This window comes from Bufo bufo, chromosome 3 (genome assembly GCF_905171765.1).
Source record: "Bufo bufo chromosome 3, aBufBuf1.1, whole genome shotgun sequence".
Lineage (NCBI taxonomy): Eukaryota > Metazoa > Chordata > Amphibia > Anura > Bufonidae > Bufo > Bufo bufo.
This window is the reverse complement of record NC_053391.1, coordinates 306,849,339-306,921,427: the sequence shown is the minus strand read 5'-3', so window position 1 is coordinate 306,921,427 and position 72,089 is coordinate 306,849,339. Positions and strand designations below refer to the sequence as shown.

Genomic DNA, 72,089 nt, shown 5'->3' with positions numbered 1-72,089 from the left:
AGACAGATTCTGCGCTGACATAAGGCCAGATTCTCTGTTACGGGACCGCTCTCCTCTGTCTGGGTGCCGGGGCCTAAATGTGTGACAGTGGCCTGTTCCAGTGGTGGGTGACGTGAAGCCTGATTCTCTGCTATGACATGAAGACAGATTCTGTGCTGACATCAGGCCAGATTCTCTGTTACGGGACCTCTCTCCTCTGCCTGGGTGCCGGGGCCTAAATGTGTGACAGTGGCCTGTTCCAGTGGTGGGTGACGTGAAGCCTGATTCTCTGCTATGACATGAAGACTGATTCTGCGCTGACATGAAGCCAGATTCTCTGCTATGGCATGAAGAGACTGATTCTCTGCTGATATGAAGCCAGATTCTTTGCTATGGCATGAAGAGACTGATTCTCTGCTGACGTGAAGCCAGATTCTCTGCTATGGGACCTCTGTCCAATTGACATTGGTTTATTTTTATTTTTTTAATTTTTATTTTAATTCATTTCCCTATCCACATTTGTTTGCAGGGGATTTACCTACATGTTGCTGCCTTTTGCAGTCCTCTAGCTCTTTCCTGGGCTGTTTTACAGCCTTTTTAGTGCCCAAAAGTTCGGGTCCCCATTGACTTCAATGGGGTTCGGGTTCGGGACGAAGTTCGGATCGGGTTCGGATCCCGAACCCGAACATTTCCGGGAAGTTCGGCCGAACTTCTCGAACCGGAACATCCAGGTGTTCGCTCAACTCTACTTGTCTATTGACGTAAGCCGCTTGGATGGGGTTGGCCTCATGTAGTACCCCCAGTTGTTCTTCTACAGAGGTGGCTGAAGTGATGTACCGTCGCCAGAGCCCCTGGAGGTTGGCCCTGATTGGACAAGGTTTGTCGGTTTCAGTTTCGTGGGCATTCCCATTGAACATGGCCCAACTGGTTGCAGGTGTGGCATCGTATACTAGGCCGGGGGGGTATCTCGTGGGTATCGGTTAAGGGCTCCCCCTGGTCGTGACAGAGTCGAAGTCGCAGGAGCTGGAAGAGGGGTTGCAGGTCTGGAGAATAAGCGGGGGGGGGGGGACACATTGGTATAACCTGGCATTTTGGTGCTTGTCCGCTAGCTTTGCTGCGTCGTGTAGAGTACGGGGCTTTCGATCCCTTACCCAGTCTTGTACCACTGGTGCCAGCCTCTTGAAGAATTGTTCTAGGAGGACCAGTTTTAGTAGGTCCTCCAGGCTAGTGGCTTGGGTCACTTGTATCCACCCCATGGCAGCTCGATGTAAGCGGTGAGCCCATTCTGCATGAGAATTATTTTCCTGCTTTTTAAGTTCCCGGAATTTACGTCTCCATGCCTCGGAGATAATTGCATAAAGTGCTAGAATGGCCTGTTTCACCTTCTGGTAGTCTCTGCTGTCCCCATCCGGAACTGCGCGGTACGCCTCTACCGCGCGGCCAGATATTCTACCGGCAAGCAGGGGTACCTGGTCTGCGGGGCGGATATCATGCAGCTGGCACAATCTTTCAAAGTCCTGTAAATATTCGTCGATGTCGTCCTCTGTATCAGCATAATTTTTAAATGCTTGATAGGGAATCTTAATTCTTCCCTGGGTGATGCTGGATGGTACTGGTGACCCCTCTCTGGATCGCCGGCCTGTTTGATATACTCCTGTACATGATATACTCCTGTACATCTGCTATTAATCTTTCCAATGTCTCCGTGGGTGGTTGTTTCTGGGTAAAACTCTAATCTGGATCTAAGTTCTTTTTGGAACTCTGTTTCTTCCCTCTGTGGTGGAGTTGCCGTATTATTTGCTCGGTCTCCCTCCATGAGTTCAGCAATAAGGGTAGCTTTCATCTTGTTGCTATTTTACCCCTTGCTTCCAACAGTTCTTTTAGTGTAGCTCATTTTAGTGCGGCATATTTCGTCTCCATTCACCGTCCGTTCGTATAGTCGAACATATTCCCGAACTCCGGTTTATATACGAATGGCTGTTTCAACGAACCGCTGTTTTGCTGTGAGGTTTGAATCCCGTTGCTTGCCACCAATTGCAGGGGGTTTCCATAATGGCATTCCAGGAGTTTTCACATGCAAGGGGGGAGGGGTATGTAAACGTTTATATACAAGTCCCCATGCACGCGGTTTCCATAATGGCATTCCAGGAGTTTCCACATGCAAGGGGGGCTGGGGGGGATGTGTGGCATACACATCTGTTCGTGAAACTAGCATAGGAATGCCCTCAGTCTTGTACAGTGTAAAATTGACACATGAATCCAGTCTTTGATATACTGAAGTGGCTAGGTTTGCCACAGCTTGTGTTGAGCCAAGGTGGAGACTCCCAAGCCATCATAACTTCTCCAAAAAGGCTGTACCAGCCCTGTACAAGTATGTTAAGCAGAAGGTGGGCCAGTCCTTGAGCCTATCGGTGTCTTGTACAGTACACGGCAGCTACCACGTATGGAGCTATATCTACGGTTAAGGACAATATCTGTCCTTTACAGCCCACTGGGGAAATGTGGTTCCTGCCCAGGTACACCAGCAACTTGGCCAGGTGACAGCAATGCTGCCTCTGCGTTCTCCCAGCTATGATTCCTATGCCAATGTCCTCCTATGCCTTCTCATCCTCAACCTTGTCCTCAGCCTCCACTGTAGGCACAGTTCAGAGTGGTCCTCCAGCATACCACCTATGCAGAGCACGGAAGTGTCACGTTGTTCTGCACCTGGCATGCCTGGGCAAACAGAGTCACACTCAGGAGAAACTGCTCTGCGTCCTTCAAGAAGAAATTAAATCCTGGCTATGTTCTCGCCAACTGAAGATCGTAACCATGGTGACTGATAACAGGAGGAACATTGTGTCGGCACTGTGTCAAAGCTGACCCATGTGCCCTGCATGGCGCATGTCTTTCATCTGGTTGTAATCTGTTGCTCTTGAAGTCTTCCACCAAACTGCAAGACATCTTGAAAATGGCCAGAAAACTGCATGCACTTCAGCAACTCTTACACTACAAAACACTCCCTCCTTGAGCTGCAAAGGCAGAATAGTGTGCCCCAAGATCTTCTCATGTTCAATGTTTCTACATGTTGGAACTCCATCCACCATATATTGGACCTACTATATGCACAGAGGAAGGAAGTTAGCAATTTCTAGATAATGTAGGTGGGCAGGAGTAATCCCCTGTGTAACTTTGATGTTACTCAGTGGCAGCTCATGTGTGACTCCTGCTGTTTGCTCAGGACAGACTACGAGATAAATTATGTCATTCTGCTCCTTCACGTTCTGGAGCAGATGCAGATAAATTTGGCTGGCCACGGGACAGAGGATGTGGCACCTACATCTCATGGCCACCTGAGCCCTGTGGGGCCTAAACTGGCAGAGGAGGACAGTCATGCACAAACAACATATACAGAAATGGGTGGTTTATCTGCACAAGTGACTGGAGAAGAGCAGGAGGTACAGGAGGAGATGGAGGGAGATGATAAAAACCAGGCAGATGGCACGGACACACTGAGGCAGTATGCAGTGGAAATGAAGGCAGGCAGTCCCGCTGAGTCCCTTGCGCAAATGGCCAGATGCATGCTGAGTTGCTTGCCTAGTGACAGCCGTATTATCACCATTCGGCAGAGGGATGACTACTGGTTCTCCACCATGTTAGATCATCACTACCAGTCAAAAATGGGGGCCTTTTTTCCACCTGTTGATAGGGGGGATAAACTCAACTACTATTGAGACATCCTATGTAGTCAGTTGGCTGCTGCCTATGTGCACCATCACCAATCCTCACGAAGGCCTCACTGAGGGGGACCTCTGCGCTCATGCTTGACTGCCATAACTGCTGGAAGGGGGTGGGGGGCAGGAGCAGCACCAGCTCAATTAGCAGCAACTTAAGTCTTGAATCTCTAATAACTACTTTTCTGGACGAGTTGCCCTGGGTAAGTGTCACAGTGCGGTTCACTGTGACAGTTGTGGCCATGTAGGCTGGCTTCATGCCCTCTTGCATACTGGCTGCAGGCTGACCCCTGTGCAGACTGGTTGCTTCGGGCTGTGTGCTGGTTGAGGTAATGTGATGGGGTATAAGTAACTCCATTTTGTCTGTTCCAGCAATGTGTATTACGATTACATCTGGCCAATGCACTGTTCCAAGATCCCCCTTCCCCCCTATGGAATGTGAGAAACTTCCTGTGTGGTTTCAAGATACCCATACATTCCTTAGTTTGTAGTTTGAACAGTCTTACCTTATAGGGTCATCTTGGCTCAACCATACTAAGCACATATGTGTCTATACCTGAGTGGTCAAATGCTGTTAATGCAAAGCTCATGTGTATACATACTATAGGTTAAAACAAATGCTAACATATGATTGGATGTCAAGGAAGCTCAACCCCCTCTATTATAAGTGTTTGCCAACTGTGAATAAACCAGAGCGTGTTTAGTGTTCACTCTTATTCATTCTCCTGGTACCAGAAAAACACTTAATTCAAGCTTGCCGTCGAAAAGTCTGGTGTCAGGGACACCATATAGGCAGAGAGTCCAGATTGCCTTACAGCTTTGAGGGCTCGTGGTCCGGGATCGAGAGGGTCATTCTCGGGTCTGCTGTGAAAGACATCAATTCTTGTCCTCCCTCGGATCCGAGGGCACTGACCACGTCTCGACCCAAGTAAGTTGAACCATTTACTTAAGACTTCGGTAGGTTTTTGTGTCCAGGGGACACATCAAGGCTCAGGGAGCCAAGAAAGATGATTATAAGAGACTCTGGGAGTCCATATCACTAGATATAAATATAGTGCACTATGAAGAAATCCTGTTCAGGGAACAGAAGATTACAAGCTTGGATTAACTCTTATGAAAATATAGTATAAGTATTTTAGAAGTGATAAGATTATCTGTCTGTGTGAGATGTTGACCGGGTGGTAAGTGTACGGTCACATCCTACTGTGAAATCATTCTGTTTCCATCAATGCCAACATGTAAACTTTATGTTGCATGGTCTAGTCCCACAAATTACTTCCTAGTTAACCCATGGGTAGACAATTTGGCAGGATGTGAGAATTGACAGTTAAAATGTCAAACAGAATGTTATGCCCGGCTGGCAACAGGGATGAAAATCTGTAAGAATCTGTGAAGTTAGAGCTTACAGACTGTGTACATCAGAACTCCTGTGATGGTGAAAGGGGGGCTCTGGTGAGTGAGAAAACAGAGCAGTGTCAGGAAGTTAATTGATGGCACTAAGCAAGAAAGAAAGTGCTTCAGTGTCTGCAATCAGAAAGGGCTTGTGTTAAATGTTCAGAAATGAACTGGTTAAGTTTTGTTGCCATAATGATATATGTGTGTTTAAATAGGGACGATCCATAGCCCTAGAATTAGAGATTACAGCAGTAAAAGATGGTCAGTTAATGGATAAGTGTATTGAAGGAAAAGAGAAGTTGGTTGAAGGATAGTAATAGGCTGCTGCATACTGAGTTATGGTGAAAAGTGTCCATGGAAGTGACTGAGAGAAATTGAAAGTTGGAGAAATTAGTAGCATTTCTTATTACAAGATGGAGGATTTTGAATCCTACAGAGAACAAAGAAGTTGCCATGTGGCATCCCTTCCCCCACCACATCTGCTGTAACATTCAAAAGTAATTATTTTACTTGTAGTTCCACAATAACTTTTCCTGTTTTCTCTCTGGAATGTGCTCTTACTGAAACCCCCCTGAGGAATCAACCTCCCTCCATATGGGGGGGAGGCGGCTGGTAATTGGTAATGCATCTGTAGACTGTGAAGATACTAATGTATGTTATCTATAGATCTTCCAGACAGGGCTCCAGCATTGGATTAGATCCAATGATGTTTTCAAATCCACTAGTTAAGAAAGTGCCCACAGTGATTGTGCTATGATGCCAATTGGAAGTGTCTAATCCTATCAATCTAAGGTTGCACCCATTCTAAGTCCTTATTCAGATATGAGTAAAAGTTTGAGGAATATTTAGGACGGTTGAACGTCCTGTGATGGATTGCTTTACTTCCCCTGCCTAAACATTCCCGAGATAAGAGAAATGCAGTGACACAGGAAAGAGATATAAGATGATTTGGGTTTTAACAAAATTACTGTATGATTATAACATGTATATTGTCTTCTTAGAGGGGTTGATTAATCACAGAGTGAAGATATTGGAAAAAGCAGCACAAATAGTGACAGACCATTAGCAATTCTGGGTGTGGTGTGGATATCTGTTTCCAGGAAAGCTGTGTTTGTCTGTGCTGCAAGTTTTGGAATGAAACAAAGAAATTGTGTGACTGGGTTGAAAGATACATGATTCAGTGGAATGTGAATGGGTGTGGCTCTGAGTTGTAGTGGAGTTGAAAATGTAAGAAGACTGAGAGTTTTAGCAGAGCTGTGTGTGCAATTCAGTTTTTATGTATGAGGGCGAGGTTATGAGCTGTTTGTGAAAATAAGTATATGAAAATGTGAATGCGTATGGAGTACGGTATTTGTTTTCATATAATATGCGCAGTGAGAATTTTATTTTATTTTTCTTGGAAGTTTTTGGTTTTTATTGGTGCCAACAGCATTGATCAAGCTGTACATTTTTTTTTATTGAAGTCAATGAAAAGTTTTTATGGGCCCTTTGTGTGTTCATGTCTGTATTGTCAGATCTGTTTGTTTCAATGTTTGCAGTTACTTGTTACATGTTAAGTGTTGTGCTTAACATCTGAGCTCTGTTCTTATGGGCAGCTGGGACACTAATGACAGACAGAAGGAGGACCACAGCGTCCGACTAAAAGGGGTGGACTTAGATGACTCAGAGTGGGAGGAAGGAAGTGTGAGCCTTCTATGTGAATTAATGGGGTTTTGACAAAACCTTTCAAAACTGACTCACTACCACTCGAGACCATGGACAGGGAATACATCACAGATCATGTATTTAGCATTATACTAGATTGCCCAGTCAGCCTATTAGGGAGAGATTTGTTCATTAAGCTTGACTTGCAGGTATCAGCGAAGAATCAGGACATAGGAGTACACTCAGATCTCATTCCAGTCTCTACACCAGTGCCACTGATTCTTGCAAACATACAGGAACACCCAGAACTTATTAACCCTGCATTATGGTCTTCAAATGAATATGACACAGGATTCATAGATTGCACACTTTGCAAAGCTACTGTGAAACCAGGTGTCATCTCAGTGTTCCAGAAACAATACCCGTTGTCAAAAGAGAAACTTGATGGACTTAGGCCAATGATAGGAGAATTCCTACAAAAGGGAATCCTGGAAGAGGTGATTTCACCCTACAGCACGCCCGTGAATCCAGTGACAAAGACAGATGGTACTACCCGCTTTGTACAGGATTTAAGGGCCATCAACAACATCATTGTGCCTATAGCCCCTGTTGTACCTGATGTCACTCAATTATTATCTGCCATTCCAGCAGGCGCTGTTTGGTTCAGTGTGATCGATCTGAAAAATGCATTCTTTTCTAATGCCCCAGCGATATGCTGATTCACCTGTAGTGTACAGCATAGTCCTCCAAGCGATGATAAAACCATGGTACCCCCCCCCCCCCAAGGTTCTGTGCTGCTGCAATATGTCGATGATTTGTTACTGTGTAGCATGTCAGCGGAGGCCAGCATTCAGGATGGTTTATCACTGTTATAATGATTGTTAGGATGTGGTCACAAAGTGACACTTAATAAAATGCAATGGTGTAAAATGTAGGTTGAATACTTGGGCTTTGTCCTCACAAAAGGTGAAAGGAGAATCAGCACAGAAGGAGTCCAGTCTATTGCGGACCTGGTCACCCCGCACACCAAGAAAGAAATGTTATCTTTCCTTGGTATGATACACTACTGTAGACAATGGATTCCTGATTGCTCCTATTATGACAATGTTTTGAGGCAAGTCACTCTGGAAGAAAATCGAGATTTGATTAAATGGTCTTCTGAAAATGTACAATGCATTTGATTATCTGAAATGTTTACTCATGTTGAGTCCAGGGCTGGGCCTCCCTGACTATAATATGCCCTTCCACATGTTTGCACGCCAAAATTGTAAAACCATGGCGGGTGTACTGATGCAAGAAAACGGAGGCAAGTTGCGTTCTTGTGTATTTTTTCTCAAAGGTAATGCCCACCCCTGTTCAAGGGATGCCGGCATGTCTGTGTTCTCTTGCAGCCTGTGCTATAATGGTAGGGTTGGCAACTCCTTGTACAATGTGACATTACACCATTTTGCACACCACTCATGATGTTGTAGGCCTACTGTCACGAGGGTGTCAAGAGCCACGTCTGACTCCGTTATACCCGGGGTCAGGAAGTCGCAGCGGGTGGCTGCGCGTTCGATGTACAAAGACAGTGCTGTTTCGTAATGGTAGCTTTCTGGGTTTGCCTTGCAATCCTTTTTGGATAAAAACAGTTATATATACCACTTTTATTAGTTTATGTATGTGGTATGTAATTACACCCAAATAATTATTTGGGTGTAATTACATACCACATACATAAACTAATAAAAGTGGTATATATAACTGTTTTTATCTTAATTGATACATATATCAGATATGGCAGGTTTTCTGAGCACAGGCTTCGACTCTGATAGCTGGCTGACTGAGGCTAAGGAAGTTTTCTCTGATAGAGTATTCTGTCAGAGAAAATATATTCCATTATATGGTGCTGCATTCAAAGAACTTGAAAAAGTATATAAGGAACAGATAGTCTCGTGGTGGGAGGTTCAAAGCCTTGAATATTATCTAGAAAATAATATTGTTCCACGTGGTTTACGTATTAATCTCACCCCTGCGACCCGGTGTAGAGACGCCTCTTTAATGAGCAAATGGGAGTCTGAAGCTACCAGTAGCTCATTAAAGTTCATGAGACTTCTAATTGATCAGGAGCGACAGACTTTGACAGGACTCGAGACCAAATTACGAGAACAGATAGTCATTACACAGACTTTTGCACAGGAAACGGATTTTGGGACAAAGGAGAAACAACTCCAGACCTCTCTAGATAAGTTCCAATACCATCTTAAGGAACGTAAACATAAACAGTTTACTCGAGATCTAGCGGATTTTAAAGAAAACAAAGTATATGTGCAAATAATTGAAAGAAGGAGAGTAACTGAAAGAGATACTGACATCTCATCAACTGAGACGGATCTGTCAGGATCAGAAAAAGACCATTATATAGGAAATCGGAAAAATGTAACTAAAGGTCGAGGGCGGGGTAAGAAAAATAACCGTGGGGGTTACTATAATAAGGCCGGACAAGGTTTTTTAGATCAGAGCTCGACATACCCCCTACGAAATCGAGCACCACAACAACAACAACAACCCCAGGCAGCAATAACAGCGCTGGCCCAAAAATAATCAATTTGTCTGATTATACGTTATCAAGTATAGAAACTAAGGTCCTGGAGAAAGGTCTCTCCTTTGTCCCAACACCCAAATACAATCCATTCAAAACTACTGTAGATCTGCATTTATTTGTGCGCAAATTGCGTTGGTATAAGCATTACTGCAATATTGAAAAGAAACAAAGCGCAGAAATGGGAGTTCCTCGAGATATGATATCCGATGTCAAATTACTAGAAAGTCTGTCGGCAGCCAATGAACCAGTCCTGGGTGAGGGTCCTTTCACACCTTTCAAAGATATTTTAATTTATTAGTCGGATCTGAAAACACATGAGGTGCATGTCAGACAGGTACTGCAGGTCCTACGAACGAATAAATTATATGCTAAAATTAAAAAGTGTGTTTTCGCCGTTCAGGAAATACAGTTCCTAGGGTATTTATTATCTGCTTCAGGTTTCCGTATGGATCCTAGGAAGGTCCAGGCAATTTTAGATTGGGATCTTCCTGAGAACCTCAAAGCACTGCAACGGTTCTTGGGCTTCGCAAATTTCTATAGAAAATTCATTAAAAATTATTCGGTGATTATAAAACCCCTTACTGACATGACTAGGAAGGGGACTGATTTTTCTAAATGGTCTGACGCCGCTAAAATTGCTTTTTCCTCTCTAAAAGATAGGTTTACCTCGGCACCTGTACTAATCCAACCTGATGTCTCCCAGCCTTTTATTGTTGAAGTAGATGCGTCAGAGGTGGGAGTGGGGGCTGTGCTGTCTCAGGGTCCGTCTCCTGGCAAATGGCGTCCTTGTGCTTTCTTTTCTAAAAAACTATCTGCAGCAGAGAAGAACTATGATATTGGCAATAGGGAACTATTAGCTATTAAACTAGCGTTTGAAGAATGGCGTCACTTTTTAGAGGGGGCAATCCACCCCGTCACTGTGATTACGGACCACAAAAACCTTCTACCTTCTGTACCTCGAATCAGCTAAGCGTCTCACCCCTAGACAAGCTAGGTGGTCGCTATTTTTTTACCAGGTTTAACTTTGTTATTACCTATCGTCCTGGGGCAAAAAAAAAAACAAGGCAGATGCATTATCGCGTTGTTTCCCTAGAGGGGGTAATGTGAGTGATCCGGTACCCATTCTACAAAGAGGAGTGGTTGTCTCTGCGGTACACTCTGTTCTGGAGGGGAAGGTGTTAGAGGCCCAGGGGGACGCCCCGGTCTCTTGCCCCTCAGAGAAATTGTTTCTACCGTTGAACCTGCGTCTCAAATTATTAAAGGAACATCATAATTCGGCACTTGCTGGGCACCCGGGTAGTAAAGCAACCTTGGAGCTATTGTCTCGTCGTTTGGTGGCCAAGGTTGCGTCAGGATGTAATGGATTTTGTGTCTTCTTGTTCTACTTGTGCGCGTGCGAAAGTCTCTCATACACGTCCTGCAGGGTCTTTATTGCCACTTGTCATTCCCAATAGGCCATGGACACATCTGTCAATGGATTTTATCACGGACTTACCTTTGTCTGCGGGTAAAACAGTTATCTTGGTAGTAGTGGACAGGTTTAGCAAAATGGTACACTTCATTGCGTTACCCGCACTACCTAATGCTAAGACTCTTGCTCAGGTATTCATCAGTGAAATCGTGAAGCTTCACGGGGTCCCTTCCGATGTTGTTTCGGATCGGGGAACCCAGTTTATTTCTAAGTTTTGGAAAGCTTTTTGTTCCCGTTTGGGGGTACACTTGTCCTTTTCCTCAGCTTTCCATCCTCAGTCGAATGGACAGACTGAGCGTACCAACCAAAACCTTGAGAAATATCTAAGATGTTTTGTGTCTGAAAACCAAGAGGTGTGGTCATCATATTTACCGTTAGCCGAGTTAGACATAAATAATCGCCGTCAGGAATCTACTGGCAAGTCACCATTTCTTGGTGCATATGGTTTTCATCCCCAATTCTGTACTTTCAAAGAGGGGGGGTCTTCTGGGGTTCCCGAAGAGGAACGGTTTTCGTCGTCTCTTTCATCTGTATGGCAGAAAGTGCAAGCTAATTTGAAAAATATGGGAGGTAAATATAAATGCATGGCTGATAATAAACGGTCGCCAGGTCCGGACCTAGGAGTGAATGACTATGTGTGGTTATCTACTAGGAATATTAAATTAAAGGTTCCCTCTTGGAAATTGGGTCCTAGGTTTATTGGTCCTTACAAAATAGTAGCCATCATTAACCCCGTGGCTTTTCGCCTGGAGCTACCTCAGACTTTTAAAATTCATAACGTCTTCCATAAGTCGTTACTCAAAAAGTATGTTCCACCTCTAGAACCATCACTGCTGCCACCCCTCCTGTTATTGTGGATGGTAATCTAGAGATTCAAATATCCAAAATTGTTGATTCTCGTCGGGTCCGCCGTTCTCTTCAATATCTGGTGCATTGGAGGGGTTACAGTCCCGAGGAAAGAATGTGGGTTCCAGCGTCTGAGGTAAACGCCGACAGGTTAGTTCGGGTTTTTCATGCCTCTCATCCTGAAAGACCTAGTCCTGAGTGTCCGGAGGCCCCTCGTGGAAGGGGGGGTACTGTCACGAGGGTGTCAAGAGCCACGTCTGACTCCGTTATACCCGGGGTCAGGAAGTCGCAGCGGGTGGCTGCGCGTTCGATGTACAAAGACAGTGCTGTTTCGTAATGGTAGCTTTCTGGGTTTGCCTTGCAATCCTTTTTGGCTCACTCAGGGATCCGTAGCTTCTCCTCCTCAGCTGTTTCTTGTCCAGCAATCCCAACCTCCTTATATTCCCATCTCCCACTTCTCTGGTTGCCAGATATAGAGCTTCCTGCCTGGACTTCTATACTGACCCACTGGAGCTGAGTAGCTGAGATCCCTGGTTGTTGTTCCAGAGTGTTACCCTCCGGATCCCTGTTGGGCCTTGGTGGTCTACTGTTGTCGCCCACCTGGGATTATATGTTTGTCTGTATTGTCTGTCCTCTCCTTGGTGTTTTCCTCTTAGTGTCAGTGGTGCGGACTAGTGATCCCACCGCCCTGTTCACTACACAGGGCTCATCTTAGGGAAAGCCAGGGTTTAGGCACGTGATCAACGTACGGGTGAGGAACCCGTCTAGGGACGTCAGGGCAGTCAGGTGCCAGCCGCAAGGTGAGTCAGGGGTCACCACCTTTCCCTCTCCCTTTGACAGGGCCTTCCCATTTCCCTCCCTTTGCGTGACGCCGGTCATTACACCTACTCAAAGGCATCCACACTCAACACAGCAGGCAGCTTAGCTCATTGCACTCACTAGGGCATGTATTCTACATACTGATAGACCTGTCACCATTTATACTGAGTAGGTACAGTCGTGGCCAAAAGTTTTGAGAATGACACAAATATTAGTTTTCACAAAGTTTGCTGCTAAACTGCTTTTAGATCTTTGTTTCAGTTGTTTCTGTGATGTAGTGAAATATAATTACACGCACTTCATACGTTTCAAAGGCTTTTATCGACAATTACATGACATTTATGCAAAGAGTCAGTATTTGCAGTGTTGGCCCTTATTTTTCAGGACCTCTGCAATTCGACTGGGCATACTCTCAATCAACTTCTGGGCCAATTCCTGACTGATAGCAACCCATTCTTTCATAATCACTTCTTGGAGTTTGTCAGAATTAGTGGCTTTTTGTTTGTCCACCCGCCTCTTGAAGATTGACCACAAGTTCTCAATGGGATTAAGATCTGGGGTGTTTCCAGGCCATGGACCCAAAATGTCAATGTTTTGGTCCCCGAGCCACTTAGTTATCACTTTTGCCTCATGGCATGGTGCTCCATCGTGCTGGTAAATGCATTGTTCTTCACCAAACTGTTGTTGGATTGTTGGAAGAAGTTGCTGTTCGAGGGTGTTTTGGTACCATTCTTTATTCATGGCTGTGTTTTTGGGCAAAATTGTGAGTGAGCCCACTCCCTTGGATGAGAAGCAACCCCACACATGAATGGTCTCAGGATGCTTTACTGTTGGCATGACACAGGACTGATGGTAGCGCTCACCTTTTCTTCTCCGGACAAGCCTTTTTCCAGATCCACCAAACAATCGGAAAGAGGCTTCATCGGAGAATATGACTTTGCCTCAGTCCTCAGCAGTCCATTCACCATACTTTCTGCAGAAGATCAATCTGTCCCTGATGTTTTTTTTTCCGAGAAGTGGCTTCTTTGCTGCCCTTCTTGACACCAGGCCATCTTCCAAAAGTCTTCACCTCACTGTGCGTGCAGATGCGCTCACACATGCCTGCTGCCATTCCTGAGCAAGCTCTGCACTGGTGGCACTCCGATCCCGCAGCTGAATCCTCTTTAGGAGACGATCCTGGCGCTTGCTGGACTTTCTTGGACGCCCTGAAGCCTTCTTAACAAGAATTGAACCTCTTTCCTTGAAGTTCTTGATGATCCTATAAATTGTTGATTGAGGTGCAATCTTAGCAGCCACAATATCCTTGCCGGTGAAGCCATTTTTATGCAATGCAATGATGGCTGCACTCGTTTCTTTGCAGGTCACCATGGTTAACAATGGAAGAACAATGATTTCAAGCATCACCCTCCTTTTAACATGTCAAGTCTGCCATTTTAACCCAATCAGCCTGACATAATGATCTCCAGCCTTGTGCTCGTCAACATTCTCACCTGAGTTAACAAGACGATTACTGAAATGATCTCAGCAGGTCCTTTAATGACAGCAATGAAATGCAGTGGAAAGGTTTTTTTGGGATTAAGTTAATTTTCATGGCAAAGAAGGACTATGCAATTCATCTGATCACTCTTCATAACATTCTGGAGTATATGCAAATTGCTATTATAAAAACTTAAGCAGCAACTTTTCCCATTTCCAATATTTATGTAATTCTCAAAACTTTTGGCCATGACTGTACACACATGGGGTAGTGTGGAACCATGGTATGATTTTGCAGAGGAGAGGATTCACGGCAGCAGATGGTAAGGATCATGTCTCACAGGGCAATGCGCTGGCAGATAAGATGGCGAAATGAGTGGCCAAATGCAACCCCACAGGTTTGTGTAACCATTGGGAGATGCCATGTCTGGCACCTCCAACCCCTGAGATGTTGCAAATGCTTACTGATGTTCAGTGGTATGCCACTGAACTTGAACAGTAAGACTGGTGTTATCCAGTATTGCAGAAAAATCAGGATTAGTCTGCGAAGAGGGGAAGCTATGCATTCCCCAACACAGTGCTTCCATCTTAATAGCACATTTCCACGGAGTAGAACATAAACATAAACATCATTGAGATACTCATGGGGAGGCCTTTCCCCACCCCCTGGGCCCAATGATAGTGTAGGAAGGAGACCTTGATTTAATAAGGGAAGACTATGTCACCAAATTGATACAGGTACTTAACAAAACTGAGGAAAAAAGTTGCTTGTAAGTCTCCCTCTCTTCCATAGGAACCCACCCACCCATACAGGGTGGGGAATGAGGTGGTGGTCGAAACACTGAAGAAAGGAAGAGCTCAAGGTGAATTCGTATATATGGCCCACCTACTACCGTGGTTGTAGTAAGCAGAACAGCTGTGCTGACTGAACAATCTCCAATTTGGAACCACGCCACCCGAGTGAAGCTTGTGAGAGAAAGAGAGGAGGCAGGAACGGAGGCAGACAGCCTTGGCCTTGAAGAAGGACAGGAGGTACTAACGGGGGCAGACAGCCCTGACCTCCAACGAGGCCCGGAGGTACTAACGGAGGCAGACAGCCTTGACCTCAAAGAAGATACAGAAGGGGTACTAACAGAGGCAGACAGCCTTGACCTCAAAGAAGATACAGAAGGGGTACTAACGGAGGCATTGACCCCCAACGAGATGATGCAGTCGGGAAATTCCTCGAGATGGCTGAGATGCAGTGCCTTAATAATTGCAATTTTGTGTCTCCTACTTACTGTCCCACGGCTGTGGAACAGACAGACATACCTGAAAATGGAATGCAGAGGGGAAGACAATCTGTGGAAGACAAAGGAGAACTTATGGCTGTACCTGGCCAAAACTCTGAACTTAACAAATTTTTGTCTCTGAACCACTTTATCTGCATCTAACATTTTGGAGACATGTCTGGTAGCAGTCCCCACCCCAGTAGATGTATGGACGGGGCTCCTACGTTCCCAATGGAATGACACAGATTTGGAGGATCATGATGTTAAATATGGATATGTAAATCCTTATCATGCTTGTTATGACTGTCCTACATATGAGACTCTGCAAAGTAATATGATAGAAATAATTACAGGTCTTGTTACAGCAGCAGAAATATGTTATAATTTCACCTATGATGAGACACTATTGCCTCCCTGCATACAAGCAAAAATGCAGAACAAGACTAAGCCAAATATTTGTGATAGAAATCTAGATAGTTGTAAAAAGATAGTATCAGGAAAGAATATGCAATGTAACATTACAAAAACAGTACCATCCCTAGACAAACATGTACCTCTACCAACAGGATGGGTATTGGCCTGTGGAAATACTAGTTACACATACATACCGGCCAATATTACAGAGGGACCCTGTACAATAGCTAGACACGACACATGAGAGACACTTCCCTACAGCTACCAGAAAATTGTGACTATAATGTGAATCTCCTCTTTAGATCAGAATACATGAGTTTAGGGATGTCTTTGATAGGGGTACCAGGGTTGGCCATATATAACCACAGGACAATATCAAAACTTGCCTGTTTTATGGTAAAACAAATAAATGTCACTAGTGCAATTCTGCAAGATATGCTGCTGGATATACAATCATATAAAAAAGCTATCTTGCAGAATAGGGCAACTATTGACTATTTATTGCTCCAACATGGTATAGGATGCTCAGCGTTCGCAGGGATGTGTTGTTTCAATTTATCAGATCACTCCCGTGGAATAAAAGATAAAATAGGCCAACTAGAAGAAATGATAAAACATATAAAACAAGATGTTGACCAAGGTTGGTGGGACTGGCTTTTTGGCTGGATACCTGACTTTGGTCAAATAAGGTATGTTTTAGGAGTGGTACTCGCAGTGGTCGCAGCAATAGTGTGTCTCTGCTGTTGTCTACAGTGTGTGCCCTCCCTTCTTGCCATATGTAAAAATGTAGCCGAAAGAGGGGTACACTCAACATTCCTCTATACTCCGGTAGAGGTAGAAGAGGTAAACACAACCTCAACAAAGCCTTAGGATTATACTCCTGAAAGGTATATGGAATACCTAAAGGCTTACAAGCAAACAAAGGGAGAGCAGAGAAAGAACCATATAGTATAAGGTATATACACTCACCTAAAGAATTATTAGGAACCCCATACTAATACGGTGTTGGACCCCCTTTTGCATTCAGAACTGCCTTAATTCTACATGGCATTGATTCAACAAGGTGCTGATAGCATTCTTTAGAAATGTTGGCCCATATTGATAGGATAGCATCTTGCAGTTGATGGAGATTTGAGGGATGCACATCCAGGGCACGAAGCTCCCGTACCACCACATCCCAAAGATGCTCTATTGGGTTGAGATCTGGTGACTGTGGGGGCCATTTTAGTACAGTGAACTCATTATCATGTTCAAAAAAACCAATTTGAAATTATTCGAGCTTTGTGACATGGTGCATTATCCTGCTGGAAGTAGCCATCAGAGGATCGATACATGTTCTCATTCTGTTTACGCCAAATTCGGACTCTACCATTTGAATGTCTCAACAGAAATCGAGACTTATCAGACCAGGCAACATTTTTCCAGTCTTCAACAGTCCAATTTTGGTGAGCTCGTGCAAATTGTAGCCTCTTTTTCCTATTTGTAGTGGAGCTGAGTGGTACTCGGTGGGGTCTTCTGCTGTTGTAGCCCATCCGCCTCAAGGTTGTGCGTGTTGTGGCTTCACAAATGCTTTGCTGCATACCTCGGTTGTAACGAGTGGTTATTTCAGTCAACGTTGCTCTTCTATCAGCTTGAATCAGTCGGCCCATTCTCCTCTGACCTCTAGCATCCACAAGGCATTTTTGCCACAGGACTGCCGCATACTGGATGTTTTTCCCTTTTCACACCATTCTTTGTAAACCCTAGGAATGGTTTGTTCGTGAAAATCCCAGTAACTGAGCAGATTGTGAAATACTCAGATCGGCCCGTCTGGCACCAACAACCATGTCACGCTCAAAATTGCTTAAATCACCTTTCTTTCCCATTCTGACATTCAGTTTGGAGTTCAGGAGATTGTCTTGACCAGGACCACACCCCTAAATGCATTGAAGCAACTGCCATGTGATTGGTTGACTAGATAATTGCATTAATGAGAAATAGAACAGGTGTTCCTATTAATTCTTTAGGTGAGTGTATATAAGGTTCTAAAGAGGAGATTGATGGGGTGTAAGTAACTCCATTTTGTCTGTTCCAGCAACGTGTATTACGATTACATCTGGCCAATGCACGGTTCCAAGATCCCCCTTCCCCCCTATGGAATGTGAGAAACTTCCTGTGCGGTTTCAAGATACCCATACATTCCTTAGTTTGTAGTTTGAACAGTCTTACCTTATAGGGTCATCTTGGCTCAACCATACTAAGCACATATGTGTCTATACCTGAGTGGTCAAATGCTGTTACTATGAGTCATCTATTATGTTAATGCAGAGCTCATGTGTGATCATACTATAGGTTAAAACAAATGCTAACATATGATTGGATGTCAAGGAAGCTCAACCCCCTCTATTATAAGTGTTTGCCAACTGTGAATAAACCAGAATGGATTAGAACAAGATACGTGTTTAGTGTTCACTCTTATTTATTCTCCTGGTACCAGAAAAATACTTAATTCAAGCTTGCCGCAGAAAAGTCTGGTGTCAGGGACACCATATAGGCAAAGAGTCCAGATTGCCTTACATATAGTGTGGGAACTATCCCTGTGAATGTGTGTACTCCCCATGTCTGCACCACAGTGCAGTTCTTGTCACTGTTGCCATGCAGGCTGGCTGCAGGTTCTCTTGCGTATGCTGGTTGCTTGGGAATGCGTGCTGGCTGTGGCCTTTAGTGTGTGAATGGTGCCTGAGTAGGTGGATGAAAAAAGTGTTTCAGCCTGTCTTTTAAGACAGACAGATATTCACATATATTGATGCTTAGGGCATCTGCAATCAACAGACTGGATCAGAAGTATTTGAGTACTGCCAATTACACTGCCAGGCAAGACATGGAACAGACAGCATACAACATCAACAACAATGCTTTACCAGGAGACACCACACAGGAGGGCAGATGGCAAAACCCCCTGGGTCAGCAGCAAGGGGCTACACCCAGCAAGGCACAAGACAGAACTGACCCCACGCCCCACAGCTCACCGATAGAAATAGTTGCAATAAGGAGGGCACCTGAAAAGCCCCGCCCACGTCCAGACAATGGAAAGTTAACCCCACCAGAATCAGACACCAACAAATAATAGAGCATCCACCTACTTAGTGTCAAACTAAAGTGAAATAGCTGAGCTCATCTGGATTAATAAGGAGTGGAAGCACGGGCAGTGCTGGGAACACAGCACAAAATTTTATGTGAAGAAAAAAGTGGAGGAAGTCCAGCTGCCAAAAAATTCTACACAGCTTTTATTTCTACATGCTCCTAAAATCAAGTAATTCACATGTCTACGCGTTTCAGGTCAAACCACAAAAACCCTTAGGCCTCTTTCACACGGGCGTTGCGGGAAAAGGTGCGGGTGCGTTACGGGAACACCTGCGATTTTTCCGCGCGAGTGCAAAAGATTGTAATGCGTTTTGCACTCGCGTGAGAAAAATCGCGCATGTTTGGTACCCAAACCCGAACTTCTTCACAGAAGTTCGGGCTTGGGATCGGGGTTGTGTAGATTGTATTATTTTCCCTTATAACATGGTTATAAGGGAAAATAATAGCATTCTGAATACAGAATGCATAGTAAAATAGCGCTGGAGGGGTTAAAATAAATAAATAAATAATTTAACCCACCTTAGTCCAGTTGATCGCGCAGCCCGGCATCTCCTTCTGTCTCCTTTGCTGAACAAGACCTGTGGTGAGCATTCATTACAGGAACAGGACCTGTGGTGACGTCACTCCGGTCATCACATGATTCATCACCATGGTAAAAGATCATGTGATGGATCATGTGATGACCAGAGTGACGTCACCACAGGTCCTGTTGCTGCACAGAGCTCAGATAAAGACGGAGATGCCGGCTACGTGATCAACTGGACTAAGGTGAGTTAAATTATTATTATTATTTTTTTAACCTCTCCAGCGCTATTTTACTATGCATTCTGTATTCAGAATGCAACTTTTTTCCCTTATAACCATGTTATAAGGGAAAATAATAATGATCGGGTCTCCATCCCGATCGTCTCTTAGCAACCGTGCGTGAAAATCGCACCGCATCCGCACTTGCTTGCGGATGCTTGCGATTTTCACGCAACCCCATTCACTTCTATGGGGCCTGTGTTGCGTGAAAAACGCAGAATATAGAGCATGCTGCGATTTTCACGCAACGCACAAGTGATGCGTGAAAATCACCGCTCATGTGAACAGCCCCATAGAAATGAATGGGTCGGTATTCAGTGCGGGTGCAATGCGTTCAACTCACGCATCGCATCCGCGCGGAATACTTGCCCGTGTGAAAGGGGCCTAAATCATGACAGTGTTGTGTTCCAGAAACACAGGTGCCTTTATTTCAACCATAGCCAATTAAAGGAGCAACAGGGCGGTGAAAGACACAGCTGCAATTCTTGGATAATTCAATTAAAAAGACAACATAAAAAAAGTATAAAGCAAGAAACACGAAAACATAAAACTTATAATATTACTAATGCAAGATTAGGTCATGTCTTTTATTGAGTCCTGCTGTTACGCGTGTCCCCAACTAAAAGATCTAAAAAGACTCCCGATTAAGTAACTTTCGTTTATGATCACCTCCACGAATGATCAGCGTAACCCATTCTACCCCCTGTACATGAAAGTTATCAGTGATGCCATTATGTACAACCGCGAAGTGTAAACTGGCTGCAGAAACATTTCTTGTTCTGCAGTGCGGTATGTCTAATAAGTGTTTCCTGATGCGAACCTTCAACTCCTTGCTGGTGCAACCCACATATTGTAAATTGCAGTCTGAGCAGGTGATGCAATATACTACATAACTAGTGTTGCAATTGATGTACTGTTTTATTTGAAAAGTACGTCCGCAAGCTGTCGATCACATCATCTGGCCTGTCTGCATAAATTGGCAGCATGTTCAAATGCGATGCCTACATTTATAGTTACCTTTGTATTGCAGCCACGTAGGTTGAGTTTTTTTGTTTTTCCACAAAAAAACTGGGACTAAGCTGCTGAACCAGAGTCGTGACACAACATGTCACACAACTGATACCATCTTCCACCGCATGTGACCATTGTTCATCCAATTGTAATAAAGCTAAATTATTTTTTTAGAATATTACATATTTGAGAATATTCCAAACTGAACTTGGTCACAGAGACCGGTGGATGTGTGTCTCCATTGTGCTTTCTCTTTTGAGAATATAGGAGATCGCTTCTGGATTTAGATAGGGCACGGAATTTGCACGATCCAACAAGACGTGGCTAGCAGAGTAGTTTTGCCTGCAGTATCTTTCTTATATGTAGTACTAAGTACAAGTGTTGAGCAAGCATGCTCGGCCGAAAACCAGTTTGGCTCGAGCATCGCTATACTCTACACATGGCGGTACTCGGCCGAGTACCACATTTGCTCGCGCGCATTGCTAGAGTCTCCTTCCCGCAAGTTTCCCGGCTGCTAAGCAGCCAATAAATGTGCAGGTAAGTACTGCCCTCACTGTAATGCCAGTAGTCATGTTAGGTACTGGCATAACAGTGATTGGCTGGCCGGAACGTGTCATTGGGTGCTATATAGCACCCGATGACGGGTGTTCGGCTCATTCGAAGTCAGGGAGAGCTGAGCATAGGAGGGGACAGACAGTGTAGGGAGTGTAATTGAATATTATTTCTGTACAAAAATGTTTCAGAGACCCAAAAGTCCTTGTAAGGACTATTGTGTGTGACAGTAGCAATTTATGTTTGTAGCGCAACCTGCGCTAAATTGCTCAGTGTTAGGGAAAGCTGTGCATAGGAAGGGACAGACAGTGTAGGGAGTGTAATAGGAAGAGTTTTATACCAAAAACTTTTCAGAGACCCGAAAGTCCTTTTAAGGACTATTGTGTGTGATAGCAGCAATATATACTGTATTTTTAGCGCATCCCGTGCAAAATACCGTGTAATTACGCCGCTGCGAACAGTTAAATTATTCTCGCCACATCTCCTGTGTAAATTGTGCGCATCCCTAAAATATCAGTGACATCCAGTGCACATTTTCTGTAGTCAGTGTCTGCTGCGGACAGTTAAATTATCCGCGCTACATCTCCTGTTTAAAGTGTGCGCATCCCTAAAATAATAGTGACATCCAGTGCACTTTTTTCTGTAGACAGTGTCCCCTGCGGACAGTTAAATTATTCACGCCACATCTCCTGTTTAAAGTGTGCGCATCACTAAAATATCAGTGACATCCAGTACACTTTTTCCGTAGACGGTGTCTGCTTCTGACAGTGACCTTACCAGGGCCACATCTGCTGTGTAACGTGTGCGCTTCTAAACATTTTCTGTGAGATAAAATCCTTTTTTCAATAGACGGTGTCCGCTTCTGACAGTGACCTTACCACGGCCACATCTGCTGTGTAACGTGTGCACTTCAAAAAAAATTCTGTTACATAAAATGTCATCTTTCAAAATACTGTGTCCACTTCTGACAGTGACCTGACCAGGCCCACATCTGCTGTGTAACGTGTGCGCTTCAATTTTTTTTCTGTGACATAAAATTTTTTTTTTCAATAGACTGTGTCCTCTTCTGACAGTCAGAAGTGGGTAATTTGCGCGCCCCCCGCTTGCCTTCCTTGAATGTGGTAGCCGTTTCTCAGGCTCTCTCTCTGGAATCGAACACTGATTCCCAGTTACCCGTGGTCACCATGTTAGGCGCATAAAAGAACATCGAAAGTTGATAGGGCAGACATCCAAATGGATCATAGACGTCACAGGGACATGCGATTAGGCAGAAGTTATCTAGAGTCAACAAAGCGGCAGCAGGCCCTCACCCATAATGTTTGCGATGGTCAGCTCACCTGTAGGCCAAATATAAAGTTTGGATAGGGGGTGACCCCCTATCCAAACTTTATATTTATCCTCATTCACCAGCATTTGGGAGTGCTGAGGGGTAGTGCACCTTTCCAGAAGTAGAACAGTGAGAGAGCCACCATTTTCTTTTCACCTGTAGGCCCTCAACCATAATTTTTTCGATGGTCAGCACTCTCCCATAAGAGTCTGGTCAACACAATTCTCACCGCCGGGGGTCACTTAACTAATTAGCACGGAGGAGTCTGGTTGGTTATTGGAATTAACCAGAGAAATCGCTCGACCAACTCAGAACGGCCATGCACCACCACCCACAGAATCGAGAAAGAACTATCAATCTGTCAATCCTTTCCGTGTCCGGGCCGGGTGAGGTTTGCCGTGTTGAGTCAAATTAAGCCGCAGGCTCCACTCCTGGTGGTGCCCTTTCGTCAATTAGTTTAAGTTTTAGCTTTGCAACCATACTCCCCCCCCGGAATCCAAAGACTGTTTCCCGTAAGCTGCTCGGCGGGTCATGGGAATAACGCCACCTGATCGCCTGTCGGATCGTCTTCGAACCTCCGACTTTCGTTGTTGATTAATGAAAACATTCTCGGCAAATACTTTCACTGTGGTTCGTCTTGCGCCGCTCCACGAATTTTACCTCGAGCGGCGCAATACGCCCCAGTTAATCATGGCCCCAGTTTTGAAAATCAACCAAATTTTGGGCTGAATTGGCACTTTATATACAAGTAACAACAATTTTTCCTCTAAAATCGATTTCATCGTCGGTTTTGTGCGTATTATTGTCAGTCTGTAAAAGTGGTGTACTAATCGGAACAACATTGTTCCCAGCAGCGACCTGGGAGTCCAACATGCATCTAGACATCCTCCCCATTCTGTTCCCGAACCATTTTGATGGTGTTTCCATCAATTTCTGACATTTTCCTATTTTCAGAGCATGGGGTACCTGGTTTAATGCTTGGGTTCTCCCATTGACTTCCATTATACTCGGGTGCTCGGTCGAGCACCCGAACATCCCGATGTGTTCAGCCCGAGCCCCTGAGCACTACGGTGCTCGATCAACACTACTAAGTACCATCACCGTTACTGGGTCCTCTGTCAGGGTGAGATCCAGAAATGCAATGGAAGAGATATCGCAGCTTAATGTGAACCTAAAGTGGCATGGATTATCATTTAGGAAATCACCAGACCCAATGAACAAGCCCTTCTGTGTGGTGTCACCTGGTAAAGCATTGTTGTTGATGCTGTATCCTGTCTGTTTCATTTATAGCCTGGTGGTGCTCCACTGCTTCTGATCCTGTCTGTTTCATGTATAGCCTGACAGTGCTCCACTGCTTCTGATCCTGTCTGTTTCACGTATAGCCTGGCAGTGCTTCAGTAGTTCACTACTAGAAGCCACTACTTAATTCCCCAAAAAGACTACAGCATATGCTTTTAAGTCTTCTGAAATGAAATATGATTTTGACATTTGTTACTGTCCAGGGAATGATTTAATGATTGCAGATGCCCTAAGTAGAGCTTACTTACCCATCACAAATGAAGAAAAAGAAATTGAAAGCATCAATATATGTGAATATCTGTCTGTCTTAAAAGACAGGCTGAAATAAATGCAGACCTTCACAGAGGAAGATAAAACTCTACAGATCTTAACCACCTAACTGTTTTGCCCGAGTCCAGCTTGGGCATTGGGAAAAGTAGCTAACTGGAGGGGAAAGGGCAGCTTTAGATGCTGCTATCTCCTGAATGGTAGCAGCTAGAAACATGCAACTGGTCTTGTTTGAAAGCTGTTCACGTGGAATGACAAAGAATATCAGGTAACTATGGACTATTTTTGAAACTTCTGGGAGAGACTACTTACAGGACACAAGGGTAAAAACAGTAATTAAAAAACTCAAAGCCCATTTTGCCAGGTATGGCATTCTTGATATTGTGTTCTCTGACAACGCTGCTCAATTTACATCTGAAGAGTTCAAAAAATTCAGGGAGTAGTGGGAATTTGAGCACCAGTCATCATCTCTAGGATATCCTCAGAGTAATGGTAAAGCATTGTCAGCAGTAAAAACAGCCAAGAGACTCATGCAGAAAGCAAAACAGGAAGGTACATACCTGTCTATACTGGACCACAGAAACACGTCCACACAAGGCCTAGACACCAGTCCAGCACAGCGGCTTATGAGTAGATGTACAAGGACTCTTTTACCAACTGCAGGTCAACTACTAAAGCCAAAGCTTGTGGGGGTAATGTTAAAGCCAAACTGAAGAGGAATCTAGATAGGCAAGCTTTCTATTACAATAAATCTGCAAAAGATCTGCCTGTTCTCCAGAGCAATGAAAATTTACGGATTCAACCAATGGACAAATATGACAAACACTGGCGAAAGGCGAAGGTTGTCCAGAAATTGGGACCACGGTTCTATAAAATTATAACATAGGAAGAAAGAATATTGAGGAGAAATTAGAGACATCTCAGAAAAATACAAGAAAGAGATCATACAGGGCCCTTGGAACAGTATATGGGCACTCAAAGCAATAAAGAAACAAAGACTGCTGAGGAGCATGGTGAGGTCTCTGATCAGAAAATGGACTGCCAGAATCAGAAGAACACCAAGATTTGTGTTACGCAAGCTGGCAGAACAATCAGAAAGCCAGCCTACCTCAAGAATTATATCTAACTTATAGAAGTTATTGAAGTGAATGGGGCTAGGCTGCAATACCAAGCACAAGATAAGTATGGTGCTGCAATTTATTCGCTGAGAGAAGGCCACACCGATACCTTGAGCGACAATGTCTTCTCAAACAGCTGATCAGCAGGGGCTCTGGGTGTGGGACCTCCCTGATCAGATAATGATGACCTATCCATTCCAGATGATAGGTCATCAGTATAAGTGAAGTGAGTCTTTTTTGTTTTATTATTCTGATTCTGAACTTTTTTCTTAGATTTTTTTTATCTGCTGAACAACCCCTTTAATACATCTGACTGTACCTCAGTGGTGCCCTAATGGCCAAGCTGTCAGTCCACCCCAAACAGAAGTTTTTACTTTATTGCATTTGGAACATACTGTAACTTGAAAGTTTTGTACTGAATGACTACAAGACATATGTTAATGCAATGAAATTTATTAAATGCTAGAAAGCCATACATTGGTGAATATAATAAAATATGTATGTAATTATGTCGAGGCACTACAGGAGATAACAGTATACTAATAAAGCTCAGAATACAAATGGTCCCATCATTAGTTAAAGGGGTTCAGTAAGTGGCATGTATTATGTAGAGAAAGTTAATACAAGGCACTTACTAATGTATTGTTATCATCCATATTGCCTCCTGGATAAATTTTTCTATCACATTATACACTACTTGTTTCCATGGTTACAGGACACCCTGCAATCCATCATTGGTGGTCGTGCTTGCACAATAGAGGAAAAAGTACTAGCCTATGTGACCCCCCATGGTCCAGGGCACCAGAGAGGCTGATGCTTTTTCCTACAGTGTACAAGCATGAGCACCACTAAGGGATTGCAGGGTGGTCATAACAATGGAAATGAGCAGTGTATAATGTGATGGGAAAATGATTCTATGCTATAAAAGAAGTCCCTATTCATGTAGTTTACAACAAGAAATAAATAAAGCGTACAATACTTTGGTCATATTGTGCTTATTAGGCTGACCGCACAAGCAGCAGATAATCACATAGGATTTAGAAGTAGCTTTTAGAGCAGAAGCAGTGTGTACTAGTATCTGTGTATTTACATGTAATCATCATATATGCCTCTTCTTACATTGTATGCACAGAACACATATGCATTGATAGTGATTAGCAGACTTGTTAATTGTCAAATATTATTTTGAGGCTTGATTAATGAAGAACTATTAGAGCTTAACATGTAGAGGTCCTTGTTAATATTATTTCTTCTCATCCGGTTTAGCTTAGCAGGTTTCTTCTGTATTACGACTATAGAGACTTGAAGGGAAATTCTTCACATAAACTTCACAAAGAGCAGGGAGGAGATGAGTGATATCAAGGTCCATGACAAGGAGAAGCCTGCAGTAAAACATGAAGAACATTTTGTCAGTAGTCGTTACTCCATTAGGTTAAGGTGACTATGCAGGATCTCCTTGCTTCAAAGTAGATTTTTTTATTTTCCAGAAAGGATCACGGGGAAAATTGGCAAGAGATCTTTATCTTTCTTCCATAATTTCTTTTTAGGACTGATTCACATCTGCATTTAACTGATCCGGCAGGCTATTCTGGCAGAGGAACAGTCAGCTGTGTTTTTTTGCGGTCCGCAAAACACGGATGGCGTCAGTTTGCATTCCTCAATTTGCAGAACGGCACAGACAGCCTTTAATATAACTGCCTATTTTTGACCGCAAAGCGCGGACAAGAATAGGACATGTAATATTTTTTTTGCGGACCACGGAACGGAGCAACGGATGCGGACCAAAACAACGGCCGTGTGCATGAGGCCTAAAATGTATGGAAATTTTCCTTAAGAAAAATTCTAGGCAGAACAAATTGAGAACTGCAGATTCTTAGAGCAACTGCGTAATGTTAATAATGCAGAGAAAAAGTGATCTGTGTTCTCTGAGCTTTCTTTAGAGAAATGCTAAATCAGATGAGAGATTGAAGAATAATAATAGTGCAGTGCCGGGGAGCAGCAAGGAAAAGGTATTACACATTTACTCTCCGAGTAAAGTTCACTTATTTCAATAAAATATACTTTCTTCGACTACTTTCACATATCATCCATCTAGATAATACACCTGGCAGAATCTGTTATGAACGGATCCAATTGCTATATCTTTAAAATAGCCACCATTAAAACCATTGTAAGTCAATGAATGGGTGCCGGATACATTTGATTTTGTGTCCGAGAAAACGCATCCGGCATAAAACACAATGTAAGTCAACGGTGCCAGACCACACCACATCGTGGACAGAAAAACGCTGCTTACAGTGCTTTTCTGTCCAGCATGGGAATGCAATTAAATGGAACGGAATGTATTCTGGTGCTCTCCGTTCAGTTTAGTTTTGTCCCCACTGATAATGAATGGGGACAAAACGGAAGTGTTTTCCGCCGGTATTGGGCCCTATTCTCTTCAATATATTTATTAATGATCTTGTAGAAGGCTTGCACAGTAAAATATCAATTTTCGCAGATGACACTAAACTGTGTAAAGTAATTAACACTGAAGAGGACAGTATACTACTACAGAGGGATCTGGATAGATTGCAGGCTTGGGCAGATAAGTGGCAGATGAGGTTTAACACTGATAAATGTAAAGTTATGCACATGGGAAGGAATAATGCAAGTCACCCGTACATACTAAATGGTAAAACACTCGGTAACACTGACATGGAAAAGGATCTAGGAATTTTAATAAACAGCAAACTAAGCTGCAAAAAACAGTGTCAGGCAGCTGCTGCCAAGGCCAATAAGATAATGGGTTGCATAAAAAGGGGCATAGATGCCCGTGATAAGAACATAGTCCTACCACTTTACAAATCGCTAGTCAGACCACACATGGAGTACTGTGTACAGTTCTGGGCTCCTGTAAACAAGGCAGACATAGCAGAGCTGGAGAGGGTCCAGAGGAGGGCAACTAAAGTAATAACTGGAATGGGGCAACTACAGTACCCTGAAAGATTATCAAAATTAGGGTTATTCACGTTAGAAAAAAGACGACTGAGGGGAGATCTAATTACTATGTATAAATATATCAGGGGTCAGTACAGAGATCTATCCCATCATCTATTTATCCCCAGGACTGTGACTATGACGAGGGGACATCCTCTGCGTCTGGAGGAAAGAAGGTTTGTACACAAACATAGAAGAGGATTCTTTACGGTAAGAGCAGTGAGACTATGGAACTCTCTGCCTGAGGAGGTGGTGATGGTGAGTACAATAAAGGAATTCAAGAGGGGCCTGGATGTATTTCTGGAGCGTAATAATATTACAGGCTTTAGCTACTAGAGAGGGGTCATTGATCCAGAGAGTTATTCTGATTGCCTGATTGGAGTCGGGAAGGAATTTTTTAATCCCCTAAAGTGAGGAAAATTGGCTTCTACCTTCACAGTTTTTTTTTGCCTTCCTCTGGATCAACTAGCAGGATAACAGGCCGAATTGGATGGACAAATGTCTTTTTTCGGCCTTATGTACTATGTTACTATGTTACTATCAAGATCCTTTCACGGATCTTAATACCGGAAAAGAAAAACGCATCTGTGAATGTAGCCTTAAGCTACCATAAGAAACCTATATTTGCAACATGACTGAAAAAAAAAGTAAAGTATGTGATAAAACAGATAACAAAACACAATTAATGAGTGGGATCTCACCTCAAGCATCTAAGCATATACAAAGAAGTAAGTATACTGTATAATAAAAATTAATATAATATATTTGGTCTGGAAAAAGCATATAAAGTCTAATTATATACTTACGATCAGTGGCTCCGGATATGGGGTTGCTTACTGTAAAAAGGAAGCAGAAAATGGTCCAGATTGATAAATATGATTTTAAAAAAGGGAGAAATTATTAGGCAACAGATTGAAAAGAAGAGCAAAGTAGTAGATGAAAAAATTTGATTTTTTTCCACACTGCATATATCTGGATACAGCTCAGGTAGTATAAGAATAATTTAAAACAAAAGGCATGCTATTTGTGTTTTGAATAGTTATGCTAAGTATTTCACTAGGATCTATTTCCTATGGGATGCTTTACAAGTAACCTTTTATATCTTAAAGGGATTATCCTATGATTAACCTAAGAAATATAATATATATATAAATGAAGATCTGGCTGGTGGCGGTTAGAATCTGCTCATTCAGCTCAGTAGCAGGATGTGCACATTACTATACAGATTGAACACTAGGGTGCCCTATTATAATGAGGTAAATGGAGCATTATTGTTACAGAAAGTAAATTACAAAGCTAGAAATATTTTTTTTTCATGCTAAATTACATTAAATAGGATTTATTATTGGGACACCTTTAACAACAAAGTTTGCTATGTAATTAAGAGGGGGGGTGCACATGTTTTGTTTAGATGGAGGGTAGGCCCTCCGAACAATATCCTCTGGTGAGGCCCAAGAAACCCCAGTTTGATGCCACAGAATAATGTTTAAAGCACATTTTACAGTGTATTGTGTCAGCACATATTACATCAGTAAAATAGAGAGATTTTACTTACTAGCATTGAGTTCCACAGTCAAAGTTTTCATGTTTGCTGGTGTGTTTGATTTACCAATTCTTTGAGTACAGCTCTATGCAATATAGAAAACATAGTATTTACTTGAGGAAAGCAGCTTTTAGCTATAAATAAAGTATCAGTGTAAAGTTTACATGGATGGTATTATATTTTAATATGAAAATCGGAAACACAACATGAGCTACATGTGGATTTGTCACAGATTTCCAAAAGGTGAAATCCACTGTGGAAATTCACAGGATAACTCAATGTGCTGTTGATGCAAAATGCTTCCACATAGATAATTTCTTCATGAATTTTTATGCAGTGGCTGGCTGAGATTTGGCAAAAATCTCATCCATAAAGCTGCTACTGTAAACATATGCACATGCAAATGCATATTTTCTGCCGGCTATTCCATGGCAGAAAACCTGCAGTTATATCCGTCCTGTGTTGACATATCCTTGAATGGTGCATTTGGTAGGTTTGCAAGAAGTAGAGGACAGATGAACTGCTGGATAAAAATTTAAGCAGGGCTCAGTAAAATATAGTAAATTTAATCCAGTAAGAAGAAGAAGAAGAACAGAATCTTGCCGGTCACCAATAATGCTTTCCTCTTAAACCCTAGCGACAAAATTCTGTTCCATTCTACTGGTGGCATGGCTCCAACTCCTCATTTCTGCTTCTTGGTATTGGATCAATTTTATTTTTGAAGGAAGAAGAAGCAGCTAGCAATATGTGGTATTCTCCACATTGCCTCATTAAAGTTGTGCCCGGTTACCATGAACAGTTAGGGCTTGTTCCCACGACCGTTGCCCCTCCGTGCCCGTGCTGTGGACCGCAATTTGCGGTCCGCAATGCATAGGCACCTACCGTGAGGCTGCCGCATGCGGATTTTAACCCCATTCAGTTGAACGGGGTCCGCGATCCGTCCATTCCGCAAAAAGATTTTTTGCGGTGTGGAGGCACGAAACAGAACCCATGGAAGCACTCCGTAGGGTTCCGTTCTGTGGTTCCGTTCCACACCGCATCTCCGGATTTGCGGACCCATTCAAATTAATGGGTCCGCATCCGTGATGCGGAAAGCACATGGCCGGTGCCCTGTGCATTTGGACCCGCCATATGGGGGCCACAATATGGCAATGGAGGGGCAACGGCCGTGTGCATGAGCCCTTAAGGTGAGCCTCCACTTGTCAGAGTTTGATATTGCGTTATTGCTATTGGTAATATTACCTATGGTGCGCTGTGTTATTATTTTATTTTCTCAAATACAGTAAACTAACCGAAGAACCTGGCTTCACACGGATATATTTTATCTATTTCATTTAATGTCTCTGTGTTGTTAAAATATATCGACAGTATCCCCCATAACAGTGAACTCTACAGCACCCTGCTACTTTAACAGTAAACTCCACAGTCCCCCACCCCTTAACACTGACCCCCCCACAGTGCCCCGCCACTTTAAAATGGGACCTCCACAGCAGCCCATCCCCTTAACTTTAACCTTCACAGCAGCCCGCCTCTTTAACAGTGAGTTTCACAGCACCCTAATCCCTTGACAGTGACCTCCTCAGGGGTCCGCCCTCTTAACAGTGATCTTCACAGTGCCCGCCCCTTTAACAGTGATCTCCACAGCGCCTGCCCCTTTAACAGTGACCTCCACAGTGCCCGCCCCTTTAACAGTGACCTTCACGATGCCCGCCCCTTTAACAGTGACCTCCAAAGTGCCCGTCCCTTTAACAGTGACCTCCACAGCGCCCGCCCCTTTAACAGTAACCTCCACAGTGCCCGTCTCTTTAACAGTGACCTCCATAGCGCCCTGCCCCTTTAATACTAGGGCTATACGACGACATGTGTCACCCGACATTTTTTCTCAACAACTTTTATAATGATAGGCTATGGTGTCACAATGCGTAATGCGACAAGCTGCGACTGCGACATGACAGTGGCAAAAAATCCATCCTAGCAGTGTAGTTGTGCCCTATGTGTCATGCGACTTATTGTCGTCCTGCAGCCCTAGCCTAAAGCTGACCTACAGCAGTGAAGACAAATGTCTGGGTTGTCATGGAAACCTGGAGTAAAACAGTGTGTATGGCAGTTGGGATTTGAAGAGAAAGACTTGCAGGCTTTTATTGGCTAATGCAGGTCATTTTTTGGGAATATATCAGGAACGGTAAATCCTAGAGAGCTGTGACTCAAAATAAAACCTTCCCGGACACCTGGTGTACCTCTGTGCCAAATTTAGTGAAGATCGGTTCAGTCGTTTGGTCGTGCTTAAAGAACAGACAGACGTCCAGACAGACAGACAGAAACTCATTTGTGTATATATAAGAGATAACAAGTCCAGAACAAAACCAAACAAGAATATTAAGATATAACTGTAGTTTCACAATGAACTGCCATTTGAGTCTACATGAGGGATTATACTATTTCTGGCAATTATATGACTTTTATTTGGCATTTTTTAGCAGTTGTTCACTGTGCAATCAGTTTTTTTTCCATTGCTGGTGGGCAAAGACTATCTGGAGAAATGTCTGCCCATACACAGGACATGGAGAAACAAGAGAAACTGCTCTGTAGCATACCTCCAGAAACAGCAGCAGTAATGGAGATATACTCCAGTACTGCTGCTGTTTCTGGAGGTGTGCTACAGTAGAAACAAGCTAGTTAGATGTGAATCCAGCAGTCAAATAAGACGTTAAGTCATTTACAAACAACCTACAGTCTCTCTGTCAGTCTCCCTGTCCTAGCCTGTCTCCAGCAGCCCCATTTCCTCCTGCTTTTCTCCCTCCCTTCTCCATAGTCCTCTGTTATCTGAGGCTTCAGTGATCAGGCAGTCTTCACTAACAAGGGATCTGAGCAGTGAATTAACAGTTACTGAAGAGGACAAAGGAACAGGAAAGGAACCTGATAAGAGGAGAAGGAAGTGTATTTATCTAATAAGATAAATTGAAAATTTGCCTGCATTGATAATTTATTTAAAAATGAAATGACAGTTACTTTAAAGATTTCATAAACTCATAATCGGGCCTTTATAAACCTGATTTCTGTCCTCTTTCTTTTTATTTTCAGATACTCTTTATAAGAGTGTGGGGAGAAAAGTAGTTAGAAATAGCGTTGAGCGTGAATATTCTTAAACCAAATTTTTATCACGAATATCGGCACTTCGAGAATTTTGAATATAGTGGTATAAATTAGAATATTAGTTTTTTTTTTTTTAACACAGTACACATCAGGTGATCATCCCTTCCTTCTTCTAGTTTGTGGGCCAATGAGAAGGCTTTGTCACAGCTTAGAAACATCCCTAGCAACCAATAGGAAAGTTGCCTACCCCTTACTATATAAGAACCTCCCCAGCAGCTATTTTCTAAAGTTTATTGCAGTTATGAGAGAGACAGCAGTGTCATTGCTGTGCTCTGTGCTTTGTGTTATTACATTAGACAGTTAACTTATATATGATACAGATAGTTAGGTGGAGATAGTCAGTGTAGGTTAGATTGATCTATAGTGTAGCTGATAGGTTCCAATGCAGGGTGTTAGGCAGTGTGATAGGTTCTGCTGTCCATACATACATGCTACAGACATAGTGCTGTGATGTCACAAGTTGCACGTATTACGAAAAATATGCACATCATTAATTGCCGAAAATTCGCAAGCATTAATATATTGGAGCACTCTATCTGCATATAAAGCTATTCTAATGTTCTGCCAACCATTTTCTCCAGTCCCAGGAAACTTATATCAGCTTGAAAAATGTAGCATAAGTGACCCACGCCGGTATTTCGCGCGCATTACACGAATAATACATTGCTGATTTTCGTAATTAAGAATATAATGTCAAATTCACGAATATATGACGAATATTCTACAAAATATTCGCGAAATATTGCAGTCGAATATTGCCCCTGCCGCTCATCACTACCGTAGTTACAAATCAGTTGCTGCTTGATTATAGAACCTACAACATGATAGATATGATAAAACAATTACAACATGTATCTTAATCTCTAGTAGCTAATCTTACAGGCGTTATTGACAGTTGTCTACATACTTATATCATCCCCACACACTGGTCATGATAGAAAACAAATGAGTTAATCTTTAAATTTTAGTATTGCTGTCACAGAGCTAAAAGCCAAGAAATGAAGTATTCTTACCGATAGACACTTAGAAGTGCAGATTGTAACATCTGCATAAAGCTGTACCAACTCTTGGTTAGTGATCTTGAAGACTTTCATTGTAAATCTTGCTTCAGAACCATTGCCATTATTAAGTATAGAAATGAGTTCACCATATTGAGGGTCTGGGCACCTAAACATAATGGATGTACATTAGATGGAAATAATCACCTTCTATTACATTGTAGCTTTCTTTACTCAGGGTTTACTCTTATTTGTTCAGTACTGCTCAATTCCTTTGTAAAATATGCACTGTATCAATGATATACAGTAGCTTTATATTTTAGGGATCAGCATAGCCAATTTGTCATTCTATAAAGACGGTACCATACCACCATACAGAAAATTAGATGCATATACTATGTATTATATGGACTGAAGGAACCACATTTTCTGGGTCTGTATCAAATCTAAGTTGCTATTAAAGGAATTATATTTAAAAGAGGATGGTGAAGAAAATTTAAATATAACAGGACATGACAAGTGTATGTGCAATGTCCTCACTGCAAAACATTGAAAGTATTAAAGGGGTTGTTTCACTTCAGCAAATGGCATTGGCCATCTAGAGAAAGTTAATACAAGCCTCTTACTAATGTATTGTTATTATCCATATTGCCTCCTTTGCTGGCTAGACTCATTTTTCCATCACCTTATACACTTCTTGTTATTATGGTTACGACCACCCTTCAATACAGCATCCATCCACAATAGGAAAATGCACAGGCCTATGGTCAGAGAGGCTGGCGCTTTTTTCTATAGTGTGCAAGCACGGCCACCGGTGCTGGATTGCAGGGTGGTCATATCCATGGAAATCAGGAGTGCATAATGTGATAGAAAAATGAATCCAGCCAGCATAAGAAGCAATATGGATAATAACAATGCATTAGTAAGTGACTTGTATTAACTACCTCTACATGATAAATGCAACTTCTTCAAATGAGACAACCCTTTTAATGTCACTGTATTTCATGTACCATGTCCCATGTTCTGTGTATGGAGAAGGAGCAAAGGGAGGTCTCTAGTGGCCAGGCAGAGGGGCACCACCTCTTCCTTTGGAAGTCTAGTGAGCTGCACTGCTGCAGACATGGGGACAGCTAGACAGCAGCATGGAGCAGAGATGCAAGGAATCTCCCTACACCCGGGATTACACGTTTCAAAAGTGACAGTTTATATGCCAGCCCTCAAGGGAAAGAAGTCTCACCAAGGGTTTAGTGGCCACACTAGGGGAGTGTAGAACATCTGGTCAGAGATCGGTAAACACAATTATTTCCAATCTACAGATATATCTCTGCATGTGGCAGGAGAGTGACAAACTTCTGGCTTCCCATCATATAAAACAGGACAGAAAGGATCCACTGTCCAGTTCCACTGAGGAATGAGGTTATGTAAGTATATCCAAAGAAAGAGATATTTCCCCTCTTAGGCCGGGAAAGGAATGATTATAATGTCTGGTTAAAAAAGGAAAGAGATTACCCCTCCAGAAACAGACTTGGGAATTGCATATGCCAACTGTGAAATCTGCATTTGATGTGAGCAGTGCCAGTGTGACTTATCCATTAACTGCTGCAGTACAATAAATTTACCTGGCCTCACCATTGACCCAAGCTTCAAGCCTCCGGCTCAAAACCTTCAACATGAAGGGCACCTCAACCGTTATTGGGCAGGAGGACCCCATAACTGGAGTGTACCCGAAGGGAAAAAAAAGGTGCTGCCTTCCACATCACCGCATGAGCCCAGACAGCATTAGAACCACGAGTGCTACTACTACTCCCATCTGGCCACACATGAACGCCCTTGTGGCACGCTGCATATGCAGCATTCCATTCTTCGATAAAAAATGTCTGTTTGTGACAAGGATCATATGACAAGATTATAACTCTGGTAGGAGTCAGGACTGGATGTTGTGAAGTGGCAATTATGACACAATTTCTCCTGTAGTAGATAGATGTAGTACACAAGATTTGTCTGCAGAGTAAACCCAAAATGCTTTATCATGTACTTCTACAGTGCAATTGTCAATGTCGATTTTGTACAATGCAGTATAGTTTGTGTATAATACTTAACAAAGAGAACATGTAATGGATCATCTCATTTTACAGAGAAAAGAAGAAAGAGCATACCCATCTGATCCACTGGTTAGGTTAAATACCAGCCCATTTTCTGGTGCACTTCCACCGGGGGTGGCATATAATCGTAGAACTTTAATGGAAAATGTATCTGCATTCAACTCTGGTATCCACACTCGAATATATACTGTACTTTCCACATATAATGTAGTTGTATCATCAGCCATAATGGTAAATCCTGGGTCTGTAAACACGGCCATAGTTACTGTCAATTGTCCATCTACTCCTGGAACTGTGATTTCTGTTTGTCTGAAAAATACACAAGAACATAAATAGTATTGAATAATAGTTATGAGCAATATCTACATCTATCTATCATGTTCCATTTAATTGCTATAGATTTTTAAGACATTAGGAAGGGAAGAACTTACGATAGTTTTGGCTTCAATGGTATGTTAAGTTGAACGTTATACTTCAAGGGGAAGATACAGCTAAGGCTGACAGAGGCATTATTTTTAGTTATGAGCTTAGGTGATTGATTACCATAAATGTGCAGGACATTGGTATAAACAACATGAGTTGAATTTACCTGAGAAGAAAAGGAAAAAAGCCATTGCATACATTCCATCTGTGTACGATATAACAATATCGGATAGACAATTAATGGCATTTAGCTTTCACTATACAGTTGAGCTTTATGGACATGCCTTTTAATAGAAGCTGAAATACTATACATTTCGCATGTACTTACAGTTACATTGTTGCCACATTTTGCCATGTTCAATGGATTGTGGAAGCCGACTTGAAATTCTTTGTTTACCAAGTAATTGCGACTTCCACATTCAGGACCAGTGTAGTTAGACAGTGACAAGCTGGTGGTATTAAACCGGTTCTTTTCCAGTTGGCATTTGGGAATGTAAATCACCATCTCTCCATTTGTGCACTGAACAGTCAGACATGGTGGTTTCACTATACAAGGTGACAGAATACTTAGACTTGATTCATGTCCATTCCAAATGCACACAGAATACTATCCTCATGTGTATGGGCTCATAGTAGAAAAGATTATTTAGATTCACTGATTATAAGTTCATTCATGAGCATTTTCTTTTATGGTCTTTTACATGTTTCTTATGTTAATATAACTATTTAGTAAGGACACTTAGTCTGAATGCTAGGAATAGTGAATTTGTAGCTAAGCCTCTACTGTGTGCAGGAGGCAATATAGCAGCCTGTAATATGGAGTCATGGCGGGGTCGTATCTTGCACTATGTGTATGGTGCCATACTACAGCCCTGGAGCAATGTGTATACATTACCTGTTTCATTGTATTTAGTAAGATCGCAGGTACAATTACCAGATCCCTCACAAAGCTGTTCATCTACAGCATGCACTACAGGAAGAAGGCGAAAAATATTATCATTGAAAAGCACGGATTTATGAAACTGAAGCTACCGCTAATACAGTAATTTGTTAGAATGAATAATCCCTCTCATGTAATCCGCCTTTTATTTTTCTTACCTGATAGAACAGTGCACAGTGCCAAAAGCAATGAAAGTAAAATCTTCATTCTGCCTGTAATAGAGAGAGGTAAATGAGAACTTTATGATTAGGACTCATTAGAAGATTTTGACATATTGATTCTACTTTCCAGTCCACCGAGGGTTAAAATGTATATCCAAATTCTTGCTAGTCTTCACACACATGCTGTACTTCGTCTAGGATATTCCATGGAAATCTTAGTCTCTGTTCGCACTGGCTTTACAGGTTTGTTTTTATTGGGACCACAATGGATTTGTTTTGTCTTGATGGATCCCATGGACTGTTTGATATTTCCTATATACTCTATATTCAATTTAAGGGTATTGAGAATATAAAAGACTTGTATTTTCTATTAATGAAGGACGTTCAAAATAAAGATAAAAGTGACTGGTTTATTGTAATAATCACCCCAGCCCTGAAAAAGCAAGTATAGTAAACTACATTTCTAATTCAATAAAAGTTTAGAGTGATGCTTTTTCTGACATATATATTGCATAAAATATATGATTAATATATTGGTGAAGTATCAAAACAGGTTCAAAAGAAAACGGACTTAGTCACAACCAATCAGATCGATCCTTTCATTTTTTAAAGGAGCCCTGAAAAATAAAAGGCACAATCTGATTGGTTGCTATGGGCAAATAAGCAAGTTTCGCTTTGCACCAGCTTTCATAATTCTCCCCTAATGTTTAATATTACTGCTATTCATAACATACTTTTCTATGATTTTATGATTTCTGTGCCTAAGGGGTACCCTGCACACTGAAGAATATTTTACATTGCAATACACGGGCACCGGCTGTGTGAATTCCATGCTGCAGATGCGGAGCCTTGAAAGGGTCCGTGATCCGCAGAATACGGCAAAAGATAAGATTTGTCCAATCTTTTATGGAGTGGAAGCATGGATTGGAAGCCCACAGAAATACTCGGAAGCCCTTCCTTGGGCTTTTAGGTCCGTACCTCTGCATCGCAAAAGATAGGTCATGCCCTATATTTTGCGTATTTTGCAGATCACAGACCAATTCAAGTTAATGGTTCTGCATCTGCAGCATGGAATTCACACAACCGATGCTCGTGCATTGTGGATGGCTATTTGCAGTCAGTGTAGAGCATATGGTCATGTGAATGAGCCCTAAAAGACCAGGAGTGCAGATATATAGTATGTGAGTGTATACAGTGATTTCCTGCAGATATATAAACCTCCTGACTCACACTGCCTATCTGTACTATCTGTGTAGTTTCCAGTGTAAGCAGGGGATGTAGCAAAAAGCGGACCCACAAAATACAGGTGACGTCCTTGTGACATTCGTGTTTTATCCATTTTTTTTTTTTTAAACCCATTGACTTCAATGGGTCCTTGGTCCACATTTTGCTGCTAAGTATAAGACATGTTGTATCTTTTTTCGGGAGGTTTGGATGATCTGTGTCCTTCTAACATCTGTATGTCCGTTCCGTGAGATAGATGTTCAAGGTAGAAGATGTCTTATATTTACCTGCAAAATGTGAACCACGGACCCATTGAAGTCAGGTCACAAAAGAAAATCGGATGCAACATGGCCGTCAACTGTATTTTACTGATCTGGGTTTTGCGGACCACAAAATGCATACGGTTACCCTTAGAGCTAATAGGACAGAGAGGGAAATGACAGGGCAGAGAGGTGGCGACCCTGCAATGGGAGGGGATAGCAGCTGTGTTACTAATCTATCATAGCTGCCATTACACAGAGCAGTGCAGTGTGGTAAGACTCTGCCCCCTCTGTCTCTGCAGAGCAAGGCATGATGGGAAATGTCGGATTTATTAGGAAAACCATATCTGAGGGGAGAAGGAATCAAGAGGGCTGACAACCCACAAATTACACATCAAATAAAACAGGTACTCTCAAGGCATACATAATAACCTCTATCTTATTCAATAATAATGGACTATCCTGCACTATATAGGCAAAGACTTCAAAAAAAATCCTGGAGTGCTTCTTTAAAGAAAATGTCCACTAACTATTACAGTGTAGTGCAAAGCCTTTACAATGTACGGTTAGAAAACAGATATTATTGGTTGTGTCTGTCCATGCAACAGTTTAATTACTGGCTTTCAAGCCTTTCCAGCTCCTTGTCACCCATCCTGTCCATTTTGGTCGAGAAGTTGGGAGGCCCTGTGACTACTATAGCCAGTCACTGACCTCAGCGGTCACATTTGCTAGAACGATGCTTCACTGCTAGTGACATGCCATTCTAGCACGTCATGGTACCTGACCAATTCCAGTTCAGTGGGAACTTGAAATTGATGGGTTTACTGTGAACTGGTTACTGTTTCTTTTTCTTAAGGCGCATTTTTGGCCACTGATTAAGTGTGCTTAGCAGTCAGCTAGCCCTTTAATATTTATCAGAGAAGCCTTAGAACAGAAACAAAAAAATTATTGTAGAGGACACTGAATAATAAAATAGAAAGTTCATTTAAGGGGAATCTGTCACCAGCGACCTCCCTATCGAACTGTTTGCATAGACACACAGCTGTGTTTCACCTGATTAGAATGCTGTATTTATTTTATTATTCCTTATATTTATTCCTATTATCTCAGGTTCCATTCCCGAGTTATGATACTTTTTCTTAATATGAAAATAAACCTTTGGTGCAATGACGGCATTGCCATTACACCCAAACCCTGCTCCTTTCTGTGGCCGGCCTCTCCCTGGCTGCTTAGCCACTACTTGGCCCTGTGTTTTCTGAACGCTTGTACTGTTATTTGTGATTCAAAATATATGCACTTGGCACCATAGCACTTTACAAAAAAAACGAAGTGCTATTTGAACATGCAAATACAATATTAATATTCATATATTTTACAATATTTATATAGAAAGGTACCTTGTCCACCAAGTTTCATTCATTAGCTATATAACAGTTGAACTAAACAAGTTAATAATAATAATATTCATCCTGGAAAATCTCTGCTACCATACAATAAACACATATCAGCTTGGTACTTTACCTTGATGATCAGATGATGCTGACAACCGTATAAGTTTTGAACTGTTTGGTGCTGCTTATGTATTGCTCGTCCTTATGCCTCTGGTGCAGCCTGAGGATGTGAGGTGACTGGGTGTGTATGCAGTGACAGAAGTGAATTGACCAAACCCTTTCACCAAACCCTTCTAAGTAATAATAACTCAGCTATTTTAGTTTGAGGCGATTTAAGCAAGAAATAGCATAACTCAAATACAATTTGCACATGCATGACGACAATAGCCAAACATGTTGCTGTGGGTCTTCAGGTCCAATGAAAAGTGGTTACTTTAAGTAAAATGTTTAATTCATCTTGTAAGATAGAAACATGGTCTGAATAACCCTTATAATTGAGAATTACATTTCCTGAAATATAGTTCGATTTGCATTTCTAATATGTATACATTTTATAATAAATGGGTAAAAATACCTATGTTGTAGATAAATGTCTACAACATCTTTTTAATGGCCATTTTCAGAACAATGACAGTCTATGGGTGTATTCACACTGTGATTACTACCCTTTAAAGGTCTTCTGTCACCCCCCAAACAGCAATTTTCATTTTTGGACTTAATGTATTTGCTAATGTATGCAGATTCCATATATACCATTCTTACCTCTGGCTGTGCTGTAATTTCAGTAAAAAATCTTACTTTTGTGATATGCAGATTTCTTCACTACCAGCAAGTTGGGTGGACTTGCTGGCAGCCGCCGCATCCTCGGTCTGAAAAAACGCCCCCCTCCTCCACTTGATTGACAGGGCCAGCGAGCGCTCTCATCCTCCAGCTGGCCCTGCCTGCAGCTCAAATCCCGCGCCTGCACCGTACCGGTCCTCATTCGGCGCAGGCGCTCTGAGAGAAGGACGCTCGCTTGGCTGCTCCTTCCTCAGTGCGCCTGCGCCGATGACGTCAGCCCTACACCCGGAAGTGAAGTCTAGCAGTTTTATTAGTCAGGCTTCTGGCATTAGTATACATATATTTAAGAGGTTTATGTATATTTTGTACCCTACACTTTTCCTTCTGAGCTGCCCTAGTCCCTCCTTCCATTTCTTTCCCAGTCCCATTACCTTGCCCCTGGTCTCTATCTGCACTATCTTACCATCCTATAAAGTAATTACACTCCCCCCAGTCCCTAGTTTAAACACTCTTCCAACCTTCTAGACATCTTCTTTCCCAACACAGCTGCCCCTTCCTCATTGAGGTGTAGCCCATCCCTACGATAGAGCCTGTAGCCGAGAGAGATGTCGGCTCAGTTCTCCAGGAACCCAAACCCCTCCTTCCTACACCAGTTCTTGAGCAACTTGTTAACCTCACTAATCTCCCGATGCCTTTCTTGTGTGGCTCGTGGTATCTCTAACTTTGTCATTGGTTCCGATATGGACCATGACTGCTGGATCTTCTCCAGACCCTCCCAGTAATCTGTCAACCCGATCCACGACGTGTCGAACTCGAGCGCCAGGAAGACAACACACCGTTCGACGATCCCGGTCTTTGTGACAGATCGCCCTATCTGTACCCCTAATTATTGAGTCTCCCACTACCAGCACCTGTCTGGCCTGCCCTGGTCCCCTGCTTACTGGAGCTGACATTCCCCTGACTGGCAGAGGAAGTGTCTGGCTGCAGCAGTGCTCTCCCTGAATTGACATCCCCCTCATCTGCCAACCGTGCAAACTTGTTGGGGTGTGTCAGATCAGGACTAGCCTCCCTGGCACTCTTCCCTCTACCCCACTTTCTAACTGTTACCCAGCTAGCTACCTCACTTTCTTAAGCCTCCTCGCTATCACCCTCCCCACATCTACACCATAGAGTGCTTGCTCAGTGAGCATCAAACTCTTTTCCAAATTGTCAACGCTTCTCAGTGTTGAAATTCGCCCAATTAGATACTTGATGTGAAATTCAAAATGGCCAATTTGCTCACATTTTGAACAAATATATGGCTGTTCCAGGACTAGTATAAATTAGACAAGATGTGCAATGGACAGCGCTGTCAATAATGGAACACATACTAAATGGGGATTACGCAAGAAAAGAGAAAAATACAATATAGTGCAGTGATAAGAATCTAACTTACTGTAGTCCCCTCCTAAATTCCTTAAATCTGAAGTCAAGTAATCTAAAGTCACACACTTATTACAAACACACACTCGAAATCAAACATGCGAACGCTCACAAACTCGCGTTGTTTGCCTGCTTGTATAAATGCAGCTCTCAAACCAGCCTTCTTTTTTTTCCTCTGGATTCAAAGGACTGAGCTGCCCTCAAGGCTGGCTATTTAAAGGGAACCTGTCAGCGGCAAAAACCACCCCAAACCGCCAGCAGTACCTTCACGTAGCCGGCAGTGTGTTTCTAATGATGATTTTCTTCCTGCAGTCAGATGCGGTAAAAGCAGGAAAAACATTATTTTATTCCCTGAGCGTGCTATTTTTGAATCACTCTTGAAGTCAAGCGAGCAGCGGCCTCCTTGCTTCAAGTCAAGGTAACCGCGCCCCCTTCCCTGCCCGTTCTCCTGTGACTGACAGCCGGCTGTTCCGCAAAGCCAGCCGGCTGTCGGGCATAAGAGCTGTCAGTCACAGGTAAGAGGCAGGGAAGGGGGCGGGGTTACCTTGACTTCAAGAGTGACTCGAAAATAGCGTGCTTAGGGGATAAAAGAAAGTTTTTTCATGCTTTTACCGCATCTGACTGCCGGAAGAAAATTATCTTTAGAAACATACTGCCGGCTACTTGAAGGTACTGCTGGCAGTTTGAGGTGGTTTTTGCCGCTGACAGTTTCCCTTTAACTTCTCCTAATCAGACAGCCACACTAGTGATGAGCGAGCATGCTCGGCCAAATACCGGTTCGGCTCAAGCATCGCTATGCTCGGCACATGGCAGTACTCGGCCGAGTACCGCATGTGCTCGAGCGCCATGCTCGAGTCTCCTCTCCGCACGTTTTGCGGCTGCTAAGCAGCCAATGAACGTGCAGATAAGTACTGCCATCACTGTAATGCCAGTAGCACCCGATGACATGTGCTCGGATAAGTCATAGTCAGGGAGAGTAGGAAGGGAAAGGCAGTGTAGGGAGCAAAATTTTCAGTTATTATTCGCAGAAAGCTTTTCAAAGACCCAAAAGTCATTTTAAGGACTACTGTGTGTGTGTGTGTGTGTGTGTGTGTTTTAGAGCAGCAATATATTTTTACCTGCACTAAATTGATCAGTCTCAGGGACATCCGTGCTGAGGAAGGGACAGATAGTGCAGAGAGAGAAATTTGCTGTTTTTACTATCAAAAGCTTTTCAAAGACCCCAAAGTCCTTTTAAGGACTACTGTGTGTGACAGCAGCAAGATACAATTTTTTAATACCTATTAGTGACATATACTGTACATCATCCGCAGACTGTGTCTTTTTGTGTAAATTCAAATAATCAGCACCGGGGGCGGAGCCTAACCGAGCGCCAAGACGGATGCCTAAGCTTTAGCTCCCGTCACACAGACCAGCTCCCAGCTATCTATTAAGCTTCAAAACCCATAAAAATGGTGAAGATCGGCAGAGACCGACCAAGAGATCGCCCGGATCCCAGTGGGGTTAAGAAGATAAGAAGACCCAGGTAGAGATGGCACAGTTCCTAAAAAAGAAACCGCTGATTCCTGCAGCGCCTGAAGCCAAGATGGCGCCGAGTCCTAAGCGGGCAGCGGGGACGGCAGCAGAGGCATTTGAATCGGATGGCGCTGCTGAAACCGATGATGAAGAAACACCAACAGACACAGCTACTTTCTCAAAGAGGTACCTTAAAAAGACTCTTAAGGGGGCTCTCGCCCCTGTCATGAAAGAGCTGGCAGACATAGAAGCTGAAATGCGACATATTGGCCACAGAGTCAAACAGCCCAGCTTTGGAGGAAAACATTGCGGCCCATAAAGCTGCTTTAGACACTGCTTTCGGTCTAATAGAAGATCAAGAAAAAAACTGTGGTCGAGGCTCACCTGGTCACGGTTTGAAATGGAGGCACGGATATTCGCCAGGAACTAGGCGATAATGAAAATGTAGGTAGAGGAGGAGATCCAGCTTCCAATCAACCGTATAAATGCTTTAATGAAAAAACTTGCTAAAATCCGGACATATACCTCAGGTCTACGCGTTTCAGATCAATAAATTCAGATCCTTACTCATGTCATGAGTAAGGATCTGAATCGCATAGACCTGATGTATATGTCCGGATTTTAGCACGTTTTTTCATTAAAGCATTTATACGGTTGATTGGAAGCTGGATCTCCTCCTTTACCTAAATAGAAGATCAAGAGAATAGAAGCCGCTGTAAGAATGTGAGGGTGAAAGGCTTACCTGAGGCTGTCCCTCATGATGACCTACCAGCGGCCATGTAGAACCTGTCCAGCAGAATACTGGGAGATGTTTCAGCTATTTCCCAAAAATGTATCAATTACTTCATAGAGAACCCCCCAGGGTCAAACACTTGGGAGGCCCATAAGGTTTTCATACGAGGTGAACTTATTAGCCTTGGAGCTAAACTCAAAAGGGAGCGTCAAAAAATACTAGACTCACTCTCAGGCACATGCAGATCTGATATCCCTGCGCCAACAACTGAAAGATCATTTGAATGTCCAATATGCTAAACAATACCAATACACCAAATACAAGTTCTACGCCTATGGGGATAGGGGCAACAAAATGATGTCTCACCTTATTAAAAAACAAAGAGATTTGGGGTATATTCACTCCATTACAACTAGCTTGGGTCAAAAGACTGCAGAAACAAAAGAAATTGCACGTGAGTTTGTGTCCTTTTACAGCCAACTGTATAATTAACCCAATAATACAGTAGCTGAGGGAGACTCACCTAAGTCGGTCGCAATAGACCGATTTCTGTCCAAACTCAAGCTACCTAATCTCTCCGATGAAGCGAGAGCTCAATTAGTATCACCAATTTTGTAGGAAGAAATTTCGGAAATCCTGAAGTCTATGCCTCTGGGGAAGGCCCCAGATGGCCTCCCTATAGGGTACTACAAAAAATTCTCCCCAATCATGACCCCTAGATTGACAGCCTGGTATAACGCACTCCTCTTAGGCGATATGCTCCCTAAACAGGCTCTCAATGCTACGATAACCATCTTACAAAAAGATGGGAAAGACCCCAGCTTATGTGCCTCATACCGTCCTATATCCTTGATAAACGTGGACGTTAAGATCTGGGCAAAAGTGTTAGCTAGTAGACCTCTAGTTCCTGGCCTGGTTCACCCTGAACAAACCGGGTTTGTTAAGGGTAGAAAAGGTAATCACAACTCTGTGCGGCTCATACATGCCATAAAGCATGCAGTGACACTGAGAAGGCCTTCGACAGAGTGTGCTGGGCTTATCTCCAGTCTGTCTTAAGCCAGTTTGGTATACCGAGTGCAATCATGTCCCTTTACAAACACCCTAGGATTAGGGTTAATGGTACACTGTCTGCTCCCTTTGAGATTTTGAATGGGACTAGGCAGGGGTGCCCCCTGTCCCCAACCTTGTTCCTACTAGTTATGGAAATGCTACTCTAAGCCATAAAAGAGCAAAAGCAAATCCAAGGTTTACAAGTGGGAGGAGTATGTCATCAAAATGCAGCATTTGCGGATGACCTGCTGATCCTGATCACCAATCCGAACACAGCATTCCATCACATATTAGAGTTATTCTGAGAATTTGGGACTGTTTCAAATTTTAAGGTGAACTACACAGTCAGAGGCCTTATATATATCGGCGCCCCCAGATTTAGTCAGGAAACTGAAAAAGACACTACCTTTCCAGTGGCAGTCGTCCAAACTGAAATACCTAGGCATATACTTGACTAGAGACATTTCAGATCTGTATAGAGAAAACTTTATTTTTTATGATTTTCTTCCTGCAGTCAGATGCGGTAAAAGCAGGAAAAACATTATTTTATCCCCTGAGCGTGCTATTTTTGAATCACTCTTGAAGTCAAGCGAGCAGCGGCCTCCTTGCTTCAAGTCAAGGTAACCGCGCCCCCTTCCCTGCCCGTTCTCCTGTGACTGACAGCCGGCTGTTCCGCAAAGCCAGCCGGCTGTCGGGCATAAGCGCTGTCAGTCACAGGTAAGAGGCAGGGAAGGGGGCGGGGTTACCTTGACTTCAAGAGTGACTCGAAAATAGCGTGCTTAGGGGATAAAAGAAAGTTTTTTCATGCTTTTACCGCATCTGACTGCCGGAAGAAAATCATCATTAGAAACATACTGCCGGCTACTTGAAGGTACTGCTGGCAGTTTGAGGTGGTTTATGCCGCTGACAGTTTCCCTTTAACTTCTCCTAATCAGACAGCCACACTAGTGATGAGCGAGCATGCTCGGCCAAATACCGGTTCGGCTCAAGCATCGCTATGCTCGGCACATGGCAGTACTCGGCCGAGTACCGCATGTGCTCGAGCGCCATGCTCGAGTCTCCTCTCCGCACGTTTTGCGGCTGCTAAGCAGCCAATGAACGTGCAGATAAGTACTGCCATCACTGTAATGCCAGTAGCACCCGATGACATGTGCTCGGATAAGTCATAGTCAGGGAGAGTAGGAAGGGAAAGGCAGTGTAGGGAGCAAAATTTTCAGTTATTATTCGCAGAAAGCTTTTCAAAGACCCAAAAGTCATTTTAAGGACTACTGTGTGTGTGTGTGTGTGTGTGTGTGTGTGTTTTAGAGCAGCAATATATTTTTACCTGCACTAAATTGATCAGTCTCAGGGACATCCGTGCTGAGGAAGGGACAGATAGTGCAGAGAGAGAAATTTGCTGTTTTTACTATCAAAAGCTTTTCAAAGACCCCAAAGTCCTTTTAAGGACTACTGTGTGTGACAGCAGCAAGATACAATTTTTTAATACCTATTAGTGACATATACTGTACATCATCCGCAGACTGTGTCTTTTTGTGTAAATTCAAATAATCAGCACCGGGGGCGGAGCCTAACCGAGCGCCAAGACGGATGCCTAAGCTTTAGCTCCCGTCACACAGACCAGCTCCCAGCTATCTATTAAGCTTCAAAACCCATAAAAATGGTGAAGATCGGCAGAGACCGACCAAGAGATCGCCCGGATCCCAGTGGGGTTAAGAAGATAAGAAGACCCAGGTAGAGATGGCACAGTTCCTAAAAAAGAAACCGCTGATTCCTGCAGCGCCTGAAGCCAAGATGGCGCCGAGTCCTAAGCGGGCAGCGGGGACGGCAGCAGAGGCATTTGAATCGGATGGCGCTGCTGAAACCGATGATGAAGAAACACCAACAGACACAGCTACTTTCTCAAAGAGGTACCTTAAAAAGACTCTTAAGGGGGCTCTCGCCCCTGTCATGAAAGAGCTGGCAGACATAGAAGCTGAAATGCAACATATTGGCCACAGAGTCAAACAGCCCAGCTTTGGAGGAAAACATTGCGGCCCATAAAGCTGCTTTAGACACTGCTTTCGGTCTAATAGAAGATCAAGAAAAAAACTGTGGTCGAGGCTCACCTGGTCACGGTTTGAAATGGAGGCACGGATATTCGCCAGGAACTAGGCGATAATGAAAATGTAGGTAGAGGAGGAGATCCAGCTTCCAATCAACCGTATAAATGCTTTAATGAAAAAACTTGCTAAAATCCGGACATATACCTCAGGTCTACGCGTTTCAGATCAATAAATTCAGATCCTTACTCATGTCATGAGTAAGGATCTGAATTTATTGATCTGAAACGCGTAGACCTGATGTATATGTCCGGATTTTAGCACGTTTTTTCATTAAAGCATTTATACGGTTGATTGGAAGCTGGATCTCCTCCTTTACCTAAATAGAAGATCAAGAGAATAGAAGCCGCTGTAAGAATGTGAGGGTGAAAGGCTTACCTGAGGCTGTCCCTCATGATGACCTACCAGCAGCCATGTAGAACCTGTCCAGCAGAATACTGCGAGATGTTTCAGCTATTTCCCAAAAATGTATCAATTACTTCATAGAGAACCCCCCAGGGTCAAACACTTGGGAGGCCCATAAGGTTTTCATACGAGGTGAACTTATTAGCCTTGGAGCTAAACTCAAAAGGGAGCGTCAAAAAATACTAGACTCACTCTCAGGCACATGCAGATCTGATATCCCTGCGCCAACAACTGAAAGATCATTTGAATGTCCAATATGCTAAACAATACCAATACACCAAATACAAGTTCTACGCCTATGGGGATAGGGGCAACAAAATGATGTCTCACCTTATTAAAAAACAAAGAGATTTGGGGTATATTCACTCCATTACAACTAGCTTGGGTCAAAAGACTGCAGAAACAAAAGAAATTGCACGTGAGTTTGTGTCCTTTTACAGCCAACTGTATAATTAACCCAATAATACAGTAGCTGAGGGAGACTCACCTAAGTCGGTCGCAATAGACCGATTTCTGTCCAAACTCAAGCTACCTAATCTCTCCGATGAAGCGAGAGCTCAATTAGTATCACCAATTTTGTAGGAAGAAATTTCGGAAATCCTGAAGTCTATGCCTCTGGGGAAGGCCCCAGATGGCCTCCCTATAGGGTACTACAAAAAATTCTCCCCAATCATGACCCCTAGATTGACAGCCTGGTATAACGCACTCCTCTTAGGCGATATGCTCCCTAAACAGGCTCTCAATGCTACGATAACCATCTTACAAAAAGATGGGAAAGACCCCAGCTTATGTGCCTCATACCGTCCTATATCCTTGATAAACGTGGACGTTAAGATCTGGGCAAAAGTGTTAGCTAGTAGACCTCTAGTTCCTGGCCTGGTTCACCCTGAACAAACCGGGTTTGTTAAGGGTAGAAAAGGTAATCACAACTCTGTGCGGCTCATACATGCCATAAAGCATGCAGTGACACTGAGAAGGCCTTCGACAGAGTGTGCTGGGCTTATCTCCAGTCTGTCTTAAGCCAGTTTGGTATACCGAGTGCAATCATGTCCCTTTACAAACACCCTAGGATTAGGGTTAATGGTACACTGTCTGCTCCCTTTGAGATTTTGAATGGGACTAGGCAGGGGTGCCCCCTGTCCCCAACCTTGTTCCTACTAGTTATGGAAATGCTACTCTAAGCCATAAAAGAGCAAAAGCAAATCCAAGGTTTACAAGTGGGAGGAGTATGTCATCAAAATGCAGCATTTGCGGATGACCTGCTGATCCTGATCACCAATCCGAACACAGCATTCCATCACATATTAGAGTTATTCTGAGAATTTGGGACTGTTTCAAATTTTAAGGTGAACTACACAGTCAGAGGCCTTATATATATCGGCGCCCCCAGATTTAGTCAGGAAACTGAAAAAGACACTACCTTTCCAGTGGCAGTCGTCCAAACTGAAATACCTAGGCATATACTTGACTAGAGACATTTCAGATCTGTATAGAGAAAACTTTATTTTTTATGATTTTCTTCCTGCAGTCAGATGCGGTAAAAGCAGGAAAAACATTATTTTATCCCCTGAGCGTGCTATTTTTGAATCACTCTTGAAGTCAAGCGAGCAGCGGCCTCCTTGCTTCAAGTCAAGGTAACCGCGCCCCCTTCCCTGCCCGTTCTCCTGTGACTGACAGCCGGCTGTTCCGCAAAGCCAGCCGGCTGTCGGGCATAAGCGCTGTCAGTCACAGGTAAGAGGCAGGGAAGGGGGCGGGGTTACCTTGACTTCAAGAGTGACTCGAAAATAGCGTGCTTAGGGGATAAAAGAAAGTTTTTTCATGCTTTTACCGCATCTGACTGCCGGAAGAAAATCATCATTAGAAACATACTGCCGGCTACTTGAAGGTACTGCTGGCAGTTTGAGGTGGTTTATGCCGCTGACAGTTTCCCTTTAACTTCTCCTAATCAGACAGCCACACTAGTGATGAGCGAGCATGCTCGGCCAAATACCAGTTCGGCTCGAGCATCGCTATGCTCGGCACATGGCAGTACTCGGCCGAGTACCGCATGTGCTCGAGCGCCATGCTCGAGTCTCCTCCCCGCACGTTTTGCGGCTGCTAAGCAGCCAATGAACGTGCAGATAAGTACTGCCATCACTGTAATGCCAGTAGCACCCGATGACATGTGCTCGGATAAGTCATAGTCAGGGAGAGTAGGAAGGGAAAGGCAGTGTAGGGAGCAAAATTTTCAGTTATTATTCGCAGAAAGCTTTTCAAAGACCCAAAAGTAACATAGTAACATAGTAACATAGTACATAAGGCCGAAAAAAGACATTTGTCCATCCAGTTCGGCCTGTCATCCTACAAGTTGATCCAGAGGAAGGCAAAAAAACCCTGTGAGGTAGAAGCCAATTTTCCTCACTTTAGGGGAATAAAAAATTCCTTCCCGACTCCAATCAGGCAATCAGAATAACTCCCTGGATCAACGACCCCTCTCTAGTAGCTATAGCCTGTAATATTATTACACTCCAGAAATACATCCAGGCCCCTCTTGAATTCCTTTATTGTACTCACCATCACCACCTCCTCAGGCAGAGAGTTCCATAGTCTCACTGCTCTTACCGTAAAGAACCCTTTTCTATGTTTGTGTACAAACCTTCTTTCCTCCAAACGCAGAGGATGTCCCCTCGTCACAGTCACAGTCCTGGGGATAAATAGATGATGGGATAGATCTCTGTACTGCCCCCTGATATATTTATACATAGTAATTAGATCTCCCCTCAGTCGTCTTTTTTCTAACGTGAATAACCCTAATTTTGATAATCTTTCAGGGTACTGTAGTTGCCCCATTCCAGTTATTACTTTAGTTGCCCTCCTCTGGACCCTCTCCAGCTCTGCTATGTCTGCCTTGTTTACAGGAGCCCAGAACTGTACACAGTACTCCATGTGTGGTCTGACCAGTGATTTGTAAAGTAGTAGGAATATGTTCTCATCACGGGCATCTATGCCCCTTTTGATGCAACCCATTATCTTATTGGCCTTGGCAGCCGCTGCCTGACACTGTTTTTTGCAGCTTAGTTTGCTGTTTATTAAAATTCCTAGATCCTTTTCCATGTCAGTGTTACCGAGTGTTTTACCATTTAGTATGTACGGGTGACTTGCATTATTCCTTCCCATGTGCATAACTTTACATTTCTCAGTGTTAAACCTCATCTGCCACTTATCTGCCCAAGCCTCCAATCTATCCAGATCCCTCTGTAGTAGTATACTGTCCTCTTCAGTGTTAATTACTTTACACAGTTTAGTGTCATCTGCGAAAATTGATATTTTACTATGCAAGCCTTCTACAAGATCATTAATAAATATATTGAAGAGAATAGGGCCCAATACTGACCCCTGAGGTACTCCACTAGTGACAGTGACCCAATCTGAGTATGTACCGTTAATAACCACCCTCTGTTTTCTATCATTGAGCCAGTTACTTACCCACTTACAGACGTTTTCTCCCAGTCCGAGCATTCTCATTTTATATACTAACCTTTTATGAGGTACAGTGTCAAATGCTTTGGAGAAGTCCAGATACACGACATCCATTGATTCGCCGCTGTCAAGTCTAGTACTTACCTCCTCATAGAAACTGATTAAATTAGTTTGACATGACTGATCCCTCACGAAGCCATGCTGATATGGCGTTATTTGCTTATTTCCCATAAGATGCTCTAACATAGCATCTCTCAGAAAACCTTCAAACAGTTTACCCACAACAGATGTTAAACTTACCGGCCTATAGTTTCCAGGCTCTGTTTTTGGACCCTTTTTGAATATTGGCACCACATTTGCCATGCGCCAATCCTGTGGGACATTCCCTGTCAGTACAGAGTCTGCAAATATCAGAAATAAGGGTCTGGCTATGACATTACTTAATTCCCTTAGGATACGGGGGTGTATGCCATCCGGTCCTGGCGATTTGTCTATTTTGATTTTTTTAAGTCGCTGTTGTACTTCTTCCTGGGTCAGACAGGACACTTTTAATGGCGAATTTATTTCAGCATTCAGCATTTCATCTGACAGTTTATTTTCCTCAGTGAATACATTGGAGAAAAAAATATTTAACAGCTTTGCTTTCTCCTCGTCGCTCTCTGCGACTCCCCCCTCATTACTCTTTAAAGGGCCGACACCTTCAGATTTATACTTTTTAACATTTATATAATTGAAGAACATTTTAGGGTTAGTTTTACTCTGTTTGGCAATTAATCTCTCGGTCTCTAGTTTGGCCGCTTTTATTTGTTTTTTACATGTTCTGTTTTTTTCCTTATAGTTTTTCAGTGCTTCCGTGCTACCCTCCTGTTTTAGTGTTTTATATGCTTTCTTTTTGTCATTTATTGCTTTCTTTACAGTTCTGTTTATCCACATTGGTTTCTTTTTGTTCCTTAACCTTTTATTCCCATACGGTATGTACCTCTCACAATGAGATTTTAGGATGTTTTTAAAGATATCCCATTTTTTGGCTGTATTTTTATTTTTGAGGACTTTGTCCCAGTTAGTTAGGCCTATGGCCTCTCTTAGTTGGCTAAATTTAGCTTTTTTGAAGTTTGGTATTTTTGTTTCTCCCTGTAGAAACGCTCTTTTGAATGATAATTGGAAGGTTATTACTTTATGGTCACTATTTCCCAGGTGTCCCCCAACCTGCACGTCTGTTGTTCTGTCAGGTCTATTGGTTAATATTAAGTCCAGTATGGCCGTCCCTCTAGTCGGGTCCTGAACCAGTTGGGAGAGATAATGGTCTTTGGTTATTGCCAAGAATCTGTTTCCTTTATGAGATATACAAGTTTCAGTTTCCCAGTCTATATCTGGGTAGTTGAAGTCCCCCATAATAACCACCTCATTATGATTTGCCGCCTTGTCTATCTCGTTTAGTAGTAGATTTTCTGTGGACTCTGGTATATTAGGTGGTTTATAGTAGACTCCTATTAGTAATTTATTGTTGTTTTTAGCTCCATGTATCTCTACCCACAGTGACTCCACATGTTCATGTCCCTCACTTATATCTTCACGGAGTGTGGGCTTTAGACAAGATTTTACATAAAGGCAGACCCCTCCACCTCTCCGGTTTTGACGATCCTTTCTGAACAGACTGTAACCTTGTACATTAACTGCCCAGTCATAGCTATCATCCAGCCATGTCTCAGTTATTCCCACTATGTCATAGTCCTCCTCACACATCACTAATTCCAGTTCACCAGTTTTATTAGTCAGACTTCTGGCATTAGTATACATACATATGAGAGGTTTATGTATATTTTTTACCCTACACCTTTCCTTCTGAACTGTTCTTGTCCCTCCTTCCATTTCTCCCCCAGTCCCACTACCTTGCCCCCGGTCTCTATCTGCACTATCTTCCCCTTCTATAGTGTAATTACCCTCCCCCCAGTCCCTAGTTTAAACACTCCTCCAACCTTCTAGCCATCTTCTTCCCCAACACAGCTGCTCCTTCCCCATTGAGCCCGTCCCTACGATAGAGGCTGTAGCCGACAGCGAAGTCGGCCCAGTTCTCCAGGAACCCAAACCCCTCCATCCTACACCAGTTCTTGAGCCACTTGTTAATTTCCCTAATCTCCCGCTGCCTTTCTTGTGTGGCCCGTGGTACCGGTAGTATTTCGGAAAATACTACCTTTGAGGTCCTTGCCCTAAGCTTTTGCCCTAAATCCCTGAAATCATTTAAGGACTCTCCACCTACCCCTAACTTTGTCATTGGTTCCGATATGGACCATGACCGCTGGATCTTCTCCAGCCCCTCCCAGTAATCTGTCAACCCGATCCGCGATATGTCGAACTCTAGCGCCAGGAAGACAGCACACTGTTCGGCGATCACGGTCTTTGTGACAGATTTCCCTATCTGTTCCCCTAATAATTGAGTCTCCCACTACCAGCACCTGTCTGGCCTGCCCTGCTCTCCTGGTCCCCTGCTTACCGGAGCTGACATTCCCCTGACTGGCAGAGGAAGTGTCTGGCTGCGGCAGTGCCGTCCCTGGACTGACATCCCCCTCATCTGCCAAACGTGCAAACTTGTTGGGGTGTGTCAGATCAGGGCTAGCCTCCCTGGCACTCTTCCCTCTACCCCGCTTTCTAAATGTTACCCAGCTAGCTACCTCACTTTCCTCAGCCTCCTCTCTGTCACCCTCTCCCTCATCTACCCCAAAGAGTGCTTGCTCGGTGAGAAGCAAACTTTTTTGCAAATTGTCAATGCCTCTCAGTGTTGCAACTTGCCCATTTAGAGACTCGATTAGCGATTCCAAACGGGTAATTTGCTCACATCTTGAACAAAGAAATTCACCCTGGAACGGCTGTTCCAGGACTGCATACATCATGCAAGATGTGCACTGGACTGCGTTGTCAATTGTGCAACACATACTAAATGGGGATTACACCACAAAAGAAAAAAATACAATACAATGTAGTAATAATATACAGGCTAATTGCAGTCCCCCTCCGAAGTCCCTGAATCTAAAGTCACTTAATCTTAAGTCACACACTTACACAACCACTTAATCAACCATGCGTCGCGGTCAAACTTGCGTTATATATCTGCTTATATTAATATAAATGCAGCTCACTGCACCAGCCTGGTTTGCTTCCCCTCTGGAATCAAAAAGGCTGTGCTGTTCTTACTGCTGAGTTTTTAAAGTCTCCTAATTAGACAGCCACACCCTAATTAAACAGCCACACCCTAATTGCTCACCTGTGCAACCCCTGGAGAAGGAAAAAAAAAAGTGTTATCACAGCACAAAATACAGTCAAACACAGCCACTTATCAATGTCCACAAATAATTTAGCTCTCAGATACTCCCTCACTTAATCTTAAGTCACACACTTACACAACCACACTTAATCAACCACGCGTCGCGGTCAAACTCGCGTTATATATCTGCTTATATTAATATAAATGCAGCTCACTGCACCAGCCTGGTTTGCTTCCCCTCTGGAATCAAAAAGGCTGTGCTGTTCTTACTGCTGAGTTTTTAAAGTCTCCTAATTAGACAGCCACACCCTAATTAAACAGCCACACCCTAATTGCTCACCTGTGCAACCCCTGGAGAAAGAAAAAAAAAAAAAGTGTTATCACAGCACAAAATACAGTCAAACACAGCCACTTATCAATGTCCACAAATGATTTAGCTCTCAGATACTCCCTCACTTAATCTTAAGTCACACACTTACACAACCACACTTAATCAACCACGCGTCGCGGTCAAACTCGCGTTATATATCTGCTTATATTAATATAAATGCAGCTCACTGCACCAGCCTGGTTTGCTTCCCCTCTGGAATAAAAAAAAAGGTCATTTTAAGGACTACTGTGTGTGTGTGTGTTTTAGAGCAGCAATATATTTTTACCTGCACTAAATTGATCAGTCTCAGGGACATCCGTGCTGAGGAAGGGACAGATAGTGCAGAGAGAGAAATTTGCTGTTTTTACTATCAAAAGCTTTTCAAAGACCCCAAAGTCCTTTTAAGGACTACTGTGTGTGACAGCAGCAAGATACAATTTTTTAATACCTATTAGTGACATATACTGTACATCATCCGCAGACTGTGTCTTTTTGTGTAAATTCAAATAATCAGCACCGGGGGCGGAGCCTAACCGAGCGCCAAGACGGATGCCTAAGCTGTAGCTCCCGTCACACAGACCAGCTCCCAGCTATCTATTAAGCTTCAAAACCCATAAAAATGGTGAAGATCGGCAGAGACCGACCAAGAGATCGCCCGGATCCCAGTGGGGTTAAGAAGATAAGAAGACCCAGGTAGAGATGGCACAGTTCCTAAAAAAGAAACCGCTGATTCCTGCAGCGCCTGAAGCCAAGATGGCGCCGAGTCCTAAGCGGGCAGCGGGGACGGCAGCAGAGGCATTTGAATCGGATGGCGCTGCTGAAACCGATGATGAAGAAACACCAACAGACACAGCTACTTTCTCAAAGAGGTACCTTAAAAAGACTCTTAAGGGGGCTCTCGCCCCTGTCATGAAAGAGCTGGCAGACATAGAAGCTGAAATGCGACATATTGGCCACAGAGTCAAACAGCCCAGCTTTGGAGGAAAACATTGCGGCCCATAAAGCTGCTTTAGACACTGCTTTCGGTCTAATAGAAGATCAAGAAAAAAACTGTGGTCCAGGCTCACCTGGAAATGGAGGCACGGATATTCGCCAGGAACTAGGCGATAATGAAAATGTAGGTAGAGGAGGGGATCCAGCTTCCAATCAACCGTATAAATGCTTTAATGAAAAAACTTGCTAAAATCCGGACATATACCTCAGGTCTACGCGTTTCAGATCAATAAATTCAGATCCTTACTCATGTCATGAGTAAGGATCTGAATTTATTGATCTGAAACGCGGCCTCCTTGCTTCAAGTCAAGGTAACCGCGCCCCCTTCCCTGCCCGTTCTCCTGTGACTGACAGCCGGCTGTTCCGCAAAGCCAGCCGGCTGTCGGGCATGAGCGCTGTCAGTCACAGGTAAGAGGCAGGGAAGGGGGCGGGGTTACCTTGACTTCAAGAGTGACTCGAAAATAGCGTGCTTAGGGGATAAAAGAAAGTTTTTTCATGCTTTTACCGCATCTGACTGCCGGAAGAAAATCATCATTAGAAACATACTGCCGGCTACTTGAAGGTACTGCTGGCAGTTTGAGGTGGTTTTTGCCGCTGACAGTTTCCCATTAACTTCTCCTAATCAGACAGCCACACTAGTGATGAGCGAGCATGCTCGGCCAAATACCAGTTCGGCTCGAGCATCGCTATGCTCGGCACATGGCAGTACTCGGCCGAGTACCGCATGTGCTCGAGCGCCATGCTCGAGTCTCCTCCCCGCACGTTTTGCAGCTGCTAAGCAGCCAATGAACGTGCAGATAAGTACTGCCATCACTGTAATGCCAGTAGCACCCGATGACATGTGCTCGGATAAGTCATAGTCAGGGAGAGTAGGAATGGAAAGGCAGTGTAGGGAGCAAAATTTTCAGTTATTATTCGCAGAAAGCTTTTCAAAGACCCAAAAGTCATTTTAAGGACTACTGTGTGTGTGTGTGTTTTAGAGCAGCAATATATTTTTACCTGCACTAAATTGATCAGTCTCAGGGACATCCGTGCTGAGGAAGGGACAGATAGTGCAGAGAGAGAAATTTGCTGTTTTTACTATCAAAAGCTTTTCAAAGACCCCAAAGTCCTTTTAAGGACTACTGTGTGTGACAGCAGCAAGATACAATTTTTTAATACCTATTAGTGACCTATACTGTTCATCATTTGAATCGGATGGCGCTGCTGAAACCGATGATGAAGAAACACCAACAGACACAGCTACTTTCTCAAAGAGGTACCTTAAAAAGACTCTTAAGGGGGCTCTCGCCCCTGTCATGAAAGAGCTGGCAGACATAGAAGCTGAAATGCGACATATTGGCCACAGAGTCAAACAGCTCAGCTTTGGAGGAAAACATTGCGGCCCATAAAGCTGCTTTAGACACTGCTTTCGGTCTAATAGAAGATCAAGAAAAAAACTGTGGTCGAGGCTCACCTGGTCACGGTTTGAAATGGAGGCACGGATATTCGCCAGGAACTAGGCGATAATGAAAATGTAGGTAGAGGAGGAGATCCAGCTTCCAATCAACCGTATAAATGCTTTAATGAAAAAACTTGCTAAAATCCGGACATATACCTCAGGTCTACGCGTTTCAGATCAATAAATTCAGATCCTTACTCATGTCATGAGTAAGGATCTGAATTTATTGATCTGAAACGCGTAGACCTGATGTATATGTCCGGATTTTAGCACGTTTTTTCATTAAAGCATTTATACGGTTGATTGGAAGCTGGATCTCCTCCTTTACCTAAATAGAAGATCAAGAGAATAGAAGCTGCTGTAAGAATGTGAGGGTGAAAGGCTTACCTGAGGCGGTCCCTCATGATGACCTACCAGCGGCCATGTAGAACCTGTCCAGCAGAATACTGGGAGATGTTTCAGCTATTTCCCAAAAATGTATCAATTACTTCATAGAGAACCCCCCAGGGTCAAACACTTGGGAGGCCCATAAGGTTTTCATACGAGGTGAACTTATTAGCCTTGGAGCTAGACTCAAAAGGGAGCGTCAAAAAATACTAGACTCACTCTCAGGCACATGCAGATCTGATATCCCTGCGCCAACAACTGAAAGATCATTTGAATGTCCAATATGCTAAACAATACCAATACGCCAAATACAAGTTCTACGCCTATGGGGATAGGGGCAACAAAATGATGTCTCACCTTATTAAAAAACAAAGAGATTTGGGGTATATTCACTCCATTACAACTAGCTTGGGTCAAAAGACTGCAGAAACAAAAGAAATTGCACGTGAGTTTGTGTCCTTTTACAGCCAACTGTATAATTAACCCAATAATACAGTAGCTGAGGGAGACTCACCTAAGTCGGTCGCAATAGACCGATTTCTGTCCAAACTCAAGCTACCTAATCTCTCTGATGAAGCGAGAGCTCAATTAGTATCACCAATCTTGTAGGAAGAAATTTTGGAAATCCTGAAGTCTATGCCTCTGGGGAAGGCCCCAGATGGCCTCCCTATAGGGTACTACAAAAAATTCTCCCCAATCATGATCCCTAGATTGACAGCCTGGTATAACGCACTCCTCTTAGGCGATATGCTCATAAACAGGCTCTCAATGCTACGATAACCATCTTACAAAAAGATGGGAAAGACCCCAGCTTATGTGCCTCATACCGTCCTATTTGCTTGATAAACGTGGACGTTAAGATCTGGGCAAAAGTGTTAGCTAGTAGACCTCTAGTTCCTGGGCTGGTTCACCCTGAACAAACCGGGTTTGTTAAGGGTAGAAAAGGTAATCACAACTCTGTGCGGCTCATACATGCCATAAAGCATGCAGTGACACTGAGAAGGCCTTCGACAGAGTGTGCTGAGCTTATCTCCAGTCTGTCTTAAGCCAGTTTGGTATACCGAGTGCAATCATGTCCCTTTACAAACACCCTAGGATTAGGGTTAATGGTACACTGTCTGCTCCCTTTGAGATTTTGAATGGGACTAGGCAGGGGTGCCCCCTGTCCCCAACCTTGTTCCTACTAGTTATGGAAATGCTACTCCAAGCCATAAAAGAGCACAAGCAAATCCAAGGTTTACAAGTGGGAGGAGTTTGTCATTAAAATGCAGCATTTGCGGATGACCTGCTGATCCTGATCACCAATCCGAACACAGCATTCCATCACATATTAGAGTTATTCTGAGAATTTGGGACTGTTTCAAATTTTAAGGTGAATTACACAAAGTCAGAGGCCTTATATATATCGGCGCCCCCAGATTTAGTCAGGAAACTGAAAAAGACACTACCTTTCCAGTGGCAGTCGTCCAAACTGAAATACCTAGGCATATACTTGACTAGAGACATTTCAGATCTGTATAGAGAAAACTTTTCCCCTTTGATTGGTGACATTAAGAGGATGCTGTCCTTTCTCTCCATCCCCTATGTCTCCTGGATGGGTACGAAGAACACTTTTGTGATGCCCAAACTTCTGTACCTCACGCAAATGGTTCCTATTTTCCTAACTCAAAAGTTCTTCCGTATGGGGAGATCCATCTTCTCCTTTTTCCTATGGCGAGCAAAGAGACTTAGTATATTCTATACACATCTGACCCTCCCTCGCTCTCTTGGAGGCTTTGGGATGCCAGATGCCCAGATGTATTATAAGGCGATTCAACTGAAGAGATGGATCTCACTGTGTATAGAGGGCCATCCACCGTTGGGTTATGACATTGAAAGGGTCTCGTTGAATGACCAGCAGTGGACTAGACTGTGGGGTATACCAACGTCACACTCAGCATTTACTGGCCTCACGAAAGGCATATATTCAGTAATGTGTTCCTTACAGGGAGGGACCCAGATCCTGTCAGACCCCACTGTCTACTTACCAGCTCACCTGATCCCTTACTATGTTTTACCATCTAGGGTTAGTGTACCTGGCTTCTGGTCCAGTTTTAGGGGGAAATTCCTTAGAGACCTCCTCTTTGAAGTGGGTTCGAAGGGCAATATCTTGGACTATTGCTCTGGGGCATTACCTACAGGAAATTTCCTGGATGTTCATGAATTAACGTGTTCCCTGAAGAGGATCATGCCCCAGAGCAATGCGCCCAAAGACCCTACATGGTTGGAGAGTGCCATAAATCCACAAGCTAGGCGCCCTAGGTGGATCTCCCTCCTATATCACTCTCTGCTATGGGAAACCCTACTGAAACAACTTGCGTTTATTGGGAGTTGGGAGAAAGAGCTAAAAAGGTCCTTTACGGACGCAGAATTGGTCACAATAAGGCTCAAATCACATGGGTTCTCCAAATGTGTGCACATACAGGAACACTCCTTCAAGGTGTTAACCAGGTGGTATAACTACCCGAAAAAATAATTTATATCGGGCTTAGCCCAAAGCGATAGTTGCTGGAGATGCGGGCAAGGATCTGGCTCCCTCCTGCATATCTTCTGGGAGTGCCCTATCATGCAGGGGTTTTGGAAAATGGTGGAAGGCGAGGTCAATCAATTGTGCGCAACACATATCAAGTTGACCCCAGAATCGGTTTTGCTGTGGCTACCCAATGTGACGTGGTTCCCGGCCAAGTCCAATTTGCCCACTCTTCTTGTGCAAGCCACTCGTTTGCTTATCACTCTAAACTGGCTCAGTACAGATATTCCTTCTAAAGAGCAATGGCTTGACAAAGTTAACCAAATATATAGGCTGGAGGAGTTGGCTGGTTGGGGAGCTAGGAAACATGACCTCTTTCTTAAACTGTGGTTACCCTGGAAACAATATATGGAAGCCCAGAGGACCAAACATTGAAACTGGAAAATTTACAACTTCCTGTCCACGCCGCCTCACCCTAGTGATCTAGTGGTCTTCCTTGCCAAGTGTCAACCCAAGGGTTATCAGTCTTCCCTATCACATTGTCATGCATTTGTTGATTTTGGGTGCGAGAAATAGACCATTATTTAGTCTTTTATTGCAGTCCCCAGGATTGGACTCATATCCTTATGCAAAATGCAGTCTGTTTAAGTGATTGTATCTATTGAATTATCTGTCTCTACCTCATTGTAAAACCTGACTATCTAAGGAATTGAATGTTTGAAGATGTACCCTCTGTTCATCCTGACAAAACTTTAAATAAAAAGATTTATTCAAATAATCAGTGCCACATTTATTGTCTATAGTGTGCGTTTAATACACATCCGTGACATATACAGTACTCCATCCGAAAACTGTTTCTTTAGCGTAAATTTAAATAATCAGGGGCCAGTCCTCATCTACTGTCTCTGTAGTGTGTGCGTGTAATACACATCCATGACATATACAGTACTCCATCCGAAAACTGTTTCTTTAGCGTAAATTTGAATGATCTGGGCCTAATCTAATGTCCATAGTGTGTGGTTTTCTGTAGCATGTACAGTACGCCATACGAAAACTGTTTCTTTAGGACAAATTTAACTAATCTGGGCCTAATCTAGTGTCCATAGTGTGTGGCTTTCTGTGATATATACAGTACGCCATCCGAAAACTGTTTCTTTAGGGTAAATTTAACTAATCTGGGCCTAATATAGTGTCCATATTCTGTGGGTTTCTGTGACATATACTGTCCTGCATCCGAAAACTGTGTCTGTATTGCAAATTCCAATAATCTGGACCTAATATAGTGTCCATAATCTGTGGTGTTCTGTAACCAATACTGAACTACATCAGAAAACAGTGTCTGTATTGCAAATTCCAATAATCTGGACCTAATATAGTGTCCATAATCTGTGGTGTTCTGTAAACAATACTTTACTACATCAGAAAAAAGTGTCTGTATTGCAAATTCCAATAATCTGGGCTTAATATAGTGTCCATATTCTGTGGTGTTCTGTAACCAATACTGTACTACATCAGAAAACAGTGTCTGTATTGCAGATTCCGATAATCTGGGCCTAATATGATGTCCATAATCTGTGGTGTTCTGTCACCAATACTGTACTACATCAGAAAACAGTGTCTGTATTGCAAATTCCTATAATCTGGGCCTAATATAGTGTCCAGTATTCATATACTGTCCTGCATTCGAAAACTGTGTCTTTAGCGGACTGTAAAACAATCTACACCACATCGAGTGACAAAACAATTAATATGAAGAGGCGAGCACTAAAGGACGGGGAAGTGGGCATGATGCTGATGGTGCACGCAGAGGCCGTGGCCAGGTGCGCAATGAAACTGCGCCTGCTGCCAGTGCCCCAGAAAAAAAAAACATCCACCGTACCCAGCTTCATGTCCAACTTAGCTGGGCGGCGCAGGACAACACTGTCCAACTCAGACAAGTTCGAACAGTTGGTCGGTTGGATTGCTGAAGATAATGCTTCCAGTCGGTTAAGCACCACCTTCTCTTCCACCAAATCCAGTCTCTGTAGCCAAGAGTCTGGCTGACCGAATCCTCACTCTGATCACCCTTCCTCCCCCCATGGAAAGTATTACGAAACGAGTGATCCCACACTCGGATATTCCGAGAAGCTCTTTCCAGCGCCACTATTACATTTGTCCCTCGCGCCCAGCACGCTTGAAGAGGGACTTAAGATATTGTGCCCTGATTCCCAACCTCTTGAGCCTTCACAGACTCAAGAAGATGACGGTGGTGAATGGCAATAATTCGTTCACGAGGTGGATGATGATGATACACAGTTGTCAATCACTGAGGTTGTGGTTAGGTCAAGTCAGGAGGATGAGCAGAGTGAGGAAGTGGAAGAGGAGGAGGTTGACGATGGGGAAAGTAAAAAGCCGAGCGAGGACAGCAGTACAGAGGGGGAGGGATCCGCAGCACTGCAACAGGCTGGAAGAGGCAGTGGGGTTGCAAAAGAGAGAAGTCGGCCCACACCAAACAGGCCCGCAACCTTTACACCGAGCACCCCCATGCGTAAATCTACCTTGCCAAGGGGTAGGTGTTCCGCAGTATGGTGCTTCTTTGTGGAAAGTGCAGACAACAAAAGAGTGGTAGTTTGCAACCTGTGCCGTACCAAAATGAGTCGGGGCGTGAACAGTAGCATCCGCACCAGCATGATCTGCCACATGGCATCCAAGCACCCTAATTAGTGGGCCGAAAGCCTGGGTCCACAATCTGGGTCTGCGGGTCACACCACTGCCTCCTCTTCTCCTGTGTTACGCACTGTTGGCCAATCCCCTGTCGAAGGCGCAGGCCCAGATGCCCCTCGCTCTGCACCTGGACCTTTGCATGAACCATCAGCAACAACATCCACTTCCCTGTCCCGGCGCAGTGTACAAATGTCCATAACACAGTCATTTGAATGCAAGCGCAAATACCCACCCACATGCCATAGCACTAAATGCGCAACTTTCGAAATTACTGGCCCTTAAAATGTTGCCATTTAAGCTTGTAGACACTGAGGCCTTCCGCAGCCTGAGGTCGGTGGCCATCCCTCGGTACACAGTCTCCATCCGTCACTATTTTTCACAGTGTGCCGTGCCTGCCTTACACCAGCACGCGTCCCAGAACATCACCCGTGCCCTGACCAACGCAGTTACTAGGAAGGTCCACTTAACCACGGACACATGGACAAGTTCTGGTGGCCAGGGAGCTATGTGTCCCTGACCGCACACTGAGTGAATGTTGTGGAGGCCGGGAGTGAGTCGTACCCAGGGATGGCACAGGTGCTACCCACGCCCAGGATTGCGGGTCCTACGTCCATCAGGGTCTCCGCCAGCAGCTATGTTACTGGCTCCAATCCCCACTTCTCCTCTGCCACCTCCTCCTCACACGTCCATCTCCAGCAGCAGTCAGCCATCAGTCCCTAGCTGGAAGCAGTGTAGCAGTGCTGTAGGTAAGCGTCAATAGGCCGTGGCGAAGCTGACAAACAGCACACCGCCGCAGAGCTGTGGCAGGGTATAATGGACCAGACCGAGCTGTAGCTCTCGCCACTCAACCTACAACCAGGCATGGTTGTGTCTGACAATGGCCGTAACTTGGTGGCAGCTTTGGAGCTCGGAAACCCGACACGCATCCCATGCCTAGCCCACTTAGTGGTTCAGCGGTTTATCAAAACCTACCCCAATTTGCCAGAGCTATCAGTGAAGGCGCGCCGCGTGTGTGCCCATTTCCGCAAGTCGTCCACAGCTTCAGCCGGTCTGCCAACGCTGCAGCAGCGCTTACGGCTTCCAGCTTACCGACTGTTGTGTGACGTGAGCACGTGCTGGAACATATTCCACATGTTGGCCAGGCTTTGTGAGCAGCAGAGGGCAGTTGTGGAATACCAGCTGCAACATGGTTGTCACCTTTCGAGTCAACTGCCACTATTCACAAGCAAGGAGTGGGCCTTGATGTCAGACCTCTGTGAGGTTTTAAAAAACTTTGATTAATCCACACAGATGGTTAGTGGCGATAACGCTATTATCAGCGTAACCATCCCACTGCTGTGTCTACTCAAACGATCGCTGCTCACAATTAAGGACGACACTCTGAATGTTACAGACGAGGAAATAGGGGATGACATTACACAGGGTGATAGCCAGCCCACCCTCAGTTCATCTTCTCAGCGCAAATTGGACCATGAAGAGGAGGAGGAGGTGGAGACAGTTGCCTCTGCTACAGAGGGTAGTACCCATGGAAGTTTAATTACATCTGTTCATCGTGGATGGGCTGAAGAGGATGAGGAGATGGAGAGTCATCCTGATGTCGACATCGACGTCTTGCCTGTTGGTACTCTGGCACACATGGCTGACTTCATGTTAGGCTGCCTTTCCAGCGACCCTCGCGTTATACGCATTTTAAATAACACGGATTAATGGGTGTTCACCCTTCTCGATCTCCGCTACAAAGAGAACTTCTCATCTCTAATTCCTATGGTGGAGAGGACGAGTAAAACAGTACAATACCAGAGGGTACTTGTTGAGAGATTGCTCCAAAATTTTCAATCTGACAACGTGGCCAGCAAGGTCTGTACTTCCTTAGGCAACCGAGGAAGGGAGACAAGGGGAACACACAGCAGTTCCAACAAAGGCAGGGCAACACTCTCCAAGGCATGGGACACTAAAGGAATACATAGCAGACCCTATCAGCATCCTCAATGATCCCTCAGTGCCTTACAACCACTGGGTGTCCAAGCTGGACACGTGGCACAAACTTGCACTCTACACCTTGGAGGTGCTGGCCTGCCCTGCTGCCAGCGTTTTGTCTGAGCGTGTATTTAGTGCTGCTGGTGGCATTATAACAGATAAGCGTATCCGCTTGTCCACTGGCAATGCTGACAGGTTGACTCAGATAAAAATGAACAAGGCCTGGATTGCCCCTGACTTCTCAACTCCACGAGAGGAGAGCTTAGGGGATGATGAACATAAAGGCAATTTCAATCTATAATTTATAATGTACTCAATCTACTGTAGTGTATTCCCATGCACCTTTTCCACCACAAAAAAAGAGTAGATGGTTGAATCTTGTTTTCTCCTGCACCTCCAGATCCAGATTGTATATATTCCCTCCACTCTATTATTTTTATAGGGTCCGCTCAACTGCAGGCCCTCAACTAAATTTTTTATAGTCAGCTGAACAGTGTGCACTTGCATATAATGTTTTAGAGCGTCAGCTTAACAGCATGCACTCGCATATAATGTTTTAGAGCGTCAGCTTGCCATAAAGCACTGGCAGGACCGTGGTACGGTTACACTGACGCCAAATTATGCAGTGGGTCAGGATATGGGTATAATAGTCTATAATTTGTTTGTGACGCCAATTGCAGCGTGCGCAGTGTACGGTCACAGGGCCCTTTAAGGGTGTCATCACTCACGCCCCAGGTTAGGAATGCCAGAGTGGTGTAATGTCTCTGTATGGTGGTGATAATGGTGTCAATGGTGTCTCCTACCTGGGTACGGCTGGACTCCTGGATCCTGGCTCACTTGCAATAAATTGAGTGTAGTGCTAGAAGGAGTAGTAGAGGGATTGTGCAGCAGAAATTGAGATCCAGACCTTGGGTAAAGTTCAAACTTATCTTTACTGAGGGTAACTTTCATCCAAGCAAGATACAGCTTTTGTCTTAGGTCCCAGCAGGTATTGGCAATGGTTGGCAGGAATTTACGCTTCTGCTCTCTCATGTACCTGGAGCTTGCAGGAAAGGACGTCTGCATGTTAGCTCTAAACTGTGGCAGGAATTTGGCTTCTGCTTTACTTTCTATCTTCTGCTGTATGGGGACTGACTAGCTGTGGAGGAATATGGCTTCTCCTGGGTCTCTGGACTTTACTCACAGTCAGTGGCGTAGCTAGAAATGACTGGGCCCTACAGCATATTTTTGAATGGGGACCCCCTCCCCAGTAATTTTTTCGCAACCCCTTCCTTTCATGCCGCCCCCATTCCTGTGGCTAGTAAAGATCGCTCTCTCAGACCAGGCCCGGCAGCTGTTCCATCCATTTTCTACGCTGTCTATACTGTCACTTGATATAATTTCATTGTGTAATACTGTTGAGGGGGCCCTGACAAAATCTTTTAGTCCTCCTCCTCCTTGATGGGCCCCTTCTGGGGCAGGGCCCCAAAGCAGCCGCTTCCCCTGGTTCCCCTATAGTTACGCCCCTGCTCACAGTTATCTTCACTGGGTATGATTTCTTCCTGGAACTGGAGTTGTCTGCTGGCTTCATACTGCCGAGGCTGCAGGGCTCAGGCTGGGGATGATGATCAATGTCTCAGCCAAGACAAGATCCTGGCTTGATTCCCTATGCAGGGGGACTCCTGAAGACTAACACACAGCCTTCCCCAACAAGGGTGGCTGGCACACTGCATCTAACTTCCTTCTCTCCCCATGCTGCAGGATATGGGCACAGCCCACTGTGCACACAGAGGGGGAGCTAAACTGGAATGAACTATTCCAGCTTAGATATACTAAACTGAACCTAGCTCCTTGCCAGAACATTGCTGCCACCTGCTGGTGAACATGGAAATTACAGCAATATACACGTAACATGGTTTATAATGCACAGTTGTGAGGATATAATGTAAAATTACATCATATGACAAGGTGAAAGCTCTTAAGAGATTGTAGCGGGGTAAAAGAGTTTTGTAACACAACTCTGGGGTGTTGCAAGTTCACCTGAAGGCACTCGCAAATAATGTTTTAGAGCATCAGCTGAACACCATGCACTTGTTTTTTTTAACCCTAAATGAAACAGATTGATTTAACTGAGATTATATTTCACTCTCAGAAATGATGCACATTTTTTTTTTTTTTTTACATAAAAAATTGTGAATATGTCACCCTTACAATGGAACAGATGGATTTGCTCAATTTATGTGCCTGCCGGTCACATGTGCAGCCCTCAGAGGTACTTTACACCCAAAAATGGGAATTTGAAGCCCAAAAATGTAACAGCAGTATGTAATGGTTTTATTTGAATAACAGGAACGCAGCGTAGGCCACAAAGTACCTTATAGCAACAAAAATTTGAATTTTTACACAAAAAATGTAACTGCAGTATTTGGCGGTTTTATTGGACTGTCAAAAATGCAGTACAGGGCAAAAAGGTACTTTATTGCCCCAAAAAAATGGGTTTCTTTAACCATAAATGAAACAGATGTATTTAACTGAGGTTATATTTTAATCTCACAAATTAAGTACACAGGTTTTTTACTTAAAAAATAGTGGATATGTCCACCTACAATGGAACAGATGGATTTGCTGAATTGATGTGCCTGCCTTTCACATATGCAGTGTAGGCCTCAGAGGTACTTTACAACAAAAAAATTTAATATGTCACCCCACAATGGAACAGATGGATTTAACTGATTATATTTCAATCTCAGAAATGCAGCACAGGGGTACTTTACAGAAAGAAATGGGGATATGTCACCCCCTGGGTCCCTGAACTCACAGACGGTATTGTTTTCCCTTCCCCTGGCACATATGCAGTGCAGGTGCACTTTAAAAATGGGTATATGTCGGCCACTGAACTACAAGAACAGGATTAAATGATTGTCCCTGGCACACATGCAGTGCTAGTGCACTGCTGTTGCACAAAATGGCCGCCGACGCCTACCTAACTAACAGACGGATTCAAACTTTTTTTTCAGTCTCACTGGACTCAAAAATGTTGCATTGCAACCACAAAACAAAAAACGCTGTAGATCACTGACTTCACACCAAGTGCAGATATCAGAGTCTTTCCTAATCTCTCCCTCATAGCAGCAGCATCCTATCCCTACAACTAGTAAAAGCAGAGTGACGTGCGGCGCTACGTGAGTCCAGCTTATATAGAGGCTGGGTCACATGCTGCACTTGGCCAATCACAGCCATGCCATTAGTAGGCATGGCGGTGATGGCTTCTAAGTTAAACGCTTGTTGATTGGCTTCCTTGCAGCCATTCAACAAGCACCATTAAATTGCCAAACACCGAACTCGAACCCAAACTTTTACAAAAATGTTCAGGTCCGGGTACAAAAAACCCTAAGGTTTGGTACGAACCCGAACCTTACAGTTCGGGTTCGCTCAACCCTACCCGTTACCCGTGATCAACATGTACAATTGCAAGAAAAAGTATGTGAACCCTTTGGAATTATATGGATTTCTGCACAAATTGGTCATAAAATGTGATCTGATCTTCATCTAAGTCACAACAATAGACAATCACAATCTGCTTAAACTAATAACACACAAAGAATTAAATGTTACCATGTTTTTATTGAACACACCATGTAAACATTCACAGTGCAGGTGGAAAAAGTATGTGAACCCTCGGATTTAATAACTGGTTAAACCTCCTTCGGCAGCAATAACTTCAACCAAACGTTTCCTGTAGTTGCAGATCAGACATGCACAACGGTCAGGAGAATGCCAAGAGTGTGCAAAGCAGTAATCAAAGCAAAAGGTGGCTACTTTGAAGAACCTAGAATATGACATATTTTCAGTTGTTTCACACTTATTTGTTATGTATATAATTCCACATGTGTTAATTCATAGTTTTGATGCCTTCAGTGTGAATCTACAATTTTCATAGTCATGAAAATAAAGAAAACTCTTCGAATGAGAAGGTGTGTCCAAACTTTTGGTCTGTACTGTATATATTTTTTTATTAACTTTAAAAAAAAAATCATTTCTGAAGGTCGAAAGCACACAAGATAAAACCCTGTGACACGAACTCTTGTATCGTGAAAGGGCAGTGGGTGAGGCTCAGCTTCAGTGTGGTGGGCCCATAAGAGCTTGATGCCCCCCTGCAGAAAAGAAGGGAAGACTGCAAAGGTATGTATGATACTGAAGATTTGCCTTACACAGTAGTTATTTAGGAGTAATATTTGCTCACAATTTTCCATTTCCTTTGTGCCTCTATTTTTGTTACAGATATCGTCTTAACCCCTTAATGACCCATGATGTAAATACACATCATGGGGCCCTTAAGAGAGTATCGAGAGGGCTTGGGACTTGAGTCTGCTCCATACCCAGCGGCACCTGACTGTTTTCAACAGCAGAGGGGTGTTGTTAATACTCAGAGCAGAGCAATCTCCGCCGTTGGCTATTAACCATTTAGATGCTGCTGTCAATACTAACAGAGGCATTTAAACTGCCTTTTTTTCATGTCATTGATGGTGCAATGGTTGGGATCTACTGCCTACGATGCGATTGGAGGCAGCAGATCCATTGTTATGGCAGTCAGAGGCTTTTGTTAGGCCTATATAGCTGCTGGGACTCTGCTATTGATAGAGCGCAGATCTCCTTGATCAGTGCAGTACATATGTACTGCAATGATTTGTATGAGCAATTAAATGATTGCTCATGTAAGTTCCCTATGGGGACAAATATTTGTGTTTTAAAAATATAAATAAACCCCTCCCAATATAAAAATTTTAATCCCCCCCCCAAAAAAAAAAAAACATGTGGTATGACCGCATGAAGAATTGTTGGAACTATCCAAATATAACATTACTAAAAGGTAAATAGTGTAAATTAAAAACAAAACACCAGAATGAGTCTCCTATAGGCACGGTAGATGTTTAGTATTTAGCGGTATGTATATACATGATTTGTCCATTGTTGAAAGCATTTGTTTAGAATAAAATGAAGTAAATAAGTAGGCACAAAATTTCTATATACTCGTGTGAGCTCACTCTGGTTAAGGGTCCCATAAGAACATGCTTTTTTAAATTTTTTCTTAGATTTAACTTATTAGTTGAAAATGGACATCCGTTCATTTTATTCAGTATATTTTATGTTAAGGCCAAGAAGGCTGAAGAGCAGCAACAAGAAGAAAAAAAGTCAGCCTGGTCCATCTTCTTTGTTTGAGGAATGTGAAGAGCTTGAGGATGAAGTTAAATATAAGTGCGACACTGCTGAAAAAATAGATGATGATGATGATGATGATGATGAAGAACCTTCATTCCAGATTGAAGAAGGAAGCACCTCCTCACAAAGCAATATCCAGCACAGTGCTTATGAAGAGGTTTTCAGTGAAGCCGTACTGCCACAAAGTAAACAAACATCTGCTACCAGTGAAGAAACAAAGGTGCAAGGAACAGATGATATCAGCCAATGCACCACAGAAGGGCCAAGACAGCCTGTAATAAAAAAATATCCCTCTAAAAAAATGGAAGGGCACTTCAGGTCATTCCAACCACAGTGGTTTAAATCATTTGAATGGCTGGAGTATTCTATTTCCCAGTAATTCCAGCATGCCCAAGCAGGTAGGACATGTTGAAATCTGAGTGATTTTTTATTTTTTTTAACCACCTCCGGACCGCCTAACGCAGGATCGTGTTCCGGAGGCGGCAGCGCTGCGCAGAGTCACGCATATACGCGTCATCTCGCGAGACGCGAGATTTCGCTCAAAGCCGGCCCGCGCATGCGCATCGCGGGCCGGCAAAAGTTAAAGAACAATTTCGGCACCAGCCTGCCAGCAACGATCATTGGCTGGCAGGCTGGCGATTTTCAAAAAAACTAATCACAAGCCATATAACAGATCATATTAGTAAATATGATCTGTTATATGGCTTGTCTGCTCCTCTGCTGGTCCTTTTCGTCGGTTGGATCCAGCAGAGGAGCAGACTTCACAGTGAGTAGCACAAACACCACACTTTAGCCCCAGATCACCCCCTGCACCCCAATTAACCCTTTGATCACCCCTTTGATCGCCCCTGTCAATCACTTAGTGAAAGACAAAAAGTGATCAGTGTAAACTGACACTTTTTTTTTCACTAGTATTGGCTGTTAGGTTTTAGGATAGTTTAGGCCCCTTGGTTAGGTAGTTAGCGATCGGTTAGCGCCCAGCCCACCGCACCGCAGTCACTGATTCGCTGATTAGCGTATCGCTAATCAGCATTTGTACTTTTATAGTATCTGTAAGTGATCAAAACTGATCACGGTCAGATCTATAATAGTATTAGTGTCACTTTAGTTCGCCCTCCACCCAAAACGCAGTGTTTGCCCGATCAGGCCTGATCGGTCGCGCACACGTGCGTTCACCCACGCCCGCCCCACCGCAGTGACAAAAAATATATATTTTTTGATCACTGCACATTCACTTTACACGCTCTGCGGCGATAAAAAAATCAGTTTTGATATTTTTTATCAACCGCAGAGGCCTCCGGTACTTTGCTAGCCTCCCCTTTGTAAAACAGGCTTGCTTTTTTTCTTGGGTAGTCTCAGGGAATACCCCTAAATTTAGTAGTCCAAAATGTCAAACAGGGGGTATTCTTCTGAAGAGGCCTACAGGATTCTGACCCAGTCGGATGAGGAATGGGAACCCTCATCTGACGAATCTAGCGGGTCAGAATATGAACCTGTAGAA

At 43.6% G+C, this 72,089-nt stretch overlaps 1 protein-coding gene across 1 annotated transcript; it reads right to left on the bottom strand.

The window, feature by feature from the left end:
• Window positions 1-26,370: 26,370 nt before the first annotated feature.
• On the bottom strand, window positions 26,371-37,458 carry LOC120993764 (alpha-tectorin-like). The gene is made up of 10 exons (XM_040422235.1): window positions 37,410-37,458; window positions 37,207-37,281; window positions 36,640-36,857; window positions 36,320-36,477; window positions 36,082-36,197; window positions 35,943-36,021; window positions 33,802-33,955; window positions 29,648-29,720; window positions 28,899-28,928; window positions 26,371-26,495 (listed from the first exon to the last, which is right to left on the bottom strand). Exons 1-10 carry the CDS (start codon window positions 37,456-37,458, stop codon window positions 26,431-26,433), a joined length of 1,017 nt encoding a protein of 338 aa, XP_040278169.1. The 3' UTR covers window positions 26,371-26,430.
• Between the last annotated feature and the right edge of the window lie 34,631 nt (window positions 37,459-72,089).

What these genes read in the sequence shown, in the direction of transcription:
- LOC120993764 (XM_040422235.1), bottom strand. Translation starts at nt 37,458, where the DNA reads ATGAAGATTTTACTTTCATTGCTTTTGGCACTGTGCACTGTTCTATCA. An exon ending in AATGTGGCAACAATGTAACT is followed by an intron (nt 36,478 to 36,639) that starts GTAAGTACATGC and finishes TTTTCTTCTCAG; the next exon opens with GTAAATTCAACTCATGTTGT. An exon ending in CCATTGAAGCCAAAACTATC is followed by an intron (nt 36,198 to 36,319) that starts GTAAGTTCTTCC and finishes TGTATTTTTCAG; the next exon opens with ACAAACAGAAATCACAGTTC.